The sequence below is a fragment of the Macaca fascicularis genome, chromosome 11, assembly GCF_037993035.2.
Source record: "Macaca fascicularis isolate 582-1 chromosome 11, T2T-MFA8v1.1".
In the NCBI taxonomy this organism is placed as follows: domain Eukaryota; kingdom Metazoa; phylum Chordata; class Mammalia; order Primates; family Cercopithecidae; genus Macaca; species Macaca fascicularis.
Window position 1 is genome coordinate 49,232,542 of NC_088385.1, and position 72,089 is coordinate 49,304,630.

At 41.0% G+C, this 72,089-nt stretch overlaps 1 long non-coding RNA gene across 1 annotated transcript; it reads left to right on the forward strand.

Moving 5' to 3' along the window:
* Nucleotides 1–31,005: 31,005 nt before the first annotated feature.
* LOC123567690 (uncharacterized) lies at nt 31,006–56,296 on the forward strand. Its single transcript, XR_006690798.3, has 4 exons — nt 31,006–31,101; nt 32,704–32,803; nt 46,948–47,153; nt 55,653–56,296. It is a non-coding gene; the product is annotated as an uncharacterized lncRNA (long non-coding RNA).
* The last annotated feature ends 15,793 nt before the right edge of the window (nt 56,297–72,089 follow it).

Here is a 72,089-nt window from a genome sequence, read left to right on the forward strand (position 1 = left end):
CTCAAAACACACTGAGGGTACCAATTTGCTCTTTAGAATTTTTCTGGGATTAGTGTTGCTTTAAAACTATAGAGTGAACCAGGAGCCGTTCTTCTCTGTGACTCATAGTTCCAGATTGACAGCTGTCATTTCTCTTTAGCAGATAAAGAGGCATTTCCTTTTTTTAGTTGTCAGCTGCTAAGGCAGTTTAGTGAGCACTGGAGAACCAGGTCAGGGTGAGCACACAGACTGCTGTAATGGCACAAAATCAAACCCCACTTTTGGACTTGGGTCTAACGGCAAAGGCAAGATTGAACATTGGAGCACTGATTAAAGTCAAACCTCCCAGTTTCAAGAGGTTTATTCATTTTTTAAAAGGCCTATTAGTAACTGAATGAGTTTACAGTTTTGAGTAACTGTATGTATGGTCTATAGTAAACAACCTGAACAGCTGTTCTAAATGAGTTCTTTATATTCAGTCTCTAGAAACTTGTAATTACATTTGAGGCAGGACATGTGATACCAGAAGATATAAAGCTATTTAGCCCCAACTGCCACTTGAATTCAGGGAAGGCAGTTCAGTAAGATCAGCGGAACACACAAGAAAATCACTGCCATTAATCATCTCTTAAAGTAGAACTGAAGAAAGCTTTTCTTTAAAAACAAATAGGTTTACTCTTTTTTCATTAGTCCTGGGCTTTAAAAATAAATAGTGATGAGGTTGCATTTTCAGCAGCAATTGATCTTTTCTGTCTTACATTTTCTATCTTGCTAGGTGATGTTAGGAAATTATAGGCATAAATACTGTTACAGCATTTCTCTTTAAAAAGTGGAGGCTCAAGAAGAAAGTTAAGAAACACTCTGATTTTCAACAACCATGAAATCAAGTGTGGGTCGCTCCAAGAATTTCTCTCCATCTTTAGCTACAAGAGCATGCTCTGGGAGAACACATGTATGCGCAATGAAATGGGTTAGATATTTGAATATGAACAGTCTTTAAATAAACAGGCCATGTTTTAAATGTTACTTATGTTAGCAAAAATTGACAGATTTGAAACTGCTGTTTCCAGGTAGATTGACCAAAATCTAACAGTTACTAGTAGTTTTACCAACCTACAAAATCTTTATCGATTTTTTGACTCTTTCCATCATGAATTCATTCATTTCTGAAAAAAGTTATTTACTGAGCCTCATTTGGTTCTACAACTAATAACAGTGAGCTTTAGGAGTTTGAAGTTTTTTGTTCATTTTTAGCAATATATATTCAATTTATCTTAATATTCTTGGGATCTGTCTTCTGATTCTTTAGATTAGAAATAGTTCCAACCTAATTTCTTTTCCTTTTCTTTTTTTTTTTTTTTGAGACGGAGTTTCACTCTGTGGCCCAGTCTGCAGTGCAGTGGTATACTCGCAGTTCACTGCAACCTCCACCTCCCAGGTTCAAGCAATTCTCCTGCCTTAGCCTCCTGAGTAGCTGGGATTCTAGTTGTGTGCCACCACACCTGGCTAATTTTAGTATTTTTAATAGAGATGGGGTTTCACCATGTCGGCCAGGCTGGTCTCAAACTCCTGACCTCGAGTGATCCACCCGCCTCAGTCTCCCAAAGTGCTGGGATTGCCACCGCACGTGGTAGTTCTAACCTAATTTCTTTCTGACCTTGGCTCTCTTGGGCCATGCCAATTACACGTCAAGTCAACCCTTCCTTTAAAAGCGTGGGACACTGGTTGGCATGAACCAGAGCTGGAGAGCCACATGAAGACAGTGTGTGCTGCCCACATGGTACACGTCCACATGCTGTTCTCCAAGATGCACCTCATTAGCTTGTTTCTGATGTGGTACGTCGTTCTCCTCTATTTTCTCCGATTTCATACTTTTGTACTCTTAATCATTCTTTAAGATCCAGCTCAAATCATTTTTCTTCATTAAAGCTTTATTAATCTACTTTCTTCATTCTCCTATACAATTTCCATTTATTTGTATTTTTCTTTCAGTACATGCCTAGAAGTGGTTACATCTGTGGTAGTCAGATTATGTTCCTCTTGTGTTCCTATAGATCAAAAGTTCTTTGGCAATAACGTTCTTTCTCATTTTCTAGTAGCCCCCACTGTCTTTCATGTCTTTCAAATGGAAGGTGCCTGATAAATATTTGTTGACAAAGTTGGGAGGAATTGGATATAATACTGATGATATATATCTGGCATATGGATTTTATTTTTGCCTTTATTTTTTCATCCATTCCTGAAAGTAGTGAAAAGAAAAAAAAAAAAAAGACAAAAAAGACCATATCAGGACTACATTTACAGTCAAAGAGTCCTTGAATTAGAATGAAACAACTGAGGTGAGAATTTAGCTCTTTATGTTAAATTTGTGGCACTAATTTTCCCAGTGGCAGTTGGGGAAGTCACCAACACAGACATAACGTCACTGCAAACCAGGAGTCCAAGCATAGCTGTGGGAAAGAAAGCCATGTTCAAAAGGAAATATCCAAAATAATAGAATGGAGGGTCTAGAGAATCGCCACTATGAATGATGTTTTTGTGGTCTCATTTTCCCCAAGGTTGCTCTGGTATGAAAGTCCTTCTTTAAGGAGATAACATAAAAAGAAATACGTGATGGCAAAAAAAAAAAAAAAAAAAAATTCACTCTTGTAATGACCTTGTATGTTCTTTGGCTATTTCAATGTAATGTTTATCTAATAAATAGCATTTCAGTGTCAAACAGTAGAGCTGTGTCTCCGCTCCTATGCCAGAGGGCTGAACCTCCTTCAGGTCTTGCCATGCTCTTACCACTGAAAAAAGTTCTGTTTTAATGAAAAGAGATACTATGTGGCCGGAGCCAGTACCAGTGATGCCTGCTTAACATTTTTCTTGCTTCTTGTTAGTACAGAAGTCTTCAGACAGAGTCACAGTTCAGTGTTTGTGTGTGATTACTGCATGTATGGTCTATAGTAAATGCACATGCATACATAAACATGTAATTTCAATAAAAACTGACAGTAAAAAGCACCCAGACAACCAGAAAATACTTTTTGGAGAAAGAATTCTATGTAACTGCTTCCTGTACTAAACAAGTTTATCAGAGAAAGACATTGTTCAAAAGGAAATATCCTTTGTGTATGAAGATAAATGTAATAAGGATTATTGTGTATAATGTCCTTTGGCGATGTGTGTTGGTGCATCTGTATAATAATTGAATAATTGTTTTGATGTCCATGTTAAAAAAAAAAAGGAAGGAAAAAGGAAGACTAAGGTGTGTGGTAGTGAAATTTAAAAGAAAGATGCTAATTCTAGAACAGAGAAAATGAAACCTATGTCCAATTACCTACCTCAACTCTTAGACAGTCAACACATTTTTATTTATTTATTTATTTTTAAAAAATAATAGATAATGAGGTCTCACTATGTTGCCCAGGCTGATCTAGAACTCAAACAATCCTCTTGCCTTGGCCTCCAAAGTGCTGGGATTACAGGCATGAGCCACCGTGCCCAGCCTGGTCAACACATTTAGATGGTATTGGAGTCATTTTTGAGATTGGATTTCAGAAATGTAGTTTGTCTCTAAAGTTTGCTGTTTTCCAGAGGAGGAGAATGTTTCTTGAGAACAGTAAAATGAATTTTTAGCATGGTAGAGTGAGGACATGGCAGGGAGAAGGTAGGGCGAGCAGGACAGGTTAAAGAGGAAGAAAACAGTCCAGGAAAAATTGTCCCAACTACTGAGAAAAATATATGATATTGCCCTGTTCATTTAATCCACTTCTGTAAACTCAGAGGAAGTGTTTATGCAGTTTTAAGGCAGTGCTTCTACTCTGACTAGGTATGAGAATTTGGTTTACGGACCAAAGAGTTTCAGGCTGGAAAATGGGAAAGAGAAACTTGAAAGGGATTTGGTCGAGGTGTTGTCATCATCAGTCTGACCTCCTTAATAAACTTTGCATGTTCATTCATCCATTCCATTCATTTGGAAAACTATTAAGCTCCTTCTGAGAGCACAGGAAGGATCACTACCCTGAGATAGATAGGTCCTGTCCCTGAGGAACTTAAAAGCAGTCAGGTTTAAATTATGAGACCCATTATGCATAGTTCATGTGCTCTGCAGCTTGGGCTGATTTTCATATTGATGGACACAGACATGGTGTTTATGGGCAATGAATTGTGTTGACCTGGCTGCCTTGTCCCCTCTTGGGGAACTGTCCTCACTGGTGGCCTTTGTCGCTTCTGCTGATTTCCTTAGGGCTCCCTTGCTTGGCAACTTCCTTTGTTCCAGCCTTCTCCTGTCTGTCTTTTCAGCAAATACAGCTTCCTTGTGTGCTGTTCTCCCAGAATTCTGAGTCTACTTTATCTGAAAAACTTCGTGGTAAAGTGATAATGGATCCTTTTTCCTAGTTAGCATGTCTATATGGGAATAGCACAATGAAGACACCTGCTTTAAGCCTGGGGAAGGTCTCTAATGTTGACAATTTCAAGTCATGGCAGGCTAAGGGGTGGTGGCGGGGAGTCATTGGAACCCCTCAAATGGTAATCATACTCCATGGCTTCTGTCTGTATTCAGAGGGATGGTGGCGGATGCATCAATCTGGTTCCAAGAGCAACTAGAGAGCTTGTCATCTGTGCTGAGATGCACTCACTTCTGCAGGTTTAGTTCTCTCCCTGGGCGGTCACTCCTCAGAAACGGGGAAAGAACTCTGGACAATTTTCACCTATGGTCTCTTCAAATGTTAGTTTTCTGCTATTCCCACCATTCAGTGTGTGTTTCTTTTGGATTATTTAAATTCACCAACAGTAAAGTTGACATTGACTTTTTATCCTATGAGTGTTTTATTTATTTATTTTTATTTTTTTAAGACAGCGTCTCCCTCTGTCACCCAGGCTGGAGTTCAGTGGCACAATCTCAGCTCACTGCAATCTCTGCTTCCTGGGTTCAAGTGATTCTCCTGCCTCAGCCTCCCGAGTAGCTGGGATTATGGGCATGCACCACCATGCTGGGCTAATTTTTTTTTTTTTGGTAGAGACGGGGTTTTGCCATGTTGGTCAGGCTAGTGTCAAACTCCTGACCTCAGGTGATCCACCCACCTTGGCCTCCCAAAGTGCTGGGATTACAGGCGTAAGCCACCGCACCCCCAGACTATTCTATGAGTTTTGACACTTGCAGAGATTTGTGTAACCACCACTACATTCAGGATACAGAATAATTCCATCACTCAATAGGTCAATCCTCTGCTCTCACAAATAATCTTTGATAAGTACTGATCTGTTCTTTGTTACTATAGTTGTATACATATTTCTGAAAGTGTTGTATTAATGGAATCATAGAGTATGCCACTTTTTGAGACTGGCTTTTTTCGTTCATCCAAGTTGTTGCGTGTATCAGTGGTTTGCTCCTTTTTATTGCTGAGCAGCATTCCATCGAATGGCTATTTATCCATTCACAGATTGAAGAACATTTGAATTGCCTCCCATTTTTGGTGATTATGAATAGAGGTGTACCCATTTTTCTATGAGCACGTTTTCATTTATCTTGGGTAAATACCTAGGAGTAGGATAGCTGGGTCATATAGTAAATATATCATATAATACAAAATAAAAACAATTGGAAGAGACTGCCAAACCATTTTTTGTTGCTCCAGAATAAATGATGCTATAGAAACGAATATTCTAGTGCCTCTGAGCTCACTCATCTAAAAGCAAAGCAAAGAGTACTGGTTCCTCCAAAGAGCAGCCATTGATCATTTGTCTGACTCAATGTTTATTCCTACTCACTGCTGTGAGAAACCACCCTGTGGAAGGCAAGCACTTTGGGTCTTCACATGCAGAAGTGGGCGGGGCTGCTTCATGTTGACTCAAGGGTGTGTGTTACTTAGAGGTAGCTTAGGTTGAGGCACTGTCTGGGTCCACAAAATCAAGCAAAGTTTGGAATGAATTATACAACAGCAGTGGGAGGCTGCTGTGCGTTCTGCCTAAGCTTAAAGAAAGAAGACACACCTGGGGTCCTGCAGCAGAGCACTTGGTTTCATACTTGGGCACGTTAAGGATTCAGCAAGAACAGTGCCTGAATATTGTCTTCTAAACAGTATCATCAAAATGTAAACGGATAGTATGACAACCCTATAGCAATTCTGTTGTTGGTTATCTTTTCTCCTGATGGGTCTCAGTGCCCTGAAACAATTTCTTCAGCCTGAACTGCTGGGAATTCAGATTAGCCAGCATCAAACCAACCCTTTAATGGAATCCGTTGGCAATTGCACACAGCAAGAGGTTAAGCAAATCTTAGGAACAGCTTTTTACTAATCACAGAAAAAGATGCACTTTATTTATATTTTAACACATCCCACTGTGTTAAACCCAATGAAATGAATCAGAGATAAGCTATATAAATTATGTATATGTATGTGTGTGCATATATATATATATATATACACACACACACACGTTTCAGGTAATTTTGGTAGCACTTAAAAAAAGTTTGTCTGATTTAACTTCTATGACACCACAACTTTAAACCACTTCTAGCACAATTATAAAATAGAAAAATTGATATATGTTAAAAAAAGGATCAGGGATCATATCAGACAAACTTATAATTATAAGCAGAATTATGGTAGAAGATAAGTAGCAGTTGGAGAACCTCAAAAGGCTTTTGGGCTTGTTTTGGATGACCACCAGAAAGTTTCATTTCTCAGGCAAACGTTCTGTCTCTGGAGTTGGAAAAACTGGATTTGAACTCTTATGAGAACAGGTAATTCCTCCTGGTTTGTTTTGATGACCAATATGGCCAGAGTAGCTTCTTTCAGGTGTTTAGCACCTCTGCTAGAGCCCCTTGCAGAAATCAGAAATTTAGACAACAATTAAAAGCAAACAAACAATAACATGGCTATGCATATGGTTGTGTGAAATCTTGATGGTCCCCTTTTTCTTCTCCCAAAATGTCTAGATTAACCACAGCAGAATGACTGTTCACAACCTCAGGCTACATTTCCTGAAGTTCCTCCCTACTATCTTACCTTTCACAGAAGGAACCAAGGCTAAGTTCTCAATTGTTTATCTTCTTTCTTTCTTTCTTTTTTTCCTTTCAAATTACCTAGAGTACAAACAGTAGGTTTGTGGTCACCTGGTTTGAAATGCCCTCTATTTTCTCTGAAGGCCAAGTATCCTAGTGTCTTATATTTAGGTATCACACCTGTGATAGTTAACCCTCAAGACTCTCAGGCTGGGCGCGGTGGCTCATGCCTATAATCTCAACACTTTGGGAGGCAGAGACCGGTGGATTGCCTGAGCTCAGGAGTTCAAGACCAGCTTGGGCAACATGGTGAAACCTCGTCTCTACTAAAAATACAAAAATTAGCTGGGCGTGGTGGCTGTGCCTGCAATTCCAGCTACTCAGGAGGTTGAGGTGGGAGGATTACTTAAACCTGGGAGGCAGAGGTTGCAGTGAGCTGAGATTGCACCACTGCACTCTAGTCTGGATGATAGAGTGAGACCCCTGTTTCCACACACACAGAAAAAGACTCTCAGGAAGTATTTGTTCAAAGACTGAATTCACTCATACATTTAACAAATATTTAGTGAGCACCAAAATATATGTCAGATACTATTCTAGGCACAGAGGTGATCAGCACTGGGCATGCAAATAATTCTGCCCTCAAAGAGCTTACATTCTGGTAAAGGAGAGCATCAGAGCTGTCTTGACTGACATACAACATTTCACATTCAAATGATTATTTTGTTCCAGCACAGAACATTCTACCTCAGGTGCTATTTCAGTCATATAGATATAACTGAGGAGTGATAAAGGTATACATTTGTTTTTCTCCTTACGACATAGGTATCATTCTAAATAAAGCAGTCCTAATATTGTAGCATCCTATCTGATAACTACAGTTACCTGCATCTGAATGCTTTTACAAATTTTATCATGTTTTCAGGTCTATGTGACTTTTAAAATATCCAAAATTGGTGTGGATTACTCATCGAAATTTGAAATGGTAATTTTTAGTCACCAAGTAGAAATGAAAAATGAAAATGATTGCTTCAAGATTCTGCAAGATGTTTTGCTGTAATTATATACCAGGCTTAATAATGGTCGAGTCTGACACACACATTCCAACATTCTGTTGGAATTAATTGAGGTGAAATATTTGTGGATCTTTTCTTTCTTTTCTTTTCTCTGTATTTATAATTCAAATGAATGAAAGGAGCCTGATTACTAACTGGAGAGTTCACCAGGTTACTTTTTTCTTTTTTCTGGTTAAAGATGCATAGCCACAATTTATTGTTACTTGTTACCTGTCTCCATCCTCAGCATTATCTGGTGATCAAGTTGCACTAAGAGATGCTATTTTTGTATAATGCCACAGGACATATGCATAGAAGTTTTTTCACATCTTACGTTATGCAACTGAAAAGCATTAGAGCTAGTTCCAAATGAATCTTTTTGTTTAACCAGTTCCTAAAGAACTCATCTTTTATATGTGCCAGCTGTATTGTACAGTTGAACAATTACAATTCTTAGAGGTCACTGTGTGTCTCATTTACCATATAAATAGCAGTGTGATGGTCTGGAACAGTTCGATTTCTTATTTTCCTTATATGCCTTCTTTCTGGTGTAAAAGCATTAAGGAATTTTGACATAATGATAAGCTGCTATTTAAAGTCCTCACTTGTGAAGGTTGGAATGCAATGCATTCAGAAGAAATTTACAAGCAACGCATTCATACAGAGGTTAGAGCCAACAACGCTGAGCATTGTTTGAAGGCAGGAAACAATTTACATTTCAAATTTCTGTTATCTTGATTACTTTGACTATGGAGGTGATTATCAGAAAAATTTAATAAGGTTTTTAAGATTCATATACAGTCTTATAGGAAGCAAAATATCTTCGTGATAACTAAATACTTCGTGATAATTAAATAATTGCTAACCAGATGTTTTGTTTTTGTAATGCCAAACAGCTGGATGTTAAGAAACATTGGATAATTGTGTTTTTGAAGTTTTTTTTTTTTTTTTTAATGTGAATGTATGCTTGCCATAATGTGGTCATAGTTACACAGTCAACATCAGAACATGGCTGTTTTGTAGTTTTATATCATAATACTAATACACAATCTCAAAAGTATATCTGGAAAAGATTTCCTTGCCATGTAGAATTCTCCCTGATTTCTGAAGAAATTACATCCAGTTGTATAGGGATGTTTATAAGAATAATACAAAGACAAGTGATCATTATCCAATTAAACTGGTATTTTGCAGGAGAGGACCTAACAAAGCCAGGGTTATACATCAAGATGGAACTACAGAAAGCTTAATTTCAACTAAAGAAACTGGAGAATCGGCCAGGCACGGTGGCTCGTGCCTGTAATCCCAGCACTTTGGGAGGCCAAGGTGGGTGGATCACCTGAGGTCAGGAGTTCAAGATCAGCCTGGCCAATATGGCAAAACACCGTCTCTACTAAAAATATGAAAATTAGCCGGGTGTGGTGGCAGATGCCTGTAATCCTGCTACTCAGGAAGCTGAGGCCGGAGAATCGCTTGAACCCGGGAGGCAGAGGTTGCAGTGGGCTGAGATGGTGCCAATGCACTCCAGCCTGGGTGACAAAAGTGAGACTCCATCTCAAGAAAAAAAAAAAAAAAAAGAAATATGAAACTGGAGAATGAACTGAAGAATTAACTTATAGGATAACTTCATCACCTAAAGTGAGCAAAACAATCTCTTGTGGCAGTTGGAATACTTGGTAATAATGGGCACATTGGATGAAATTTCCACTAAGTGAAATTGCTGCAACAATTAATATTTTAATAATATAATGATTGGATTTAATATATTTAATAATATAATGATTTAATATAATATTGGTTATATATAGAGATCTATCTACGTATGTATCTATCTATATAAAATGAGACTCTACACACACACACACACACACACACACACATAGTTGGAGACAGGGTCTTGCTCTGTCACCCAGGCTGGAGTACTATGGTGCCATCACAGCTAACAGCAACTTCAGCCTCCCGGACTCAAGTGATCCTCCAGCCCGGCTTGCCCAGCTAATTAAAAACAATTTTGTTTGTTTGTTTGTTTGTTTGTAGAGACAGAGTCTCCTTATGTTGCTCAGGCTAGTCTTGAACTCCAGGGCTCAAGCTGTTACTAGTGGAAGTTATCCGAGTTTCCAGTAGCGAATCCAGTTCTTGCCTCCTCAGAAGAAAGAATTCGACTGAGGGGCATAAAGCAGAAAAACAGATGGAGGCAAGTTTCAGAGCAGGAATGGAAGTTTATTAAAAAGCTTTAGAGCAGGAACGAAAGAAAAGAAAGTACTCTTGGAAGAGACCCAAGCGGGCATCTTGGAGGTCAAGTGCGGCATTTGACCTTTGACTTAGGGTGTTATATGTTGGCATACTTCTGGGGTCCTGCATCCCTTTTTCCTTGATTCTTCCTTTAGGGTGACCTGCCAGCATGTGCAGTGGCCTACTGGCCTACTACTGGGAGGTGAGCATGCGTGGTGTGTTTACTGAAGTCTGGCGCATGCTTGCCTGAGGCTTCCTCCCTTTTCCGGTGGAATGCCTCGGGAAGATCATACTGCCGTTTTGGTTCTTAATGCGCATGCTTGAGCCCACTCGCCCAATTCCTGAGATCTTAATTGAGAAGCTGTCAATCGCCAATTTCAGGTGTTTTCTATCTATAGGGAAACTGCTTTTCCCTGGTGCTGGCTGTGTGACTACTGCCTGACCATCACCTGATGGTTGCCTGACTTTCCTGGTGAGGTGTGGTGGGGAACCCTCTCCTGCCCTGGTTATGCCTGACTAGTTACCGACTGTAACAAAGCAATCCTCCCACTTCCGCCTCCCAAAGTGCTGGGATTATAGGTGTGAGCTGCTGCGCCCCTTGTATGTCGTTATATTTAAACAAAACTCTGTGTTGATGAGAATAGGAGAACCTTTTCCCCATTTATTTTGTATCCTCCTTTAGTTCTCTGAAGAGCTCTGTATACATTCTGGATACTCAGTTAAATGCTTGTTTATTTTAAAAATGTCCCAAAATTCAACAGCCAAGACTTTGGCGTTGTGATTTATGAGTTACCTATAGAGAAAAACAAAACATCTCCTTTCTGTATGCTAAATACCTCCAGGTACTTTTTCCCAGGCATGTTTTATCTGAATGAAAAAGTAACACAAATGAACCAAAGTCTCCAGAAGTTCTTATTTCAGTTACTCATTTATTTAACATACATTTAGTAAACAGATACCGTATGCAAAGCCTGTTGCTATGCACAGAAGGGGTATGAAAGGAAAAAGGGAAGGGGGGAATATTCCTTCTGGAGGAGATACAATGGCTGAAGCGCTGTGCTAAGCATTTGATATCTGTGGGGCTATCTGAAGACATAGCTACTGCCTTCAACTAGTTTGCAGTCTAGCAAGGAGGGTATGGGGGGTACTGTTCCTGTAGCAAGGTAAAATGGGAGCATGTGCCACAAGACAAGTACAAACTGGATTGCACGTGAGAGTGGAGAGGAAGAGACCACTTTCAAATTGGGAGGTCAAGAAATTCCAGCTGAGAATTGGCTAGAATTTCAAGGATTTCAATAGGCGAACGTACTATGTGGCGGCAGAAGTTGGGGAATCTGGAAGTCAGCATAGGTAGATGTGTGATGTAAAGAGTATGGGTAGGAAAGAAGTGGGAACTAGTTGAACAAAAAGAAATGGAGTTTAGACCAGGTGCAGTGGCTCATGCCTGCCATCCCAGCACTTTGGGAGGCCAAGGTGGGCGGATCTCTTAAACCAAGGAGTTTGAGGCTAGCCTGGGCAACATGATGAAACCTTGTCTCTACCACAAATACAAAAATTAGCTGGGCATGGTGGGAGGATCACCTAACTGAGCCCTGGGAAGTCGAGGCTACAGTGAGCTGTAATGGCACCACTGCACTCTAGTCTGGGTGACAGAGCGAGGTCCTGTCTCAAACAAAACCAAACGACAGAAAGAAATGCAGTTTAGGTGGCAAATAGGGCACATTAGAGCCTCCTGAACATGTCAGACCCAAAGAATTACTTCTGTAAGTGTTCGTATCTGTGGGAATTAAACAAACAAACAGAAAAGATGTCTTAGGCTTCGCCTAAATCTATTGATTCAGAATCTCGGGGGTACATTTTTTGGCAAATGCTTTTCTTTTTAAAGCAAATACTCGAAGTGATTGCTAACAGGGAAGTTTGGGAAGCCCTGGAATGTGAGGACTGGAATGATAAAGGGAGGCCCTGCACTTGCATTGTATTCAGAAGGCAATCTGTTACGTGCAAGAATTCACACCTCTCTGGTCAATAAGCAAAATATTCCTAAATTGTCTTTGTCTGTATGCCTTTGACTCTTCAGTCACATTCTTTTAGACATTTGGGAACCCAGGTCGCTCAGGTAAATGTGACACAAGGCCAGCCCTACCCATGTTGAAGAACTGAGGAGCCAGAACGTGGATCCACGCAGCCCAAGTGGAGCAGGCAGCTGCCGCTAAGAGCTTCTCTTTCACTGAATTGGGCTATGTTCTCTGTGGCATGTTTAAATAGCCCTTGAAAGGCAGTAAAAATGGGTTTCTATTGCTCAGTCCTTCCTCTGTGGTTGCCCCACTGACAGGACTGAGACATGTATTGAGTGGATGGGAAATGTCAATCTGGCTTGATCTCTTCCATCTCTATTATTTTAGAAGTGAAAGCTCACAAGCTCTTAGGGAATGGATGAACAAAATGAAAAAGCACCGGTGCTAGATCCAACTCTTTTAATTTTTATTAACAGACACTCTGTTGTCTGGACCATAGGGCATGATGGCCTTTGGAATGCCCAAGGAGAGGACCTTCCCTTTTCATTTTGTCCGCTTCTCTTTATTTGTCCCCTTTCTGTTTTATCTTTCTGAACCCAAGTCTTCGTTTCTAAATGCATCTCTTCTTGGCTCTACCTCCCAGACTGGCTCCTTCATGCCTTCCCCTGGGTCTCTGGTCTCCTTAGCTGTCTGTGCCCCCTCTTGCTGCAGCTTCCCACCGCTTCATCATCTGAACTTGTCCTCAGCCTCTCCAGAGCAACATCATGATCCCTTTACTCTCTCTCAACCTCCTTGCTTTTCACCGTTGCCCATGAACTCCATCAACCCATTTCCAGCTTCCCCTTCCTTGACTTCTTGTCCTTTCCTTTTGGTTCTGCTACTCTATGCCCGGTTGTCCAGCTTCATTCCTCCTGTCTCCATGTTTCCTTCAACATCTCTGCCTCTTCCCATCCTGCTCCTGGCTGCCCTTGATCTGCTTAAAGTTACAGTAATATCGCTGAATTCTGCTTTGAGGTAGACTGGAAGAGTGGTTGGGACCAGAAATTAAGAAGAAAGGTGGTCAAGAGCATTCATTGGTTTTTGGGCGCCACTGCCTGGTTTCAAGGTCAGACTGTGTGGTCTTTGTAAGTGCCTCTCTGTGCTTCATCTTCATCTTTCAAATGGGCCTGCTAGCAGTATGCAAATTGTAAGGCTATAGTGAGCATCGAATAAGCTCATATACATCAAGCACTTAGAACAGCGCCTGGCATGCAAATACCATGAGAGTGTCATTTCTCTATTTATTTGGTCTGTGTCCTGTAACTGCTTCCTTTTTGATTCATACTGAATATGTCTGCACATTTCCCAGGTTATAACATTGGTATAGTATTTGCAAACATTTTTAAAAATATTATTTCTTGGCCGGGCACGGTGGCTCACACCTGTGATTCCAGCACTTTGGGAGGCTGAGTTGGGTGGATCATAAGGTCAGGAGTTCGAGACCAGCCTGACCAACATGGTGAAACCCCGTCTCTACTAAAAATGCAAAAAAATTAGCTGGGCGTGGTGGCATGCACCTGTAATACCAGCTACTCAGGAGGCTGAGGCAGGGGACTTGCTTGAACCAGGGAGGTGGAGGTTGCAGTGAGCTGAGATCATGCCACTGTACTCCAGCCTGGGCAACAGAGTGAGAGTCTGTCTCAAAAAAAAAAAAAAAAAAAAAAAAAAAAAAAAAAAAAAAAGAAAAAGAAGAAGAAAAAAGAAAAAAAGATTATTCCTTAAGATGAAAATCTTTAATGTTTGCTTTCTATGGTGTATGTGTAAGCTGATGTACAAGAGAGATGATGCAAGCTCCTTTTCCACTGCTTGTCTGCTCAAAAAATGACTAGTCTATTTTTGTGAGCAGAAAGTTCAAAGCCAAAGTTTGGTTGATTCAAGTAATTCCTTCTTGCTAATATACACTGAGAAATGGTGAGCTGTTCTTTTAACTTTTCTTTTTTTGTCTCTAGCTATATTCATTGACCTAAGCTTGACAGTTTGTGTTATGCTCATGGACTAGAAATTGAAATTACAGAAAATAAGGGAGAAGGAATTGAAAGAAGAGACTAGAAAGGGGGCTTTTTATAAATTGTGAAAGATGAATATCAGCACCTTGTTTTAAAACAAGAAATGGATCTCCACAGAGGAAGGACGGATCATTCTTTAGAGTAAAAGGTCTATAAACTGTCATGCATCAGATTCACCTGGAGGATTCTAGCCTCAGGCTTCTGACAATTTCAGAGTTGCATTTTAAACACACTCCCAGGTGATGCTGTGATATAGTTTGGCTGTGTCCCCCCCCAAATCTCATCTTGAATGGTAATCCCCATAATCCCCACGTGTCATGAGAGGGACCTGGCGGGAGATAATTGAATCATGGGGGCAGTTTTCCCTCATGCTGTTCTCATGATAGTGAGTGAGTTCTCATGAGATCTGATGGTTTTATAAGCATCTGGCATTTCCCCTACCGGCATTCATTCGCTCTCCTGCTGCCCTGTGAAGAGGTACCTTCCACTATGATTGTGTTTGCTGAGGCCTCCCCAGCCATGCAGGACTGTGAGTCAATTAAACCTTTTTTCTTTATAAATTACTCAGTCTTGGGTATTTCTTCATGGCAGCATGAGAATACATGCTGCTATAGTCCAGGGACCATATTTTGAGAAATACTGCCATAGACTTTTCTTCCTGTCCCTTCATAACACTTTATTCTTTCCTTTTGTTCATTAAAATTAGTAGTATCTCCCTTAGTAATAGGGAGGTATTACTGCTCTAAAGTAATTTCTTTCTTCATTGGAGTTAATGCCATTTATTGTACTTTCTTTCTATTATCTTTATTTGTAAAGTTGTCCTCATTCATATACAATGAATTCTTCTCTTCCTCCTGAGCCTTCATCCCCAGCCCCACCTGTCTCAGTCCCCAGCACACCCGAATCCCTGCTTCTTACTTGCACATCCTGCCCAAATGACCAATACATAACTGGAATAGAGACTTTCTACCAGGTTAGAGTATGGAAAAGAAGAGTCTTGAGGTTGAGTTAAAGCAAGAGAATTACCACCAAGAGTTTTCCAGGAGTGTGCTCAGCCAGGAGGGAGAGGAAAACAAAAGGGTCAGACACTCAAATGCTGGGTGACAGACATGGTGATGTATGGAGCTGAATACTAGCATGAGGACCATAATAGACACCTATTGCTTTTGCCTTCCTATCCCCCGATGTGTCTCTCTCTCTCTCTCTTTTTGTTTTTGTTTTTTGTTTTTGTTTTTTTTTGGTGGAGCGTCTGACTTTACCTTTAAGGAACTGTTTTTCTTTTATATTTTTGTAGGTCTAATAATTTGAGGCCCTACTTTCCCAGCCCCAGGTATGGGCTCTAGGCTTTTCCATGAGAGTAGCTCATGCTCTGGTCGGGGTGACTTGTGGCTGACTGGACATGTGGCCCCGGGGGGCTAATTCTGAGTCCTTCTTTAAAGCCTGAGATGGAGGGAAAAGGCCACTCTCCTTTGGAAAGTTCAGAAGCTAAGATTATGTACATTAGGGCTGCCAGGGACTACATAGTCTTCCATTTGGAGGAAAGCATTCCTGAAGATGAAGTCAAGACTAAAGAAATCAGGACAGGGAGAGAGATGGAGAGGGAGAAGAAGAGGGAATTCAGTTATTTGAATCCCTGAATCTAGCTATGCCAGAAGCCAAAGTACTGTTGGAGTTCTCAGTTATGTGAGCCAATTCAGACTCTTTTTTGCTAAAACCACATAAATTGGGTTTCTGTCATTTGCAATAGAAAAAAAAAGTCCAGAAGGTCATTAAAACTGTTGCTTTGGTCTATGGGATATCCATATCATGTCCCCTTGGTTTTTCCTTTGAAACTTCCCACATCTCCCTGCTCTCAAGCATATGGATAGTGTGCTTGAGACACTATCCAAGACACACTTGGCTTGGCCAATCTGTAACTTCCATCTTCTAGGTTACAGCAATTGGTTCAGGGATAAACACAAGATGTAATCCAGGTCTGGGAGACTCATTTCTGGATTTTTTTTTAAGGAAGTGTTGGAAAGGTAAAGCTAATTTTTTTTCCCCTGAAATTGCAATACTAGAGGACATCAGCCTGGAGCTTTTGGGATGATTATATAGGAAGGGCTTGTGTGAAAGCAAAGCCCACAGAGAATGTTTGGATGTAGGGAGATCAAGGCTGATGACATCAAGATTCAGAACAGCTGAGGTTAAGAGGTTCCAGAAGCTTAAAAAACACATTAAAGAGAATTGTTAATCAGCTGCAGAGTGCGCATGTTTAGAATCTCAAGTAAATCGTGGTCAACTTAAGCAGATTTTCCCAATTGGCTTTGTGTTCCAAAAGATTTTAGTTGTAGTGTTAGCCAAAGTTTTCTGTCTTTTGCTCCATAACATATAAGGATAAAAACCATTCTTATTGAAAATTATGATAGAATCAGAGTTTCAGTACTGAAAGGGACCTTAGAGTTTAGCCTTGCGGTTTCCAAGTTATGGGCCACGACATTTTTACAAGTGGTCCCTAAATTCATATGTGTCACAAACGTCATTCTGCAGATTTAAAAAATGCTTATATCTGGGACACATACGTGGATTATCATTTTTCAAATGAATGCAGGTGCTGCCATGATTACATTAGAATTCATTTAATGTTTGGACAGAAAGCCCAGTAGCCATTTATCAGTAAAGTCATTTTCTCAATCAGTAGAAACGTTTACTACCAACCTTTTAGTAGGGCAAGAGTCTGAAAACTGTTGATGTTAACATATTTCACCTAACTGAAAGGATTTTAAAACATATCCCTGGCCTGAAGTGTTGACTTGTAATAAGTGAAGAAGCTAAGAAGTTACATGAGCTGTCTGAACATTTGTAGTGGTTCTGTGCTACTTTTGTCATGGTGCAAGGCTGTGGAAAGGTGGCTACCTAGGGGGCATGGTACCTACGTGGTACATGGAGAAGAGGTGAGGAGTCTTGTGTCATTGTATCTCTGCCACCTGTAATCCTCACTGCAGTCCCCAGCTCCTGGGTATCTGCCCCTCCATCCTTTTGTGCCCTTTCCCCTGGCTTACTGCACTCTTGTCACGTGACTTCCTTCCAGTGTTTTGGAAAGGCTCTGCTTTTCTCATTCCCTGGATTTGGCACATGTGATTGCCTGTCTAGAATGCTCTCAGCCCCATTCCTTTGATTGAGTTAATGCCTCCTTTGTCCTTACCTCTCAGCTCAAGAGTCACTTCCTCAGAGGAGGGCCACCCTGATTACACTCATCCCAGCCCCTGTCCAAGACAAGTCCTTTGGTTGTGTGTCTTTTGCAGACAGCATTGCTTTCCTTGGGCGCACTTCTCTCGGTGTGGAACTCTGCTTTTGTGCTGGCATTTGACGAGGTCTGATTTCCCCACCTGAGAAAGCTGAGTCCTAAGAGCCGAGACAGTGTTGATTTTTGTAAATAATTGTCTTCCCCGGTGACTGGCATGTAATCAAATGTGTTGCACAGATGAAGCAGAGGCTTCTAAGGTGCCTTCAATTCCTGCTCTCTATGCTCCTCCACCTCTGTTATGCCAGATTTCACATTCTCATGCTTCATTTTTACCTTTTCTGTCCCTGTAACTAGTCTTGGAATTCTTCAAGGGCAGAAACTGTATTGTATTTATCTTTATATCTATGTATCTATTTTTATCTAAAATGTGAGGAGAAGGCCCACCTGCAAGCTTGTGACATAACCAGGAAACTATGTCCTATATACAGCCCTCCTAAAAATAGCCCAGCACGTGCTCTGGTATAATCTGACTCAGATGCTTTATGTAGTAGAATTTCAGGAATATGCCTGTCTTTACACACGCATTAAACTCCCTGAATTTTGTCTTTTAAAAGTGTATTTAAGCAACTGGTATGATAAGATGAATGTATCATCCCGGGTTTAACGAGAAGCAGAGGCTCCATGAGCTGTGAGCATTCTGTTGCTCTACTTAACCTGAAGTAAAAGCTAAAGGGTTGAAGGATGTGTGGGCTGGGAAGACCACCCAAGAATAATGTCGTATTTACTGTAATGTATAAGCACAAACGTTTAGGGTTATACACCATGGGTTTGAACCTTAGCTTTGCTACTAACTACCTGTGTGGCCTTAGCAGGACTGTCTCTCTCTGAGCTTTATTTTCTTTGCAGCTCAGTAGAGAGAATAACAGTACCTGCTTTATAAGGCTGCGGGGAGCATCGTGGAAAGCAAGCATGTGAAGTGCTCTGCACAGGCCAGACTTGAGGGCTCAGGGCCATAACCACTGCTTCCCCTCCCTCCGTGGGAGGCAGGTGGGTGCGTGGAGCAGGAACATCTTGGATGAGACAGTGCTGCCTCTTCTTTCTCTACAGCCAGAGTGGTAAATGAGAAAGGATTAAAAAGGTCCTGGAAAATAGAGAACAAACTTGTCCAAGCCATGATCAACCATTTGTTCTTTGGTGGCAAGGAGCTGGGGGTGGGGGTTGGGATATGAGTGACTTGAAGATAAAGGTGGGACATCTGACTGACATTGGTTATAACGGTAAGTTTGTTTCAGTAAGAATAAAATATCAGGCTGGGCATGGTGGCTATGCCTGTATCTCAGCACTTTGGGAGGCTGAAGTGGGAGGATCGCTTGAGCCCAGGAGTTTGAGATCAACCTGGACAACAGGACGAAAACCTAGCTCTACAAAAAATACAAAAAATTAGCCGACCGTGTTGGTATGTGCCTGTAGTCCCAGCTACCTGGGAGGCTGATGCTGAGGGTGTGAGGATCACCTGAGCCCAGGAAGTCGAGGCTACAGTGAGCTGAGAATGCACCACTGCACTCTAGCCTGGGCGACAGAGGGAAACCCTGCTTTGAAGAAGTAAAAAAGAATAAAATATCAAAAGACCTTGAGGAAGAAAGACAAAACAGATACACTTAAAATACAGCTCAATGGCAGATCCTGGGATAAAACATTGTCTTAGAGCTTCCTGGCAGCTGTGGACTCTGACAGTATTTCCATTGTAGATTTTAAGTGCTTTTTTTTTCTTTGCAAAATGCCTAATTTACATGCTGATTTCTCCTGAAACCTGATGTTGAGTCATTGCTTTTTTTTAAATGGAAAGGATTTAGATTAGATCATGGAGTGAAATAATACTGTAGTTTATAAAGTGCAACACAAATGTAAAGAATACTCGTTAAAACATTCTAACTCCAAAGAACTATCCTCTGCTTAGTTCCTTCTAATCCACTCTCCAGACTTGACCAGAGGGTTATTCCTAAAACATAATCTGGTCACATGTTTCCTTTACTTTTAGTCTCTGTCCTCCATACTTAGAGCAGTAATTGTCATTTTCTTTATATTAAGTTTTTGTTAAATGGTCTAAAATCACACGGTATTAAAAGTAGCAAATCTTTATTCTTTCCTTCCCCAGTTCTGTTCCTCAGAGCAGTTTTTACAACTACCTCACTATTGAAGTGCTCATAACACTCAAGTGCATTGGTAGGGTTTCTAGGACTTAAAAAATTATTTTAAAAATGTAACTGTATCATAACCACTTACAGTAAGTTGGGAAACTACCAAAAAAAAGAAAAAAACTGTGCCTTAGATTATATTGCCCTGATGGTACCATAGTTTAACCATTATCATATTGTTGGCTGGACCCCAAATTATGTTTAATTGCCTTAACTTGGGGCCATTTAAATTATTTCCAGTTCTTATTGCTATAATCTATGGAAAATATCGTTTTCAAAATTATTTTGTTTATATTAAAATATAAACATATATTTCAAAATTGTTTCCTTAATGTTGATAGTCCAAATGGCAAAATCTGGGCCAAATAGTACAAATATTTTTATGGATCATGAAACTCAAACTATTTTCAAAAATGATTTGCCAATATCCGGTGCATCCAGAAATATATTCAAGTACTCTTTTCACCTCACACTCGCTATTCCTTTTTTGATTTTGGCTAATGTCTTATTGTTTTGAAATCTTGGTTGGGAACATTAAGACATAAAATATAAAACTCTACTTGTAAACTTGAATTTCTTTCCTTTTTTGAGACAGGGACTCACACTGTCACCCAGGCTGGAGTGCAGTGGCGCCATCTTGGCTCACTGCAACCTCCACCTCCTAGGCTCAAGCGGTCTTCCTATTTCAGCCTCCCAAATAGCTGGGACCACAAGCATGTACCACCATGTCCAGCTAATTTTTTTTTGTTTTGTGTTTTTAGTAGAGACAGAGTTTCACCATTTTGCCCAGTTTGAAACTTAGATTTCTTTTAAGGTTTAAAATACTGAAACTTTATTGTTTTCAAACTCTTAATTATCAGATTACCAGATATGATGAGTTCTAGCATTATGTTCTCATACATTTATAATTTCTACCTTGTTTTATTCCCTGCAGCTTGTTGCTGTAGGAAAAGGTATGGTGAATCACATGCCATTTTGTGTTGTCCAAGAAAATAACTCCATCTCTGTAGTTGTCTGGCACATCTTGACAAAATAAACGGTGCAGTTTATGTGTTTCAAAGCCTTCTTGCTCCAAAATTTGGGGGGAAAAACTATCCATTGCATGCATATGTAAGCATAAAATGATTCACTTGGTATTAATGCCTTTAGGTTCTTTAATTGACTAGGGTATATGAGAGAACTAAGAGAAAGGAACACTCATTTAAAAGCAAATAAAGACTTGATATTTTTTCTTCTTTATTCACTGGATAAGATTGATAGTATGGTAATCAGAAATTCCAAACTGCCTCTCAGGCATTGTATCTACAGGATGCCAACTTTTGTAAGTGAACTGTAAATTTTGTTCTCAAACCATTGCTTCATGCTATTTTTTACCGGGCAAATAAGCAGATTGATCTCAGGAACCAGAGGTTGCATGGATGGCTGGTCCAATTGATCCACCTGTCCTAATAGATCATTGTGTAACGGGGTGGAAAAACAGGAAACTTGATTTAGGCACCATTTTGATCAGAGACTGAAGTCAAATGATGTGAGTGTTCAGGTCATTATGATTCCTTTAGTTAACTCCATCCTATAGAGTAGGGAGCTCTGCTGATCTCACCTCAGTCATGCTTATGACAAATAGAATTGTTTTTCAGGGGGTCAGTATTTGGTAGTTTTGAGAGATGGTTCAGTTTTACTAGAGGAATGTTATGAATGCATTAGTTTTATACTGATAATTTCCATGTAACTTTTGAAGAGGAAGAACATACATGGTTTTCTCAAGAGTGAAAAACGATTCTCAGCAAACAATTTGTTGTGAAGAAAAATGCCCTTTAATTTTATAGATATTTGTGTCTGTCCAATCCTCGCTGCTTCTCAGTTTCTCAGAACCCTCATCCATCCCACCCACCCCATCCCAGAATTTGTATAACCCCTGGCAAAACACAGAAGTCCTCTCCCCACTAATGAGAGGGTTTTGGGAAACATATTCTCTTGTGTGTTATTCCCCAAATAGTTGTTTCATACCATTCTTCAGAAGCAAATAAATGAGCTGTGCTAAGGAATCAGTTTCATGGGTGTTTAGAAAAAATGAATCCATCTGCCTTAATGGATAATTGTGTAACAGTTAAACAATAACAATAACAAACACAATTAACCCTCAAGCTTTGGGGCTGCAGTGCCTGGAGATCAGCCAGATCTTTCCTGTTCAGTGACAATAAACATGTGGTAGTGTCCTGAACCAAAGCTCATCTTGGGATGAATTCAAGATTGGGGATAGGGTGTGGAGGTACAGAGAGGGAACCTGCTGTTTGGTACCTTTCTGCTAAAATCATAGTCTTAGCCTTTCAGCTGTTTTCTTTCTGAGCCCCTTCTTAACATTCCCTCAAGCCCCCACTCCCTTGCACATGCAGAATGAGTGTGCTTCCTCCAACCACCAATCTCTCTTTCTTCCCTGAATCCCCTATGCAGAGGAAGAGCCCAACCCTGTGCCCTGCCATGTTGCCTTATCCATAATAATCAGGTCTCTTGGAGCTGGGTGTCTTTTCACACCACCTTAGCTTTGTATTCATCTGACTTTTGCACGTAGAGATTTATTATGCCCTAGGACTGTTTCTTCAGCTCAGAAGCCTTGAGGTGGGTGGCAGAGCTTTGCCATTCTTCCTCGTGAGGGCTGCACCTCTGCCATGATATTTCTCTTCTTGCTGCTGCTTTTTCACAAGGTTGTTCTCTTGTCCCTTTCCCCATGCTGGGCACACCGTCCTGAGCTGTGGTTGGGTCAGCCTATTTCTCGGAAGGTATTTTTTACATTTGCTTCAGTTGTTTTGATTCTAAGGCAGGGTATACCCTCTCTGTGGTCTACATGTGAAAATGCACATTTGCAAAACAAAGCCAATATAAATATGGATTATGCTGTTGACTTAATAAGAACAAAATTTTTTAGCAACAGGGAATAGAAATGTAAATTTAGTTTTTGGTGATTCATTACTTAATAGGATATATTCCAATTCAACATTTGTAAATAAAGTAAAAGTGCAATTTACTTATTCATCTGTTTAGTCAGCATATATTATTTGAGCATCTATTATGAGTCAGATTTCACACTAATGAAGACACAAAGAAGAAGGAAACAGTTCCCAACCACATTGGGAAATCTGACAGTCTAAGGGAAGAGACACATACAAAAAGAGGCCATTTGAAAATAATGTGATATTCTAGTAACAGGATTTACACAGAGGATTAAGGGAGTATGAATAAATGAATAATTGAATGAAGTTTTCTATTTCCTTTAATGTAATAGAAAACATGTAGTTCAATGGCTACTTACTGGATGTAGAGGGTTGAAAATAAATCTGTACTTACAAAAAAAAAACAAAGAAAAAGCCAAAAAAAAAACAAAGAAAAAGCCAAAAAAAACCCCCCAAAACTCCTCCTATAAAGGCGTGGGTTTGCTTTCTTTCTCCTGAAGCTGGGCACATGTTTTCACTATTTCCCAACAGTGTGTGATGAAAGTGATGCTGTGTGAATTCCAAAGTGAAGACAAAAGGTGATGCTAATACTGCCTTGCTGGAGCTCCAACCACCATGCTGTGAGGAAGCCCAAGGTAGCCTGTGTAAGGACACTACCTGGATAAGCCCTGAGCATACATGAATAAAATAGAGAGCTGCCTGGCATCCCCCATCTGCTCCAACCCACCTACTGTTCCATCTCCAGCCACTATCTGACAGCAACCACATGAGAGACCCTAAGCCAGAATGACCTGGTAGAGCCTTTTTTTTTTTTTTTTTAAATTTGAGATGGAGTCTCGTTCTATTGCCCAGGTTGGAGTGCAGTGGTGCCATCTCAGCTCAATGCAACCTCCACCTCCTGGGTTCAACTGATTCTTCTGCCTCAGCCTCCTGAGTAGCTGGGACTATAGGCATGCATCACCAGGCCTGGCTAATTTTTTTTTTTTTTTAATTTTTAGTAGACAGGGTTTCACTGTGTTGTTCAGGCTGGTCTTGAACTCCTGACCTTAAGTAATCTGCCTGCCTCTGCCTCCCAAAGTGCTGGGATTAGTGAGTCACTGAACCCTACCCTGGTAGAATCTTTCTCAGACTCCTGACCCACAGAAACAACAAGAGAATAAAATGTTTGTTCTTGCTTCAAGACCTTAAGTTCAGATTGATTTGATACATATCAGAAAAATGGAACAGACTCTGTTACTTTGTAGTTGGTTACTGCTAGAACAAAAGATGAAAACAATTTGGGGTCGGGCATCAGGGAGATGCTGGAAGAGCCTTGAAGATATTGTCAGCAGAAGCCTGTTGGGCCCTGAAGAATCTGTTTTAAAGGTTTCAAGGAATGAGGAAAACTTTATTGAAAACCGGAAGAAAGGAGGCCTTTGGTAGGTCGTGGTAGAAAGTTTAGCCAAATTGTCCCCTCTAGTAGTATGGAAAAGAGAAAATGTACCCAATGAACTGATGGATCTGTCTGAGAAAATTTGTAGGCAGAATGTTGAAAAGGCCAACTGGTTTCTTTTAGACATGCTAAGACACAAGTAGAGAGATAAGCCAAAATGCAACTGTTCAGTTTTTAATAAAAACATAGAGGAAATAGTAAGATGTCAAGACTGTTTTGAAAATAAATGTTTCTTATTTTACCAGAAAACAAAAAATCTCAAATTAAGTACTAGTTTCAGGGCAGAGATCAAATCCAGGGTGGTCTTGAACGATCCTTTGTTAAGATCTCAAAGATGTTAGGTGGGGCCTGACATCTTTTCAAACAGACAAAAATGTTCTAAGAATCTGAAGGGTGTGCATCACAGACCCTTTGTGTTAATAGGATTTTTAAAATGTGTTGTTTTTGTTTTTAAGACTGTTTTGGGTTTTTCTGAGACAGGGTTTTACTCTCTCTCCCAGGCTAGAGTGCAGTGGCTCGCTGTTGGCTCAAGGGATGTAACCTCCACATCCCAGGCTCAAGGGATCCAACCTCCACATCCCAGGCTCAAGGGATCCTCCCACCTCAGCCTGCCAAGTAGCTAGGACCACATGTGTGAGCCTCAAAGCCTAGCTAATTTTTGTATTTTGGTAGAGATAGGGTTTCAACATGTTGCCCAGGTGAGTTTCAAACTTCTGGGCTAAAGCCATCCTCCCACTTTGGCCTCTCTAAGTGCTGGGATTTATAGGCATGAGCCACCGTGCCCAGCCAGGACTTTTAAGACACTTAAGGGAATTTTCCAAAGGCAACCTCACAGGGAGTGAAAACGTACTTTAAAGAGTTTTGTCTAACTTTCATTTAATGGAGTAGATTACAAATTAAGATACAAAAATTTCACAAAAAAATTTTAAAGGAATTGTATCAGCTTGAACTGAAAAGGACAGACAGAGCAAAATAGGCCTTTGTTTTCCAGAACACATGTGGGCAGGAAGGATCCTGAAATATCTACTTAGCTGCATTTCCAATGCTAGGTCATAAATGGCAATACAACTTCTGCCTTGTTTGCCGGAACACTTGCAATGGAGCACTGTTTTGGCAGGTAAGCCATCTGACTGTCCTAGGGGCACCACGCTGTGAAGAAGTCCAGTTGGTCTACCTAGAGAGACCATATAAAGAAGCACTGCAACAGCATGCTGGGTGGGGGTGGGGAGAGAGAGAGAGAAGAGGGAGAAATATATCAGTCCCTGGCTAACCCCTAGCTTCTCCAGACCTCCATTTTTTTTTTTTTTTTTCCCTGCTCTGGCCACCATCTGACTGGGTGAGAAGTCCCAAGCCAGACCTACCCAATGGAGCCCTTCTCAAATTCCTGACTTACAGGAACTGTGAATCATAGTGAAGTAATATTTGTTTTAAGTCATTACATTTTGGGTGATTTGTTATATAGTCCTAGAAAACCAGAACACTGGCCATGTAAATTTGAACAGTATGTAACTTTTTATGCTTCCGAATGGGAAAATAAACATTATTCATTGACTTACTCTTTGATTTATGTCAGATACCTTGCAAGCAACTTATTGAATGAATGAATGGATGAATGAACATCTCCATTTTGAGGTGAGAACATTCAAAGGTGAGCCATACAGGATTTATGTAACTCACCTAAGGATTCAAGGCAAGTAAATGTCACGAGTGGACTTGAATCATCCCAAAGCCATTAAAGTTCCATTCATTCAACACTTATTTTATTGTGTGTTAACTATGTGCCAGGCACGGTGCTAGGCAATGGGGGTATGGTGTTAAACAAGACATTCATTGTTTCTGCCCTAACAGTGCTAATATTCTAGTGGAAACGGACAATAAACAAGAAGTAATTATACATTTTGACCAACATGGAGAAGAAATATAAAAGTGCCATGGTGGATTATAGGAGAGGATGCTCCTCCTTTAAAGAATGTATTTAGGAACATTCTCTCCAAGGAGGAGACATGTGAACTAGAACTTGAAGGTTGAGAAGTAGTCAGCTATGTGAAGACGAGACACAGCTTTTTTTTGGTGAGAGGATTAGATGACGTGTGTGTGTTTTTTGCACAGTAGTAAAGCATGTAACTTCTCTTTACAGAGCCTCAGATGAGTGGGACTGGCAGTGAAAAAGCTTTGGGCACCCTGAGAGTGAGGGCCCTCTTGAATTTTGCAGCTTTAGCCCCTCTCTTGTCTCATCCTAGTCCTGACCCTGAACGTAGACTTACAAATTTTAGATTTGTTGCATTATTGCCTATCACATTTAAGATCCATCTAGTAAAAGAATCACCATAGACACAGGTGTACACACATACATAGGGAAAAAGCCAAGGGATTGATCAAAATTAAGTGTTTAAAAATATTCATGTAACTGATGGGAATTTTATGATAAGTAGCAAGGAAATTGGCTCTTACATTTCAGCACAGGGCTTGCTGAGATACAAGTCTGGGGTTACTCAGTGGGGTAAGCAGGCTCATTGAGCTCATAATGTTTTAGTACCTGTTGGGGGATGAACTAATCAGCTCCAAATGGGCAACAGGCAGTGAAGTGTGTGTGTGTGTGTGTGTGTGTGTGTGTGTGTGTGTGTGAGAGAGAGAGAGAGAGAGAGAGAGAGAGAGAGATGTGGGAGTAGGGGGATGGGGTGTGGGAAGGCAGTATTCAGCCAATGGATGCTGTTCCAGCAGGGTTCATTTGGGAAAGTTTAATATTCATAAAGTCTTTTCTATAACATAAATATTTGTTTTGGTCAAATTCTTAGAAACTCTTTCTGAGATTCAAAGAATATGTACTATTGCACTTGGATTCAGAACTTGGCCAAATTGAACCAAGAATTCCCCTTCATTAGTAAAATCATGTTGCCCTTACAGGTTCTAAATCATTCCTGGGACAATGCAGACATTAGCGGAGGTGAAACTATGTGACTTGCAGACATGCCTGGGGAGATGGGGCTGAGCAGCAGACCTGAAACCAATTCCCGGCTTTGGAAAGAGATACTGTGTCTTCTCACTTCATGTGTTATCTTCCAAGGATTCTTTTGGTATAAGCAGTTTTGCTTATCCTTCCATTGTTCATTTTGCTCTCATTTTCTTTGAGGGATTATTTTTCCAGAGGAAAATGTGGTTTAAGGTCATTTCTAATTCCCTACATTTATTACTGTTGGGTTATTGATGTCTTTCTACTCTGATTATGCATGCCTGTCTTAAAGTTTTCTCTTTAAGAACTTTAACTTTTCTTCTTTTCATACATGTCTTATTACTGGCATCACTGCAGCCTAATTGGGCCCTGGACTCAGGAGAGGAAAAAAGCATGGATTCTACTCATCTGAAAAGTCAGTTTAATGCAAGTTTATTTTCATTTATTCTTTTTGTGTAGAGACAGGATCTTGCCATGTTGCCTGGGCTGGTCTCAAATTCCTGGCCTCAAGCTATCCTCCCTCCTTGGGCCTCCCAAAGTGCTGGGAGCCACCATGCCTGGCTTAACACAAGTTTATTGAGTAGCTGCTTGAGTTGGGCATTGTCTCCTGGGTGCTGGGGATCTAGAGTTTAGTGAGTTCCTGGAAGAACTCACAATCTAGTATAATTACCTATTTGCATAACCATGTGCAGTAAATAGGTAATTACGACACTAGTTTACAAACATCAAAGAAAGCAGACAGTATTTGCTGAAGGTGGGCTGCTCAGAATTGGGATGATATAGAGCATTCTTCTGCAGGACACTTCAGAGTTTTAGTCCAGATAAGATTTATTAGCTCATTAGCTTGTTAGGTTTTTATTCATTCATTCATCAAACATTTATCAAGCACCTATCATGTGTCAGAAATATGCTAGGTGTAGGTAGTGGCAATACAAAATGAAAAAGAAGGATCCCTGCTCTTAGGGAGGTCACGATAGACATGAAAACATATGCCTGCAATGTTTTCAAATGCTGTAATAGAAGTCTGCATGGCATGGTTGGATTACAAAGGGAAAACAAGTTCCTTCCTGGGGAGGCTTCAGGAAAAATGTCAGAAGTAAGGTTAGGACAGAATTCTAAGACAAGTGACTGTTTACTGGGCTTTTATTAAAAAGAATACATGCAAGAAAGAATATTCCAGACTGAGGATGCACAGAGGCCAGGAGGCTTGAAACTACCTAGCACATTTTGGGGAAACTGCAAGACATCCAGCCTGGTTGGCACTTTACATGCTTAGGGCAGGGCCTAGAGGGAGAGAATCCAAAGAGGTGGTAAGCAGGGTGTTCCTGGAGGACCACACGCTGGCAGAAATCTGAGACACAATGCAGGGTATTTAGGGAACCACAGTGATGTGGCCTGTTTGAGGCACAGGAAAGAGAAGGAACTAGAGAGGCAGGGAAAGACCAAAACAGGAAGGGCTTTGAATGGTAGTCTAAAGCAAATTGAGTTTTGTCAGTCACGGGAAGCCACGGAGGGATATTAGACATAATTGTTTTTAATTTTTTATTGCTAAAAAATTAAGACAGTAAAATTTGCTTTCATTGGCGTACAGTTCTACCAGTTTTGACAAGTGCATAAGTCATATTGCAACCCCTTTAGACAAATATAGAGTAGTTCCATCATCCCAAAAGAGTCCCCCAGGCTCTCCCTTTGAAGTCAGCTCTCCTCTGTCCTGGGAAACCAGTGATCTGTTTTCTGTTCCTGTGGCATTGCCTTTTCTAAACTGTCACAGGAACACAATAATATATACAGCTTTTTGATTCTGACTTCTTTCACTTAGCATAATCTATTTAAGATTTAAAGTATGTATACCAGTAGTCTGTTCTGTTGTATTACTGAGTGGTATTCCATGGCATGGATATACCACAGGCTTTTAATCCATTCAACAGAGGACATTTGGTTTACTTTCACTTTTTGGTAATTATGAAGAAAGCCGCTATGAACATTCAGGTACAGGCTTTTTATGAACATAACTTTTTCATTCCCCTTGGGTAAATGTCTAGGAGTAGAATTACTGGGTCACTGGAGAGTATATGTTTAACTTTATAAAAACCTGCTAAACTGCTTTCCAAAGGTACTTGTACCCTTTTCCAATCCTATTAGCAACATGTGAGAGTTCCAGTTACTCTGTATCCTTGTCAGCACTTGATGTTGTCAGTTAAAAAAAAATGGAGCCATTTTCATAGATATGAAATGACATCTCACTGTGGTTTTACTGTGTGTGTGTGTGTGTGTGTGTGTGGTTTTTTTTTTAACCAAATGACTGGTGATGTTGAACATGTTTTGTGTGTGTGTGTGTGTGTGTGTGTTTGCCATCCATATATCTCTTTGTTGAAGTGTGTGTTCAAAATTATTGCTCAATTTTATTTTTCCTTATTGTTGAGTTTTGTGAGTTCTTTATATATTCAGCATACAAGTCCCTTATCTGTGGTTTATCTTTTTTTTTTTTTTTTTTTTTTGAGACAGAGTCTTGATCTGTCGCCCAGGCTGGAGTGCAGTGGTGCAATCTCGGCTCACTGCAAGCTCTGCCTCCCAGATTCATGCCATTCTCCTGCCTCAGCCTCCTGAGTAGCTGGGACTACAGGCATCCGCCACCATGCCTGGCTAATTTATTTGTATTTTTAGTGGAGACAGGGTTTCACCGTGTTAGCCAGGATGGTCTGGATCTCCTGACCTCATGATTCGCCCGCCTCGGCCTCCCAAAGTGCTGGGATTACAGGAGTGAACCACCGCGCCCAGCTGGTTTATCTTTTTACTCTCTCAACAGTGTCTTGTAGAAGCTTTTCATGTTGATGAGTCCAGTTTATAACTTTTTTCTTTTGTGGTCCAGCTTTTGGTATATTTTCTTTTTTGTTTGTTTTTTGAGATGGAGTCTCACTCTGTCGCCCAGGCTCACTACAACCTCTTGGTATATTTTCTAAGAAATCTTCACCTAAGCAAGGCTGTAAATATTTTCTTCTAAATTTTCTTTTAGAAATTTGTGTATAGTTTAGGTTTTGCATTTAGGTCTGTGATCCATTTTGAGTTAATTTTCGGATAAGGTGAAAGGTATGGATCGAAGTTCACTTCTTTTCACTTAAGTGTGTCTTAGAAAGCTAGCAACAATGTTGAGAGGGGATTGGAGAGACAAGAAAGTTGAATGTTTCTAAATTTATCTCTTGTTGTTCTAGAACTTTGCGCATCAGTAGATAAATGGAAAAATCATTCCCAACACAGGGATTGCTGGCATTTATGAATCAATCACATTGATTTGGCCAATATGAATGGTAAAATATTTTAAAAATACATAACAAGTAGCCTGTTGGACGTATGACTTGGTGATTTGGCTGTATAGACATAGCTTGAACCCTTCTTTTGACCCTAAATTTACTCCCTTATTTATGACTTGGGAGTTATAAGGAATTTAAAAGGAAGAATGTTTTATGTTCTATGATTGTACATCTGAGTGAGATAATTAGTATTACGCTTTGCTAATACTCCTGGTGGTGTCATGATATTAAGGGAAGATGAATTTACTTTGACTAATGGGTAAGAAAATAATCTGTTTTAAGAAAATCCAGGTGTTGGCTTATGAAAGATGAAATTCCAGAGATTCCTCATTTATGTTGTAGACAACAAAAATAATACATAAGCAAATGGAATTGAGGCAGGAGAATAGGGTCTGCAGTTGGGGAACCTAAGGCCATTTCACACTGACTTCCTAGGACTAAATTGAATGGAAAACCCTAACTTTGCACATCTAAGTAACAAAAGGACCAGAGGCTACTCCCTTTGCAAACCCCCACTGCATGACAGATGGGAAATTGAAAGTACCTCTGATCCGTTGGTTTTTGCATAGGAGTGCAACTTTGTAACTTCACTTCAGCCTCTGATTTGTTGCAGACAGCAACCAATCAGACTGATTGCCGGCCAAGTCTTCATTTGCATAGACGTTCAACTTTGTAACTTCACCTTAGTCTCTGATTGAGGGCCACCACTTCATTTACATGAGGTGAACACAAAGTGGCCAATGGGAAATCTCTAGGGGGTATTTGGACCTGAGAAGATTCTGTATCCAGGCCCTTGAGCTGCTGCCGCTGCTGGCTCCCACACTGTGGAGTGTACTTTCACTTTTCATAAATCTCTGCTTTTGTTGTGTCATTCTTTCCTTGCTCTGCTGTGTGTTTTGTCCAATTCTTTGTTCAAAACGCCAAAAACCTGGACAACTTGCAGTCAAGACCCTCTACTGGTAACAGAACTACTTCTTCTACCCATTCTACAACTTCATTTTCAATGAATAGTCTATGCTGTTCTTGAATTTCATTTAAATTAATTTAAATTAATTCATTTAAACTATCAAGTGGAAAGTAGAGAATAGCGGTTTAGGCTGCGGAATCCAAATACTCAGGTTCAAATCCCAGTGTCTCTAACTGCATGACGGGAAAGCTCCTTAAATGCGGTGATCTCATTTCCTCCTCTATAAAGTGTGAAAGATGATACTAATATATATGGCTCTTGTGAAAGTTAATTGAAATAATGCTTTAAATGCTTAACTGAGACTGATAAGTAGTATGTGATCAATAAATATCAGCTATTCTAAATATTAATAAAATTGAGAGCTTGCTTTAAGCTATTCTATGCATTGTGAAAGGATATAACCATGGAATAACACAGGGCTTCCTTCCTCAGGGAGTCTGCAATTTGCGACTCATTTAGGGATGCATGTGTAAAGAATGACCACTTAAAATTCAACCAGAGGCTGCTCTGCCTACCGAGTGGCCATTCTTTATTCCTTTACTTTCCTAATAAACCTGATTTCACTTCAAAATAAAAAAAAAATTAAAAAAAAAAAAACTCAACCAGAATGAAACAAGTGTTGTATTATATTTGTTAGATGAGGTGCGGCTAGAGTGATTATCAACCCCTGGGTGGATTAGAGGATGTTTCAGCCAAGGACAGTGTTTAATTTGGACCTTGGAGGAGGAGTAGGGGTCCCATAAATGGAGAAGCAGAAGAGAATGACTCAGACATTGGTCCAGAAAGGGTTTGGAGAAGAATTCTCTTGGGCTGAAGAAGGAAGGATAGGGGGTGGTGGGAAAGAAGTGATAGAAAAAGCAAGCAAAGAACAGATCTTAAAGGAACCAGAATGCCAAGAGGAGAGGTTGGGCTTGGGTTTTTCTTTACCATATTTTATATATTTTTCATATTAGTTCTCGGAAAAAGCCAGCCTGGAAGACTACTCATGAAAGGTTTTATTTCTCTTCCTTTCAAAAAAAAAAATGAAACAAAAAAAAAAACCACCCTTGTAAATCATTAATGGCCCATTTTAAAAAGGAGATTACAGCCTGGGAGTTACTATTTTTCTGTTAGAGAAATAAAAAGGAATATATTGAATTATATGAAATACAAATTGGCCTCTGTGCTCCAGTACCTATCTGGGACAGATTTATAAATACTGAAATGATATAAATGATGGTTATTCAGCCCATTTAACATTAGAGAACTTTTAATGGCAAAGCAAGGACACTGAAAGAAAAAGTTCTAGGGAAAAATAGTTGTAGTCTGGAAATCTAAGTTATTCTTTATTCTTCCATATTGATTTATATCTATTTAGAACTTGAAGACTTTTAGTGTTTTGCCTACTCTGCCAATTCTTGGAACATTTGCGGAACTGAGAATTTCTTCATTTATTACTTCCTAACTACATTTTAAAGGTAATAGTGAAATCTTAAATTGTTCGTTCTCTTTTCATTGTGCAATGTCATTGAGGTAGAACTAATATTCAGAGAATTAATTTCCAAGATTTTTAATTCTGAAAATGATACAGATTATTTTTGTCAAGTTTAATCTGATGTCTCCTAGAATAATACTGGGGAATCGTGCCAGGAACAGAAGATAAAAAATTGTTCATATTCTAGATTCAACAAGCTATACTTTAATTAACAGGCTGCAGTTGAAGAAACGACTCCAAGAATTAAATGTGAAAACCATCTATTAATTCTCTTAGAAGAGTTTATCTATGTCACAAATGGGAGTGATTTAAATTGTCTGTGGCACCTTTACGTTATTATTGAAAATGGAAAAAAAGAAAAATGCCCACCCTCACAGGCTTTTTGAGGCAAAGTTTGGTGGCACCCACAATTTTAACTTCAGCATTGACAGAGTCTCTCCCCATCTTAGTTGGCATTGGCTTTCAGGGTTTCTACCAAGGCATTTCTCTAGGCTTACTCTCTAAAAAGATGTTCTTGTTTCATCAGAGCTAACCTAGTTAGTGTACCATTTCCACAGGACTCTGATAAATGACTAGAATTTCTGATAAAATAATTTCAGGGTCTAGTGTTTATCCATTCGTTAATTCATTTGGTGTTTATTGGTTGTTATTAGATAAACCTATTTTCACTTGAAAGGAAGTGTGAGAATAACATAGGCTTTAGAGTCTGAAGTTCTGAGTTCAAATTGTGAGTCTATCCTTAACCTCCCAAAGGTCTCTGCTGAACTCATATAACTTTTCTGAATTTCAGGCCTTTCATTTATAGAGTAGTGTGAGAATAACAACCACACAGGGTGATTGTGACTACCCTGAAGGGGAATTGCCAGGTGTAAAGTGCTATTTGAAATTTTTTTAAATTAATAAATCCTGTTGAGGGAACACTTTATCATCACAGATTGCTTCTTTTATGGTGTTAGTTTCAGGCATAGGAAGGTGGATATAGAATACTACTTGGGATGTGTGGCAGGTTATATGTTCTGAAGATGACTGTAGTGTTCTCTTGTCCCACACGCTCTTTTTGCAATGTGATCTTGACAGTCCCCACATTGGGAGGTCTGTTTCCTCCCCTTGGACCTAAGTGATGTTTTCTCCTGTCTTTGCTTTCTTGGGACACTCACACTTAAAACCTAGCCTTAATGCTGTGAGGAAGCCCTGTTCCACTTACGTGGAGGAGAGGCCACGTGTAGGTTGGCTGGCGGCCTACCCGAGGTCTTAGCTGACAGCCAGCATCACCCAACACTGGATGGAGATGCTTTCACACTTTGAGTGTCCCCAGCTCAGGCCCCGGATGACATGGAGCAGGGATATGCCATCTATGAAGTATCCCCTTCAAATTCCTAACCTACCAGTGAGGCAGGAGAATAGGGTCTAGATGCAGGAAACTTAAGGCCATTTCACGCTGACTTCCTAGAACTGAATTGAAAGGAAAACCCTAACTTTCCAGGCCTAAGTAACAAAAGGACTGGAGGCTACTCCCCAACCTTTTCTGCTACAGATGGGAAATTGAAAGTACATCTGACTGGTTTGCTTTTTGCAACCAATCAGACATTTGCATAGGAGTGTAACTTTGTAACTTCACTTTAGCCTCTGACTGGTTGCTTCCCACAACCAATCAGACATTTGCATAGGAGTGTGACCTTTGTAACTTCACTTCAGCCCCTGATTGGTTGCTTTCCACAACCAATCAGACTGATTGTGTGCCACCACTTCATTTACTTGAGGTGAACACCTAGTGGTCAATGGGAAACCTCTAGGAGGTATTTGGACCCGAGAAGATTCTGATCAGGGGCCCTTGAGCCCTGCTAGGGGCTGCTCCCACACTTTCACTTTCTGTTTCTTTCACTTTTCTATCTCTGCTTTGGTTGCTTCATTCTTTCCTTGCTTTGCTGTGTGTTCTGTCTAATTCTTTGTTCCAAATGCTAAGAACCTGCACAACTTGCTGTGAAGATCCTCTGCTGATAAAACCAGAATCCACGAGAATAATAAAGTAATTGTTTCATGCCATCAAGTTTGTGAATGGTTTGTTACACAGCAACAGCTAACCAGAACAAGATGGGAGGATTTATCTACACAAAACCTGTTTTTAACATTTTAGTAAGGTTGTAAAGAAAATGTGAATAGTATTTCTGTTGTTTCGATAGCTTTAAATCATGATGGCAAGCTATAGTTATTTGCTTAATGAAACTTCAGAGTAAAATAGATTAAGAATTATTGGAAATTAGGCTGGGCACGGTGGCTCACGCCTGTAATCCCAGCACTCTGGGAGGCTGAGGTGGGCAGATCACGAGGTCAGGAGATCGAGACCATCCTGGCTAACATGGTCAAACCCTGTCTCTACTAAAAATACAAAGAATGAGCTGGGCCTGGTGGCGGGCACCTGTAGTCCCAGCTACTCCAGAGGCTGAGGCAGGAGAATGGCGTGAAACCAGGAGGCGGAGCTTGCAGTGAGCCAAGACTGCACCACTGCACTCCAGCCTGGCCGACAGAGCAAGACTCCATCTCAAAAAAAAAAAAAAAAAAAAAAAAAAAAGTATACTTTTTCGCGTAGGATCAAATATCATGAGGCGAATTGTCATAATTGTCATTTTCATTCCCACATCATCTCCTTAGATTTTGAGTACAGGGGCTAGCTGTATTCCTGTTGGCTTCTACTTCTGCAAGGAATGAGAAGTGAACTTCTCCTTTCTTAATGTCTTCAGAGTGGGATCCCACACATGAACTGTTCTAGCAACTCCTCTCCCTGGCATTCAATCTTTCAGAATCGGCAGGCAGAAAGCAGATGCTCTGTGGATAATCTGGGAAGAGACAGTGGAAGATTTTATCACTTTGCAGCTCTAAAAGATACTTCAGACTATTGGCTTTTTCTGAACCCAGGTGTTTCAGCTCTGTGGTTTATCTCCTTGTCTGTTCAAGAAGATTGTTAAATCTCTCATGAGGTTTCTCTCTTGAAACCTCGGGGCCTTTGCTCGAATGGTTTATTTTACCCAGAATGGCTCCTTTCAATCCCTAGCCTTCTAAGTCCAGTAGAAATTCCATCTCCTTCATGAAAGTTTCGTGAGTTAGCAGCAGCACTTAGGACTTCTTAGCACTTTGTTGGCACTTCTTTTAGAATTCTTAATGCCGCCAATGCCTGTTTCCCTGATGAGATCGCGATGCCATTCTTGGCAGGGTCTCCATCTTGTTCTCCTTCCTGACCCCTACTGTGGTTTCTCAGGAAATGCTTGTTGAATTCCATAAGACGGCCCGGGGGAGTGCCAAAATTGTGCAATCAGAGTCGAGACACTTGGCTCCTAGTTTGAGGTCTGAGCCAGGTCTGTCAAGAGGAGATTCTGAAAATGGTCTTGTGACCCCAGAAGATTCTTCATGCTCTGGGCCTCCTCAGTTTGCTCCTCTGTAAAGGGAGACATTTAGAGCAGGGCAGTGGTTCTTAACTAGGTACACTTTTTCAACACCACGGTGCCCAGAGGGTCTAATACATCCTTGGTTGTGCATCTTTGGCTGGATATAAGATTTATAAGATACCTTCCCGTTCCAGAAATATATGTGGGCTGTTGAATATTACTGTAGCCTGTGGAGGTAGGTGGAAGGAAGTAAGCAGATTGGAATTACAGGTTAGGACTTCAGAGATATAACAAAAAACCCCTCTGAATAATAATAGCTAATATTTATGAAGCGGGGCTTGGAATGCATTATTTCACTTATTAAGGCACAATGCCCTTATGGGGCAGGCACTACTGTTATCCCATTTTATAGATAAACTGGTTTAGTGAAGTCAAATAACAACCCAAGTTGCTGAACTAGGTTGCTGAGCACTGGAACTGAGATCCAACCCAGGCTCTCTGACTTCAGAACCTGTATTCCTAACCACTCCCCGGCTGCCTTTCTCTTAGTTTTTGCTTTTATTATGTGGAACTGATCATATGGTTAAGAAGTATTGACTTTATCAGTCTTTGCAATTCCCCTCTGTGTTCTGTATAATATTTGGTTACTGGTAGTTAGGAAGTGACGTTCACTTATAACAGTCTTTCATAGAGACAGTGCATGGAGGCATGGTTTGGCCATTTAATTTTTGAAAATTGCAGCATACCATACCAGATTCATACAAAGGTGGCATTTTATTCTTTCACACATACAGTCATGAGTAGCTTCATGAAAGGGATACATTCTGAGAAATGCATCACTAGGCAATTTTGTCATTGTGTAAACATCATAGAATGTACTTACACAAACCTAGATGGTATAGCCTATGACACACTTGGACTATATGGTACAGCCTATTGTTCCTTGGCTACAAACCTGTACAGCATGTTACTGAACTGAATACTGTAGGCAGTTGTAACACAATGGTATTTTTGCATGTAAACATACATAAACAGAAAAGGTACAGTAAAAATGTGGTATAATCTTACAAGGAGAACTGTTGTCTGTATGGTTTGTCATTGGTGGAAAGGAATTTGAAAGGAATTTACTTTCTGAAGGAAATACCTAGAGTTAAAAGAACATCTGGTGTTACAAGGTCATCAAAGACCAGGAAATGTATCAAATCTTCTGGAAACTCACCCAGAGTTCTCATTAGTGATGAGGGAATTGCTATTCTGTAATTGCATAGATGGAACAATGATAACTCATTTCCATTGCAAAATGTTTCACCCCACAGAGTGATTAAGCAATTGGTATTTATTGCACCCAAGATATTGTTCACGTTTCTATTTGTGAACAACTCCCATATCTATTCTTTTACTCCCCATTTCCCTATCATTGGATAATTTCCAGCTGCATCTGTAATGCCTCTGCCTGGTTAAGTGGCTCTTGGCTCCTGCTGAGCATGACTGATGGGCTGAGTTTCCCCTCAGGCTCTTCTAGTGCCCAATTTCCTAGTCTCCGTTGGCAGAACTCCTTTGTCCTATACATACTCTGTCTTAAGGTCAGCTCTGCTCTCAGCTGTGCCCTATCTTCCAGTGGTGGTTCAATCTGGTTCCGTTTGCCTCCATGACATTACTAAAATCTCTTTCCATCTCTTGGATTCAACAGCTCGAAATCACGTTTTTTTTTTTTTTTTTTCTATAGAATCATGACTTCCTTTCCCCCACCCCCAGAGTTTACTCTTAGACCTCAACCAATTTTATTTTCAGCTCCAGTCAGTTAAAAAAAAATTCTGCTCTAAAGTGGTCATGTGATGCCTTCCCTTCCAAGGAGAGTGTGGATAGTGTAAATGGGTCTGGTGTGACCAGCATTAGTGCTTAGGGTCACAGGAAGGAAAGGCAATCGGGAAGGATTCCAGTAGAGTAGGTAGAGGAAGGGGCATCAGGCCAGTGGTCAGTGCTTCTGGCCTCCCACAAGTCTGCTGGCAATGCAGAGCACATGGTATAGAGGTCAGAATATTCCAGACCTGGCCGTGAGACAGCTCGAAGACATGGGCAAGTAACTCCCTGCCATCTTAGAGTTCCAGTCTCTATGAGAGTGGCCCCCCTGGTGGCCCATCTCCCTTCCTTATATTATTGGGGGTAACAAAGTGCCTCACTAAAAAGTGTACTTTCCAGTCTTCTGAGAAGTTAGATTTAGCCACATAGGTCTGGCTTAGAAGAACTAAATGAAGTTCTGTGGGGACTTAAGCAGAGGCGGCTACTTAAAAGTAGGAGATAACTGAATGCAGAGCAGTACCCTTTTGGCCTTTTTCCCTTTCTTCCTGCAGCCTGGCATGCAGATGGTGGGATTTCCACAGCCGACTTGCACCATGAGGTGCTTGGTAATAGAAGTACAGTGTATTAGTGCATAGTGCCTAATAGGGTATTTGTGCACAGCGCCTACAGGGCATTAGTGCACAGCACCTATAGTATATTAGTTTTCTGTTGCTACATAAGAAATTACCAGAAATTTAGTGGCTTAAAACAACACATTTATCATCTTACAGTTTCTGTGGATTTGGAGTCTGAGGATGGATTCTCTGCTCAAGGTCTCGCGAGGCTGAAATGGGCTGTGCTCTCATCTGGAGCTTGGGCCCCTTTTCCAAGCTCATTCAGATTTTGGCAGCATTCACTTCCTGGCAGTGGTGGAGCTGAAGTCCTGGTTTCTTCTGGGCTGTTGGATGGGGGTCCACGCAGCTCCCTGGGGCTGCTCTCACATCCTAGCCTCGTGGCCCCTCCCACATGGCTGCTTTCTTCTTAAAGGCCAACTGGAGAATCTCTCTTAGAGAGGCTCGAAAGTCACCTTGTAATTTCTTTAGGATGAGCCCAATGCCTTTTAAGGGCTCACCTGGTTATCAGGCCCACTCAGGATATTCTCCTTTTTAATTAAGTTAAAGTCAACTGATCTGGGTCTTTAATTACATCTGCAACGCCTCTGCAACTTTGTCATGTAATGTAACCTAATCATGGTAGTGAGATCCATCTTATTCACCATTCTGCCTGTGATTGAGGGGAGGGGACTATTCTGAACACCAGGGGCAGGAATCTTGGGACCATCTGAGTTCTGCCTCCTACAAATAAGATGGTGCAGTAGAAATATAGAGCCACGCTCTCAGGAAGTGTGGCACTTCCTCAGCACCTATAAGCTGTTTAACTCTGAATTTTTTTTTGTTTTTTTGATGGAGCGATCTCAGCTCACTGCAAGCTCTGCCTCCTGGGTTCACGCCATTCTCCCGCCTCAGCCTCCCAAGTAGCTAGGACTACAGGTGCCCGCCACCACACCCGGCTAATTTTTTGTATTTTTAGTAGAGACGGGGTTTCACTGTGTTCACCACGATGGTCTCGATCTCCCGACCTCGTGATCCGCCAAATGAGAGACATGTTCTTGGTTTACTGAAGCCATATTCAGGCCTCTTTTACTGGCAGCTGAAAACATACCTAACTGATTCAACACTGAGGTTGGAGAAGCTATTTCTTATTTTATTTTGAGACGGTCTCACTTTGTCGCCCAGGCTGGAGTACGGTGGTGTGACCACAGCCCAATGTAACCTTTAATTCCTGGGTTCAAGGGATTCTCCCACCTCAGCCTCCTGAGTAGCTAGGAAAACAGGCATGTGCCAACATGCCTGGCTAATTTTTAAATTTTTTGTAGGAATGGGGTCTCACTATGTTGCCCTTGCTGGCCTTGAATGCAGAAGCTATTTCTAAGATTTAATCTTTCCCTTTCTTTGGGGGGCATTCTCTTTGCTGTGTGTATACTGGCTGATGCCATGTTTGAAATTCAAAACTCTCTTGCTTGCCAGTCATAGCTCTATGCATCCCAGGTGTACCTCGTAATTCTCCAGTGGCGATTCTGTTTGTTGTAGAGAAGAAGGCGTGGAATTTGAAGTTAGAAGACCTTGCTCCCAGGGTGGGCTTCTTCACTGATCAGCTTTGTAATCTTGAGCAAGTTACTTCATATAGTTAAACCTGAATGCCCTTTAAGAAAAGAAAGATAATAATCTTACCTCTCTTGCCTACTGTATAGGATTGATGTGAGGAACAAATGAGAGAGAAATATGTGAAGGTGTTTTGAGCCCTGTAATGTTTGCTTGAGCAAATATTAATGACATGCCATGACTATCCATGCATTCATCTGTTCATTCTACAAACTTAATCTGAGTGCATTATTTGTTAAGCATTGAACTGGTGCTGAGAATTCTAAGGTTAGTAAGAGAGAGTTCCTGCCCTCACAGGGTCATAGTTTTTTGGGGTGGAGGGAGGGACAGACACATAAACAGAGTATGAGATGTGCTAGGATAGAAGAATATATGGATTAGTCGTAATCTAGACCTAAGGGGTCATCAGAATCTTTCTAGAGGCTTGGGCAAATAAGAGATAGTCTGGTGAATAAGTATTAATAACAATAATTACTATGCATAGAGTATTTGCTATGTATCAGGAACTGTTCTAAGTATGTTTTATGTAGTCCTATGATGTAGGTACTGTTATTCTAGCCTTCATTTTGCCGATAAGGAAACCGAGGCACAGGATAATTAAATAATATGCCCAAAATAACACAGTAAGCTGGTGGAGCCCATCTAGGCTGATCCCATAACTGTTCACTCCAGAGCCTGATTTCAGGCTCACTCCAGAGCCTGATGCTATACCTGTTATGCACTGAACCAGGTGGGGTGGCCTGTGCAGACAGATGTAACAGAAAGCCTGTTCTGTGGAGAAACTGCAAGTAGTTCATCAGGGTCCCAGCAACTTACCAAAAAGTAAGGATGGGAGAAAGAGGGAGTTAAGGGTAAAAGAGCATAGAGAGGTAGGACAGAAGCTGGACAGCTCTGACATTCTACCAGCAAGCTTTCATATTACGCAGAAGGAAGTCAGGTAAGGGTCTTGGCCAGGCTTGTTCTTTGTAAAGATCACTGTGGCACAGATGGATAATGGGTTGGAGGAGTAATATTGGACACAGGGAAAATAGTAAGGAAGTGCTGGCAGCTGGGTTTAGGGGAATAGTGAGTCTGGGAACAAAGTCGTGGATATGCAACACATGAAAAAGTTAGGATGATTTGGGTGGTGCTTGACAGAAAAGGAAGAATCAAGAATGAGTTGCAGTATCTGGTTTTACCTGAGAGAAGGGTCGTTTGCAGAGATGAATGCTGGAGGAACAAAAGGAGGAAAGGTGATGAAATTTGAATATATGGAGTGCGAGGTGCTTTTGATTCGTGTAAATAGGCAGTGAATACAGCTGTGAATCTGAGAGATCTGGAATGTGAAGATAGGCTTGGGAATCGTCAATATGTGGATTATAATAGAGGTCATGGGGATGGATGAAATTGGCAAGGGAGAGTAATGTGGAGAGATAAGGACCAAGGACAGAAGTGCAGGGAGCACCCATCCTTGAAGTGTGAGCTGGGGGAGACGAGGTGTGCAGAGAGACATGAGGAGCTCTAGTGCAGGGAAGTTAAAGATGCAGAAGCACTAAGTGCGTGGTGTTATGCAGAAAGGAGACTCGATGCACATTAAACAAATAGGACAAGTAAGCGAAGGAGTGAAAAATACTCGTTGGACTTGGCCGCAAAAAGATAAGAGCAATTCCAGTGATTGCTCTGCATGGACATCAGGTTGCAGAGGGTTGAAAAATAAATGGAAGCTGCAAAGGTAGAGCTAATAAGTACACAAACAAATGAACACAACCAAAAAATAAGAAACAAGCTTTTTCTAGGACTTTGTGACAGAAGGAGGAAGTCCATCGGATAGGTGAAGAGGGTATGGGATCCAAGGAGAGTTTTTTTTTTCTCTTTTCCTGTAAGATGGGGACATATGAGCAAGTTTTTAGTGTGAAGGAAAAGAACCACTGGAAAGAGCCTACCTGCGTGGGCAACATAGTGAGAGCCCGTCTCTACAAAAAAATTAAAAACATTAGCAGGCTATGGTAGTATGTGTCTGTAGTCCCAGCTACTTGGGAGGCTGAGGTGGGAGGATCGATTGAGTCTGGGGGTGGAGGCTGAAGTGAGCTGTGATTGTGCCATTCCAGCCTGAGTGACAGAGTGAGACTCTGTCTCAAAAAAACACAAAAAACAAAACCAACAAACAAACAAAAATAGAGTGGCTAATATAAAGAAAGAAGGATGATAAAGTGAGGTTTCCTGGGGAGGCTGAGGGAACAAGGTTCAGCAGCTGGGTAAGAGGATTCATCATAGGGAGAACGTTTTCTTCCTTTAGATGGAGAGAGAGGAAAAGCTCTCCCTAGGCTCCCACCCACCACCCACCTGACTCTGCCAGGTCCAGGACACTGACTTGCCACACCAACCTCTGCCTTGTGCTGTTGTCATTCAGACGCGTGCCAGCATGCATCCATTCAGCAAATACTGGTTGAGTACCTACTAGGAGCCAGCCCCTCTTTGAAGTGCTGGAGATACATTAGTGTTCACAGCAGACAAAAATCCCAGCTCTTGAGTTTACCTATTCTGGTGGGAGGGCAGAGGCAATAAAATAACTGAGTAAATTATGCAGCAGATTAGAAGTGATAAGCCCTAGGCAGAAAAACAGAAACAGGAGAAAGAGAGGAATGAAGAAGGGTCTGCCTGAGAAGGTGAGACTTGAGCAAAGACATGAAGGAGGCAAGAGAGGAAGTCCTCCCTATGTTTGGAGGAAGAATATTCCAGGCAGAGGCAACAGCAAATGCCAAGGTCCCAAGGCAGGAGTAGGCCTGTCATCTCTGAGGAGCTGAGTGAGTGAGTGGTGAGGGCTGAGAAGTAATGACTGGTTGGAGTGGCAGGCCACTTAGGACCTCATGGGTCATTTAAAGGATGTTGGCTTTTATTCTGAGATGGGAGACCATTGGAAAGCTGTGAGCAGAAAACTGATGTAGGCTTTCTTATGGTTTAAAGGATCGCTCTGGCTGCTATGTTGAGGATTGACTGTGAGGATTGAGGAGGTTGGGGACAAGTGTGAAAGGTGGGAAGCCAGTGAGGAGGCCATTGCAACAATCCAGGTATTGAATGATGTGGCTTGGGAGAGTTGCTTTAGAGGAAATTATGAGCAGTGGCTAGACTTTGTATATATCTTGAAGGTTGAAACGGAAGGGTTTATTGACAGTTTATGAGGAAGACTCCAGAACTTTTGTCTTGAATAATCAGAAAGCCTCTTATCTGTTCCTTGTGAAAAAGAAGCTGGTTTTAATTTTCTTTGTATGTTTCGTAGTTCCAATTGCAGTTCTGGGTGAATTTCAAGTTTTTGGTAAAAACTATTTAAATTTAATTGAAAGATTTGTAGCCCTCTAAACTCATGCCCTGTGGGATGATTAAAGTAGCTAATTTGTTGTTTTAAATATACCTTTTCCCTACACTCAACACTAAATCTCTCAAAGTAACATCTACTTTCTGGAAGCAAATGGGACTCGTATGGTATGACTCATAGAACAGGTAGGGATTGCTCAGGAATTTTGTGTGGAGGAGAGAAAGAAAAGAGTTGGCCCAAGGGGGCACCACATTGGAAACTGGAGCAGCTGAGAGCTGTCAGCTGACAGGTGACTGGCAAAGTAAGGGTGGGAATCTGAAAAGCAAGGAAGAAAACCCAGATTTTTTCCCTAACACCTTCAGTGTCTGACAATGTACATGCCTCTGTATGGCTTGCAAACAGCAAGGACTTCGTTGCATCTTAAGTTCTTGAATTACAAGCAGAAGGAAGACAACATTTGGAAATGTGTCCTACTTTTGTGTTCTCTTAAAAAAAAAAAAAAGCATCAATTTTTTTCTTTCCCCCCATGATTCTAGAACTAATGTGCCAGTCACCTGTGTGTTTGCCCTCAGATCCATCCCCACTCTTATCTTTGACTGCTCTGAACTGCGGGTGGCTTCCACTGCAGACTTCACTTCCCAGCTCCCTTCCCCACTGGCTCCAGGCTTAGTGGGTGTGAAGCTCTGCAGGGGATTGCAGGGTGTGAAGTGCTGTACTGAAGAACCAGGGTATTTCTTCCCTTCCCTTTTCTTCAAGTGATGTTCCAAAAGTAGCTATATCTTCTCTCCTAAAAGTCACAGATTCCACCGAATGGCTTGGACTACTGGCTCTGTTAATATCACCTCTTCTCTTTCCCACTACTACTTCTTGATTCTGCTAATTGCTGGACTGCCCTACTGCTTCCTGTTACCTCATTGTTTCCTGTTACCTCTCACAAAAGCTTTGTAACTTGGTCTCCATATTAAATTCCTAATATTGAGCTACCTGGTATGTGCTGTTTTCTTAGTTGGAACTTGACGGACACATGTATTTGTTGTTGAAATTTGGCAAAATGAGAGTTTTGTAGAGCATACAAAGAAGAATATAAAATCACCACTAATCCTACCATCCAAAGGTAGCTGTAGTTAGTGTTTTGGTGTGTATCTTTCCAGTTTATTTTCATGTGCATATAAGCATTTTTTTTTTTTTTTGTTCACAACTTTGGAGACATACTGTACTCTTTGCTTTGTAATCTTTTTTCCCATTTGATATATTGAAAAAATTTCTACATCATCTGGTATTCTTGTATAACATGATTTTTAAAAATGGTTACTTCTGTGACTTCAAATGGATATACTATAATTTATTTAACCAGTGGACCACTGCTGGTTATTCAAATCGTTTCCAATATTTTGCTATTATAATACTATATGCAAGTTTGGGGGTATATTTCTGATTGTTTCCTTAGAGTAGATTCAAAAGGTAACTTCTGCAAGAGCAGAGGTGTTATCTGGCCTGCCCACTGATGAATTCTCAGTGCCTAAAGCAGTGTGGGAAGGGATACATACAGTCTAGGGACCTCATACATCTTGACCTGCCTCTCATTTGGGGGCCGGGGCTGATTCATCATACAGAAAGCAGTCGGGTCAGAACTGGCTGGCTGCCTGATGTATTGTACAGGATGGAGCCTCCAGGCTACCACAGCTGCTAGGATTCATTCAGCTGGTGGAATTTGCCTTGTTGTAACTGAGAGCCAGCTGGACTGAGAGTGAAGGCCAGAGCCTTGTGGATTCCTGTGAAGTCCACTCCTGTTCCCCCAGGACATCCATTGGCTGTTCTCCTGAGGCTCTCATAACCATGCCATGCCAAAGCCCAGGCCCTGCCCCAGCTGGACGAAGCCTGCAGGGGTGGGTACTTCTGGTCTCAGATCTTTCTGATGGAATTTTCAGGCCTCTTCGACTCTGAACTCTTAAAAACTGAGATTTTCTTAATTTTAGGCTTTCAACTACACTCTTAAATACACTATTTTGAGGGTTAATTCCAGTCTCAAAGAAAAGCTTGACCACCAAGTAGATAGTAATTCTGTCCTTTTTGGTAAAGGAAGTTTAACTTAACCTTTACCAAGTTAACCAGCTCGCAAGTTTTTTTTTTCTTCTTCAGCAAATGAGTCACCACAGGAAGCTGGAACCGGGTATCAACATTTATCTTTGGTTTGCCTAAGACCAAATAAATGACTTTATGCCTCAGGCTAAATAACAACAACATGCCAACAAAATAAAAACCACAAAGGCAAAGTGGAATGTGGAGGACAAGAAGGTTTCATGCTAGGGATTAAACTAGAACATGAAGATGTATCTGGAGATCTCCAGTTCTGAATACCCTGGTCACTGTTAACAAGTTCCAAATGATTTAAAGTACTAATTGAATTTGATAATTGTTTATTGATCACGTAGTATATACTCCATGTCCGAAGCTGCTCTAAGTAGTTTCACCTTAAGCAGAGGGGATTGAGGTACAAATTCACATCTCGGTAAACACTAAAGGGCTTGGTTAGGAGCCCAGGATTGCGTTGCCTAGGTTCTAATCCTAGCTCCACCATTACTCGCTGTGTGATCTTGGGGAAGTTATCAGCTCTTCCTTGGCTTCAGTTTCCTACTCTATAAAAAGGATGTAATATCCCACAGAGTTATTGGGATAATTAAATGAATGAACATATATAATGTATTTGGAACACTGCCTGGGACATGGCATATCTGCTTTGTTGCTCCACAGCTTCTCTCCAATGCCAAGTTTTCCTCTGGGTTGGGGTGGGGTGTGACTGGGGGAATTTTGCCCAGCCATTTATTTGGTGTGTGTCCCCTGCATCTGCAGGGACTTCCTAGCTTCCACCTCTTTGTGGCTACCTAACCTTGCACTTAAATACATGACCTTTGGTCAACCCCCAGCTTGCCCCTCAGTGAGTGGTTAATGTAACACACTAGGCTAGGGAACATAGAAGATAGGGAATTGTAAGGAGTGGTCTTTCCTTGACGTACTCAGCCTGTGAGGGTCTAACATACCTGGTCCATGAGGAGATACCTTAGAGAAGGATGCTGGCATTGGTATGGGGTTCCTTAAAATCATTGAAAGGAGGCCTAGTCCCTGAGAATGATTCTTAGCAACTGGACAGCCTGCCAATATGAGGACAATGTACTCAAGACAATCTAGCCTTTCACCCAAATTCAGGAATCTTTGGACACTATCCCTTGGGAGAAGATCATTTAATTTCTGCTCTAACATTTTATTCATTTGTTTACTCACTCACTGGGTTAGGCCAGTCATGGGGACTTCACCACGTTGTCCTATCAGAGCATAGTAAATTCTCCCAAATGACTTCCAGCGGGTCGTTCTTATTCTGGTTTTCATACAACAAGTCAAATCTCTATTTTATATATTTAATGGCATACATTATCTTCCTGAATCTTTTCCTCTTCAGACTCGTTTGTTCTAATTCAGGTCATTCAACAAATACGGCATGATTTCCACACGCTCTGACATTCTGATTGCATTCTTGGGAAGATTCTCAGTCTGAGAATCTCCTTAAAATAAAGCACAGATGATGGCTGAATAGGAACAGCTCCGGTCTGCAGCTCCCAGTGAGATCAACGCAGAAGGCGGGTGATTTCTGCATTTCCAACTGAGGTACCCAGCTTTTCTCATTGGATCTGGTTAGATAGTGGGTACAGCCCACAGAGGGTGAGCCGAAGCAGGGTGGGGTGTCACCTCACTCAAGAAGTGCAAGGGGTTGGAGAACTCCCTCCCCTAGCCAAGGGAAGTCATAAGGGATTGTACCGTGAGGAACAGTGCATTCCAGCCCAGATACTACGCTTTTCCCACAGTCTTTGCAACCTGCAGACCAGGAGATTCTCTTGGGTGCCTACACCACTAGGGCCGTGGTTTTCAAGTACAAAACTGGGTGGATGTTTGGGCAGAAACTGAGCTAGCTGCAGAAGTTTTTTTTCATACCGCAGTGGTGCCTGAAATGCCAGCAAGACAGAACCATTCACTCTCCTGGAAAGAGGGCTGAAGCCAGGGAGCCAAGTGGTCTAGCTCAGCAGATCCCACCCCCACAGAGCCCAGCAAGCTAAGATCCATTGGCTTGAAATTCTTGCTGCCAGCATAGCAGTCTGAAGTTGACCTGGGATGCTCGAGTTTGGTGCCGGGGAGGGGCATCCACCATTACTGAGGCTTGAATAGGCAGTTTTCCCCTCACGGTGTAAACAAAGCTGCGTGGAAGTTCCAACTGGGCGGATCCCACCGCAGCTTGGCAAAACCACTGTAGCCAGACTGCCTCTCTAGATTCCTCCTCTATGGGGAGGGCATCTCTGAAAGAAAGGCAGCAGCCTTAGTCAGGAGCTTATAGGTAAAACTTCCATTTCCCTGGGACAGAGCCCCTGGGGGAAGGGGCAGCTGTGGGCATAGCTTCAGCAGACTTAAATATTCATGCCTGCCAGCTCTGAAGACAGCAGTGGCTCTCCCAGCACAGTGTTCAAGCTCTGCTAGGGGACAGACTGCCTCCTCAAGTGGGTCCCTGACCCCAGTGCCTCCTGACTGGGAGACACCTCCCAGCAGGGGTCAGCAGACACCTCATACAGGAGAGCTCCGGCTGGCATCTGGCAGGTGCCCCTCTGGGACAAGGCTTCCAGAGGAAGGAGCAGGCAGCAATCTTTGCTGTTCTGCAGCCTCTGCTGGTGATACCCAGGCAAACAGGGTCTGGAGTGGACCTCCAGCAGACCTGCAACAGAGGGGCCTGACTGTTAGAAGGAAAACTAACAAACAGAAAGGAATAGCATGAATATTAACAAAAAGGATGTCCACACAGAAACCCCACCTCAAGGTCACCAACAAGATAAAAGGTAGATAAATCCACAAAGATGAGGAAAAACCAGTGCCAAAAGGCTGAAAATTAAAAAACCAGAATGCCTCTTCTCCTCTAAAGGATCACAACGTCTCACCAGCAAGGGAACAAAACTGGATGGAGAATGAGTTTGACGAGTTGACAGAAGTAGGATTCAGAAGGTGGGTGATAACAAACTCCTCTGAGCTAAAGGATCATGTTCTAACCCAATGCAAGGAAGCTAAGAACCTTGAATAAAGGTTAGAGGAATTGCTTACTAGAATAATCAGTTTAGAGGAGAACATAAATGACCTGATGGAGCTGAAAAACACAGCACGAGAACTTCATGAAGCACACACAAGTATCAATAGCTGAATTGATCAAGTGGAAGAAAGGGTATCAGATTGAAGATCAACTTAATAAAGCGTGAAGACAAGATTAGAGAAAAAAGAACGAAATGAAACAAAGCCTCCAAGAAATATGGGACTATGTGAAAAGACCTATGTTTGATTGTTATACCGGGAAGTGACGGGGAGAATGGAACCAAGTTGGAAAACACTCTTCAGGATATTATCCAGGAGAACTTCCCCAACCTAGTAAGACAGGCCAACATTCAAATTCAGGAAATACAGAGAACACCACAAAGATACTCCTCGAGAAGAGCAACCCTAAGACACATAATTGTCAGATTCACCAAAGTTGAAATGAAGGAAAAAATGTTAAGGACAGCCAAAGAGAAAGGTCAGGTTACCCACAAAAAGAAGCCCATCAAATTAATAGTGGATCTCTCTGCAGAAACCCTACAAGCCAGAAGAGAGTGGGGGCCAATATTGAACATTGTCAAAGAAAAGAATTTTCAACCCAGAATTTCATATCCAGCCAAACTAAGCTCATAAGTGAAGGAGAAATAACATTATTTTACGGACAAGCAAATGCTGAGAGATTTTGTCACCACCAGGCCTGCTTTATAAGAGCTCCTGAAGGAAGCACTAAACATGGAAAGGAGAAACTGGCACCAGCCACTGCAAAAACATACCAAATTGTAAAGACCATCAACACTATGAAGAAACTGCATCAACTAATGGGCAAAATAACCAGCTAGCGTAATAATGGACATGATCTAATTCACACATAACAATATTAACCTTAAATGTAAATGGGCTAAATGCCCCAATTAAAAGACACAGACTGGCAAATTGGATAAAGAGTCAAGACTCATTGGTGTGCTGTATTAAGGAGACCCATCTCATGTGCAAAGACACACATAGGAAGTTTACCTTAACCTTTACCAAGTTAACCAGCTCACAAGTTGGTTGTGATGGAAGAATATTTACCAAGCCAATGGAAAGCAAAAAACAAGGGTTGCAATCCTAGTCTCTGATAAAACAGACTTTAAACCAACAAAGATCAAAAAAGACATAGAAGGGCATTACCTAATGGTAAAGGGATCAATACAACGAGAAGAGCTAACTATCCTAAATATATATGCAACCCATACAGGAACACCCAGATTTACAAAGCAAATTCTTAGAGACCTACAAAAATACTTAGACTCCCAGACAATAAGAGTGGGAGACTTTAACACCGCACTTAACACCCAGATTTGTAAAGCAAGTTCTTAGAGACCTACAAAAAGATTTAGACTCCCACACAGTAACAGTGGAAGATTTTGACATCCCACTTTCAATATTAGGTAGATCAACAAGTCAGAAAATTAACAAGGATATTCAGGACTTGAACTCAGCTCTGGACCAAGCAGACCTAATAGACATCTACTGAACTCTCTGCCCCAAATCAACAATATACATTCTTCTTAGCACCACATCGCACTTATTCTAAAATTGACCACATAATTGGAAGTAAAACATTCCTCAGCAAATGCAAAAGAACAGAAATCACAACAGACAGTCTCTCAGACCACAGTGCATTCAAATTAGAACTCAGGATAACAAAACTCACTTAGAACTGTACAACTACATGGAAACTGAACAACCTGCTCCTGAATGACTCCTGGGTAAATAACAAAATTAAGGCAGAAATAAATAAGTTCTTCAAAACCAGTGAAAACAAAGACACAATGTACCAGAATCTCTGGGTCAAAGATAAAGCAGTGTTCAAAGGGAAATTTATAGCACTAAATGTCCATAGGAGAAAGCGAGAAAGATCTAAAATTGACACCCTAACATCACAATTAAAAGAAGCAGAGAAGCAAGAGCAAACAAATTCAAAAGCTAGCAGAGGACAAGAAATAACTAAGATCAGAGCAGAACTGAAGGACGTAGAGACACAAAAAACCCTTCAAAAAATCAATGAATCCAGGAGCTGTTTTTTTTTTTTTTTTGAAAAGATTAACAAAAATAGACGACTAGCCAGACTAATGAAGAAAAGAGAGAAGAATCAAATAGATACAACAAAAATGATAAAGGGGATATCACCACTGATCCCACAGAAATAAACTATCATCAGAGAATACTATAAACACCTCTATGCAAATAAACTAGAAAATCTAGAAGAACTGGATAAATTCCTGGATACATAAACCCTCCCAAGACTAAACCAGGAAGAAGTTGAATCCCTGAATAGACCAATAACAAGTTCTGAAATTGAGGTAATGATTAATAGCCTACCAACCAAAAAAAAAAAAAAAAAAAAAAAAAAGGCCTGGGACCAGATGGATTCACAGCCAAATTCTACCAGAGGTACAAAGAGGAGCTGGTACCATTCCTTCTGAAACTATTCCAAACAATAGAAAAAGAGGGACTCTTCCCTAACTCATTTTATGAGGCCAGCATTATCCTGATACCACAACCTGGCAGAGGTACAAAAAAAAATTTCAGGCCAATCTTTCTGATGAACATCAATGTGAAAATCCTCAATAAAATACTGGCAAACAGAATCCAGCAGCACATCAAAAAGCTTATCCACTACAATCAAGTTGGCTTCATCCCTGGGATGCAAGGCTGGTTCAACATACACAAATCAGTAAATGTAATCCATCACATAGACAGAACCAATGTCAAAAACCACATGATTATCTCAATAGATGCAGAAAAAGCCTTCGATAAAATTCAACACCACTCCAAGCTAAAAACTCTCAAACTAGGTATTGATAGAATGTATCTCAAAATAATAGCTATTTATGACAAACCCACAGCCAGTATCATACTGACTGGGCAAAAGCTGGAAGCATTCCCTTTGAAAACTGGCAGAAGACAAGGATATCCTCTCTCACCATTCCTGTTCAACATAGTATTGGAAGTTCTGGCCAGGGCAATCAGGCAAGAGAAAGAAATAAAGGTATTCAAATAGGAAGAGAGGAAGTCAAATTGTCTCTGTTTGCAGATAACATGATTGTATATTTAGAAAACCCCATTGTCTCAGCTCAAAATCTCCTTAAGCTGTAAGTAACTTCAGCAAAGTCTCAGGATACAAAATCAATGTGCAAAAATCACAAGCATTCCTATACACTAATAACAGACAAACAGATAAATTATGAGTGAAATCCCATTCACAATTTCTACAAAGAGAATAAAATAAGTAGGAATACAAGTTACAAGGGATATGAAGGACCTCTTCAAGGAAAACTACAAACCACTGGTCAAGGAAATGAAAGAAGATGCAAACAAATGGAAAAACATTCCATGCTCATGGATATGAAGAAGAATCAATATCATGAAAATGGCCATACTGTCCAAAGTAGATTCAATGCTATCCCCATCAGACTACCACTGACTTTCTTCACAGAATTAGAAAAAAACTACTTTAAATTTCGTGTGGAACCAAAAAAGAGCCTATATAGCCAAGACAATCCTAAGCAAAAAGAAAAAAGCTGGAGGCATCATGCTACCTGACTTCAAACTATACTACAAGGCTACAGTAACCAAAACAGCATGGTACTGGTACCAAAACAGATATATAGACCAATGGAACAGAACAGTGTCCTCAGAAATAACACCACACATTTACAACCATCTGATCTTTGACAAACCCGGCAAAAACAACCATTGGGGAAAGGATTCCCTATTTAATAAATGTTGTTGGGAAAACTGGCTAGCCATATGCAGAAAACTGAAACTGGACCCCTTCCTTACACCTTACACAAAAATTAACTCAAGATGGATTAAAGACTTAAACGTGAGACCTATAACCATAAAAATCCTAGAAGAAAACCTAGGCAATACCATTCAGGATATAGGCATGGTCAAAGACTTCATGACTAAAACACCAAAAGCAATAGCAACAAAAGCCAAAATTGACAAATGGGATCTAATTAAAGAGCTTCTGCACAGCAAAAGAAACTATCATCAGAGTGAACATACAACCTACAGAATGGGGGAAAATTTTTGCAATCTATCCATCTGATGAAAGGCTAATATCCAGAATCTGCAAAGCACTTCAATTTACAAGAAAAGATCCTATCAAAAAGTGGGTGAAGGATATAAACAGACACTTCTCAAAAGAAGACATGTGGCCAACAAATATATGAAAAAAGCTCATCACTGGTCATAAAGAAATGCAAATCGAAACCACAATGAGATACCATCCCACACCAGTTAGAATGGCAATCATTAAAAAGTCAGGAAACAACAGATGCTGGAGAGGATGTGGAGAAATAGGAATGCTTTTACGCTGTTGGTGGGAGTGTAAATTAGTTCACCCATTGTGGAAGACAGTGTGGTGATTCCTCAAGGATTTAGAACCAGAAATAACATTTGACCCAGCAATCCCATTACTGGGTATATACCCAAAGGGTTATAAATCATTCTACTATAAAGACACATGCATATGTATGTTTATTGCAGCACTGTTCACAATAGCAAAGACGTGCAACCTACCCAAATGCCCATCAATGATAGACTGGATAGAGAAAATGTGGCATATATGTACCATGGAATACTATGCAGCCATAAAAAGGATGAGTTCATGTCCTTTGCAGGGACATGGATGAAGCTGGAAACTATCATCCTCAGCAAACTAACACAGGAACAGAAAACCAAACACTGCATGTTCTCACTCATAACTGGGAGTTGAACAATGAGAACACATGGACACAGGGAGGGGAATATCACACACTGGGACCTGTCAATGGGTAGGGGTTTAGGAGACCGATAGCATTAGGAGAAATACCTAATGTAAGTGATGGGTTAATGGGTGCAGTAAACCACCATGGCATGTGTATACCTATGTAACAAATCTGCTTGTTCTGCACATGTGTCCCAAAACTTAAAGTATAATTTAAAAAATGCAGCACAGAGATTTAGTCTCAACACTCCATATGCAGAATAAGAGTCTCCTTGGTGGATCTACTAATAGAGCCTAAGACTGTTTTAGCTTTTAAAGGAAAATTTTAAATGAGTCATTATTTGCCCAATTTTCTTCCACACGATAGCTATGTAATTGACTTTGTAAATCTACATGTAACAGTTTAATTTCACTGCAGCTCACTTATCCTCTGATGTAATTTTGAATTTGCCAGTTAGAGGTATTTCTGGTGCCCATAATTTTGATAAGGATGAGGCTGAATTAGAAAGGCAAGGACGGCATACTCCAGCACCCCAGTACAAATTTTGCTCTGAGATGAATACCCATCTACTAATCAACACTCTTTGACTTTGGATTCAACTAGTTAATTCTTCCCACAAGTCAGTCTATAGTTGCTACTCATGTTTCTGATTCAGTTTGGGTTGCTGTAACAGAATACTATGGACTAGGTGATTTAAACCACAGAAATGTGTTTCTAATAGTTCTGGAGGCTGGGGTAGTCCAAGGTCAAGGCACTGGCAGGTGTCTGGTGACATCCTCTTTCTGGCTGGCAGTTGGCCATTTTCTTTTCTATCCTCACATGGGGATAGAGCAGAAAGAGAGGAAGCTGTCTCATGTCTCTTTGTATGTATATATGGGCACTGATTTCATCGTGATACCTCAACCCTCATGACCTAATTGTTTCCTGAAGGCCTCATCTCCACAGACCCTCACATTAGAGATTTAGGCTTCAAAATGCAAATTTTGGGGAGACGTAAACGTTCAGTTCGAAGCACCAATTTTTAAGTTCTTCGCTTATCAGTAGGGTGACATTGGGAAAGTTATGTATCATAACTTCTTTGAACCTCACTATCATCTGTAAAGTGGAGGTACCTTGAAGTGAGGGCTAAGATAAATTATAGCAAAGGTTTATCACAGTGTCAATCATTTAATAAATGTCAGTTATTTAATATGTTATTTCTCCATCTTGTCCACTAGATACCACAAAATTGATCTGATAATTCACAGTTTCAATATTTTCCTGTCTTTTTTTTTTTTTTTTTTGAGATGGAGTCTTTCTCTGTCTCCCAGCTAGAGTGCAGTGGCACGATCTCAGCTCGCTGCAAACTCTGCCTCCTGAGTTCACACCCTTCTCCTGTCTCGGCCTCCTGAGTAGTTGGGACTACAGGTGCCTGCCACCATGCCCAGCTAATTTTTTATATTTTTAGTAGAGACAGAGTTTCATCGTATTAGCCAGGATGGTCTGGATCTCCTAACCTCATGATCTGCCCACCTCGGCCTCCCAAAGTGCTGGGATTAGAGACATGAGCTACCATGCCTGGCCGAGCTTTTCCTATTTTTAATGACTTTTAAAAGATTAATTGGCAATGATCTTGATATGAGCCTAGAGATTTGTTTAGCAACTAAGAGCAATTATGACTTCCTATAGAGCACTAGATTAGCCTAGTGACTAATACAAATAATATCATTAATTTGGGTGCTGGGGAGAGGAGCTCCACAAGAGCTGAGAATCAAACCTGGAAGTCAGACAGTAGCTTTTTTTTTTTTTTTTTTTTTTTTTAAATGTGGTATGCAGAAATGGAAGACCATGCAGGATAATTTCTATTAGATTTTATTACAGAACATTCAGCAGGAGTGTTACTGCTCAGATTGGCGTGGGGGATTGCTGCATTTACTTGGACATTGTTTATCTGATAGTATCATGATGATTAGGAGGTTCTGGGATCAGACTGCCCTGGCTCCATCATTTGCCAGTTTGTGTAAGGTCACAGCTGGAACCTTGACTGAGTCTCAGTTTGCTCATCACTTAAATGGTATCTAGAATATAAGACGGTTTGAGGATCATGGGGGAATGTGTGTCTGAAGCGCTTATCCTGGTTCCTAGTCCATAGCAATGGACTCAGTAAATGGTAGCCGTGATTTTAACTATGGTAAGAGAAAATTTCACAAAGGAACTGGCCACCGAACACCACTAAAAATTTAATCATTGCCTTTTTTACAGCAGGCAGATTATGTGAATACTTGCTTCCCTTTCTCTCAAGGATGTAACACTGTGACGAAAAGAGAGTGTTTTCTGTCAGTGACTCGCCGACTTCCCTTTCACTAGAATCCAGCTTATTAGCTGCATGGTTAACTCTTGAAGCCAGGAAAATGTCCTGCACATGACACTGCCATCAAGCAGAGGAGACGTGTTTCTCAGCCTCCCCTCTCTGAGACTTAATAGCTTGTGAAGGCTAGCCTTTACTGACTCATGAAGCTGTGTCTGCCTGGGGTCAGTGCTGGAGACACTGTGTTAACCCCAGCAAGCGAGCCATCACCGGAGCTTTGCACAGGGAGACACACCACGTAGCGAGAAAGGCAGGTGAGGCAACACACACACCATCCCCAGACGGCCATGGGTCCCCAGCGACAGGAAAAATACATGTTTTCTTAAAGAATTAGGAAATAAAACCTCTTGCTTTTTTCTGTGTGGCTCATTGGTAGGAGATCTCAAATTCTAACCCTTGTTTTCTCTTTTACCTCTCTGTCTGCTGAAAAGCAGTGCTTAGATCCAGTATCTAGGATGGTGAACCTCCTGGATGCAGTGCTGCAGTGGCTACGCTGGGATAAAAAACAAAACAAAAACCGCTGGGAAAGGAGGAAAATGATGTTTTTCTCTCTTTCAATAAAGCATGTGAAATATTTAGTTCTATTTTCTCCTTTCTCTCTCTGGTGTCCCATGTTTGCATTGGTGAGAAAGGAAGTCCTCCCATCTGGTGTTTGTGACTGAATTATTCCTAATCAATGTTTATGCTGCTCTATCAGTAGTAGTTCCACAGGTGCAGGTCACCTTCCTCTCTCAGGACTCCCTTTGCTCCAGGCTGTTTCTGGGATAGGTGTTCATGGTTGGGGAGAAACTGTACTCTCAACATTATCAGAGAACATTTACTGAGTGATTGTAAATTGGTCCCTAGAGAGGTCCTGGGACATTTTCTTAGTAAGCCAATGCTGACCTCTGGAGAGCATTCCTTAGTAGGTGTCAGGATCAGCTTCATAATCACCTGTTCTATAACTTTGTTAAGCTCAAGCTTTACGATAATTTGTGTCCATTTGTAATTATCACCTCTAATAATCATCTGGAAATGTAGATTTCAATTTGTGTGCAAAGGTGCCCACTGCGTTGGTTTTCTAGTCTGTTTTATGTAGTCTATTCTGTGCTTTATAAGTTGACATACATTTTCTTTGGTAGACAAGGAATGGGTCTCCTGTTAGTAATGAAGAGAATGGTCAAAAAAGGCTGGGGATATGGTAGGGTTAGATTTGTGCCATCCACATATGGTGGGTGGCAACTATATAGGACGGTGTAGATATAGAACATTTCCATGATCACAGAAAGCTCTACTGGGCTTGTCAGATCTGTGTTAGATGACCAAAAGAGTAGGACCACCTCCTGCTGGCCTGGAAGTCTCCATTAGTAGAAGCCAAGAGAGTGCTGTAGAATTCTTCAGACTCCTATAAAGACCACTGTCACTTATGTCTTCTCTACCTCTGCTGCTGGAGACCACAGGGCTACTCTCATCATGTCACTTATCACATGAAGCCCAGGACTGCCTGGCCATTTTCATGCCAAGACTCCTCCATGACTGTACTTCTCGTAAAGGATTTCACTGGCCCTTTGGAATTTTAAGGTCAACTGTCAGCATAATCTCCCAAATCCTCAACTCTTCACTGAATCTTCTCCTCACTTCCTTGCTCTTCCCAAGACACTGCTTCCCTTGCAGCTCTCTTGAAAGATGGACATTTTCTCTCCCATCCTTCTTGTGCTGCTGGACCTGGAGGTGGGTGAATTATTTTGCCATAATTTCTGCCAGCACAGTGGCTCACACCTGTAATCCCAGCACTTTGGGAGGTGAAGGTGGGTGGATCTCTTGAGCCCAGGAGTTGGAGGCCAGCCAGGGCAACATAATGAAACCACTTCTCTACTAAAAATACAAAAATTAGCTGGACGTGGTGGCGCGTGCCTGTAGTCCCAGCTACTTGAGAGTCTGAGGTGGGAGGATCAGTTGAGCTCAGGAGGTGGAGGTTGCAATGAGCTATGATCGTGCCACTATACTCCAGCCTGGGCAACAGAGTGAGACCCCTCAAACCAACAAACACTTCTGCCTCTAGACCTTTATCTCTCTCCTCCTTAAAATCTGTTATAAATCTCATGTTATCAATTTAGATCACCCTATATCCCTGCTCCCTTGCTGTAGTCCGTGAGGATGCCTTGGGTCACTCTGCCTGATTTCTTGACCTTTTAGCTTGTGTCTCACTGCCGTTCCCTCATCATTATTTCTTTCTTAATTGTTCGTAATTTAAATAGATATGTAGAGGATTCTTGACTTTTTCTCCTCTGGTTATCTTGTCCTCTGTCTTACCTTAGTAACTTTCTTTCGTAGTTGTCAGCCTAAATAACAGAGCTCTCTAAGAAATATGTTTGTTTGCAAATAGAGCACTGCCTTGTGAATATGTGTGCCATGATAAACTATGTGCATATCCAGGGAGGTGAAGGAAGACAAAGGTTTATTTTTTATGTTTTAATTTTTTTATTTTTATTTTTAGAGACGGGGTCTCACTATGTTGCCCCGGCTGGCCTCGACTTCCTGGGCTCAAGTGATCCTGTCATGTCAGCCTCCTTAGTAGCTGGAATTACAGACATGTGCCACTGCAGGTAAAGGTTTTTAAAGGAAAAAATGAGGAATACATACTCATTTTGAAATAATTATCCTTGGCTACAAAGATCAATAACAACAGTGACACCAGTTCAAGGTTGGACAAGCAGTTGCTGGGCCAATGTCCTTGCAGAAGTATTTCTTTTTGTGTGAGGTTGCGATGGCCTTTGTGCAAGGTTGTAGTTTTTGCAGTTTTTCATGATAGTTTTTACTGTCAGGCATCCTAGCCAGGAGAACCCTCACTCTTGGCCTTCCCTGGCTCTGTAAGGGTCTTTAAATTTGTTTTCTTACATTGAGCATTTTTTATTAATGTGTGGTTGTTTATAACACAACATGGTAAATAGAGATTTATGTTTTAAATATTTAAACCTACATGCGATCTTTATATGTTTCCATATTCAGCCTTTATATACATTTGGCAAGACTTTGGAAAAGCTGTCATTAGATAAGGATGTTGAGTGCACAGGTTGCTGTTAATTCCAGTGGAAACAAAGCCTCTTAACTCATTTTTTCTACTTTGCTGATTTTCTAAACAATAGCCATCTTTTCAAATTTCAAAATTGTAATTTTGTTGACATTCAGAAATATTGACAATGCATTTAAAGGTATGCACAATGCATAGAATATATTACAGCATGGAATGAAATTGCATATTAGTCTACATTAATCTAATTATGAATTGCATATTTAAAAATATATAAATTGCGTTGAACAATAAAATACATTTTTAATTTTATCTTTTTTATTTTAAATAAGCTCTATTTTTATTTTACATGTGGATTACATTCTGTACCACACCTGGATTCTTCATTAAATTTTCTGTCATATTTAAAGGATCAGTTTGTGCAGCAGAGTAACAGCAGCTGTTTTGCAGATCCACTTAAACCCCTGTCTTCATGCAGTGCATAACTTCACAAAAACATGCGTCCCCGACACAGAGTCCTAGAACATGTTTTGGGAAATTGAAAATAGTTCCTTAAGGCTAAGGTGTTCAGTGAGGAGGAAAGAAGGGCAAGGGATAAAACTTCATAGAAAATATCCACACTTGCTGTCTTTACTTTCTTTGGTTCCGTGCCTTAGTGAGCCAGGCTTTTGGACTCTAAACTTTGAATGGAAAGATCTAAGGCTGGGTATGCTTACGTTTCAGACAAATCATCTGTCTTTGCTCCTTATGGTTCACACTTGGCATCTGTCAGCAGGGCCGCCTCCTTGGGATGCTGACTGGTGGTCACAAAAGAGAAGCCCCGCAGCCTTTCATGAAACAACTGTATATCCCTGCACCACAGATCACAGAGAACCAAAATGTATAGTTTAGGAAATGTCAAGCACGTTCAGGAATCTTAGACTTAATTCATTTGCCATTAGTTGACATTTGATTGGTATTTCTTTGCCCACAATTGGCTCCTTGAAAACTAAATCCCAACTGTTAGAGCAGTGCCTGCACAATCTTTCCATAAGGATGAATTAATATGGGTGATGCAGCCACAAATTAGGCCTCTCAAATTTTTCAGCTGATTTTTCCTCCAGAGGGTGTCTGTAGACTGTACAGAAGGGCATCTGCTCAATTTCTGGCAAGGCCTCAGGGAGCTTACAATCATGGTGGAAGGTGAAGGCAGGAGCCAGGGCATCACATGGTGAGAGAGGCAGCAAAAGAGATTTTTTTCTTTTAAACACTAGTAACTCCATTTTGGTTCTGAAAATTTTCACATGGTCTTACACCAGTAGATCTTGTGCTTACTCTTAACTTGAACCTTGCCAGAAACTTAATTTCAAACATTCAGCTCCTAGATCCTGTTTTTCATCTTAATAGCCCACTTTTTGCAGCAGCCTAGCTCCAACAATCTTTCAACACACCCAGGATGTTCAGTCTAGTGTCTCCACTAGTCAAACAGCAGAGGCAACCCCTCTGGGTGGATGAATTAAGAAAAGGTGTCTTCTCTGAGCATGAGACACAGACTAGATTTTGGCCCTCTTTTACCCCTTTCAGACACAGCTTAAAAAAAAAAAACAACTGTGCTGCCCGTTCACTCTTCGAATTCAGGATCATTAACCTCAAGTGAACCATGATTCCTCCCATCAGTTCGACTGTATTTCCTTTGCATATTATTTTCTGTTTGCCTAGACAATGATTTAATTTCCTCTTTCTTCTCTTCAGACCTTTAGCATCTCCTCCCTCACTGAGTTTCAACTGATGACCTTGCTTCCCAATCCACCAAGGAAATTGGAGCTATGACAAGAAAACCTCCACAAGTTCTTCTCAGCACACCTAATCACCCATGTACATGTCTGTCCACATGCTCTGCCTTCTCTTTGGCTTGTGTTCCTCTACTTGGGCACTGGATCTCGTTGCTTTTGCCTACTCAAGGGTACTGCTGCCAGAATTCTCTCTTCTCCTTTTTATCACCAAATAATGTCTTTACATTGGATCATTCCTACCAGAATCTAGGCATTATTTCCTTCCTCTTCAACATAGGTCTCTTTAGACCTTATTTCCCTCTTCAGTTGCTCTGTTTTTCTATTTTCTTTCATAGAAAAATTTCTCAAATGTATTGTCTGCACTTGAGGGCTCCATGACTGTGGTCAGTCTTTCACCTCTCCACTCTACTGCTCTTGTTAAGGTCACCAGTGACAACCACATTCTCAAATACAGTGATCAAATTATCAATCTTCCTCTCCTTGGCCTATTAGAGGCATTTAACATAGTAGGTTGGTCTCTCTTCCTTGGAATATTTTTCCATTTAGCTTCATGGACACCACAGTCTTCTGGTTTCCATTAACCTTTTTTCAAAGTGATTTCTCTTCTACTGGTTCTTCCTTAACTCTAACCTCTAAATATTGGAACACCCCAGCGTTCGTTCTTAGTCTTCTCTTTCTGTTTCTCCCTAAATGATCTTATCCAGTCTCATGGCTTCAAGTAACATTTTCATGTTGATAATTCCCAAATTTATATCTATCTTCATGCTGGACACTCCATAGAATTTCAGACTTGTACTTCATATCCCCATTGCCTAATCAGAATTTTTACTTGGATATCAAATGGGCATCACAAATTGAACAAGATCAAACTGAACAACTGATATCCATCTCTCCTCTCAAAGAAAGTGCTACTCCCATGGTCTTCTTTATCTCTAAAATGGCAATTCCATTCTTTTAGTTGATTAGCCCCAAATCTTGGAGTTAATTCATCTTTTGTCTCACACTATCAACAAATCCTATTGACTCTAGCTTTAAGATATGTCCCGAATCAAGTCACTCATCTCCTCCATGGCTACCATCTTAGGTGAACCACCATCATCTCTCATTGGATACTTGTAATATCCTCCTAACTGGTCTCCCTGCTTTTACCTTTGCTCTGTTTTCTGTTTTCCACACAGCAGCCAAGGTAATCTTTCCAAAACAGGCCATATCATGTTATTTCTCTACTCATAATACTGCAATGTTTTTCCAGATTGCTCAGATAAAAGCCAATGCCCTATGCATGACCTACAAAGCCTTACATGATCTGGCTCCCTGTTACTTCTATCCAAAGTTACTCTCTGACCTCCTCTTCCATCACGTTTCCTCCCTCTGTTTTAGTCACACTGCTTTCCTGAATTCACCAGATAGGCTTTCGCCTCAGGACATTTACACCTGCCATTCCCATGCTCAAAATGTCCTTTGTCCAGATACCCATGTGGCTCAAGTCCTCACTCCTTTGAGGTGTTTATTCAAAAGCTTTAGTGAGGACTTTTGCAGATAACTTCTCTAAAATTTCATTCTCCTATGCATACTTTGTTTCCTTCTCTGCTTTTTCTCCTTAGCACTACTTATCACTATCTAATGTACTTTATATTTTATACCATCTTGTTTTTCATCTGACTGTCTCACCAGAATTTAAGTTCCATGGCAGCAGGATGTTTCAGTTGTCTGTATTGTTTGTTTTGCTCTCTGTTGTGTCTCCAGTGCTTAAAAACGTGCGGGGCTCCCAGCAGGTGGTTAAGAAATGTTTGTTGAATGACTAATTGAAGTTAAAGAGGTATCAGCCAATACTGCCTCTTTCTGCAAGGCATTATAACCTACTGTTTAAGAACATGGGCTCAAAATCCTGCCTGTGTAACATTAGGTAGGTTATTTAATCTGTCTTCCCCTTTGCAAAATGGGGTATTAAAATTTCCTACTGCAGGCCGGGCGCGGTGGCTCACGCCTGTAATCCCAGCACTTTGGGAGGCCAAGGCGGGCAGATCACGAGGTCAGGAGATCAAGACCATTCTGGCAAACATGGTGAAACCCCGTCTCTACTAAAAATAAAAAAAAAAAAAAAAAAAAAAAAAATTAGCCGGGCATGGTCGCGGGCACCTGTAGTCCCACCTACTCGGGAGGCTGAGGCAGGAGAATGGCATGAACCCAGGGTGAGGAGCTTGCAGTGAGCCAAGATTGCACCACTGTACTCCAACCTGGGTGACAAAGCAAGACTCCGTTTCCAAAAAAAAAAAAATTTCTACTGCATAGGGTTATTGGGAACATAGAGAAAACATACATGGAGAAATAACTGTAGAGATGAACTATTTAGACTAAGTGCACGATAAGTTTTTGTTTGGTTGGTTTTTTTAGAGACAGGGTCTTACTCTATCACCCAGACTGTAGTGCAATGGTGTGATCATGGCTCACTGTGGTCTTAAACTCTAGAGTTCAAGTGATCCTCCCACTTCAGCCTCCTGAACAGTTGGGACTTTAGGCATGGGTCACCACACCTGGCTAATTTTTAAATTTTTAGTAGAGATGGGGTCTTGCTATGTTGCCCAAACTGGTCTCAAACTGGTCCCATGAGTGTTCCTCCTGCTTCAGCCTCCCAAAGTGCTGGGATTAAAGTTGTAAGCCATCGCAGGCAGCCAAGGAGTCTTAATTTTCATTATTATTGTTGTCCTCTCTTAATATTATGTCATCTTCCCGTCTGTTCATTACATCATCCTTACAAGTTGTTTATACACTATAAACCTATTTATAGGAATTTCAGCTCTGCTGCTCATTAGGTGCGTGATTTAAGGCAATGTGCCTAATCTTTCTGAACCTCGGTTGTCTTATCTTTAGATTAGAGATAACAGTACTTACTTTGCAGAGTCATGGTAAGGATTAAAAGATATTTAAAAGCAGTTAACAACTTGCCCTGACTCATAGTAAATGCTCGGTAAGTAAAAGCTCTTAGCTGTGTTGTGAGGGTGCAAGATACGGAGGAGGCATTCTGGCTAGGCAAGCGCGAGCCAGGCTGCCGAGCCAGGCTGTGGAGCTGGTTGGACTGCTTGTGTTCAAGTTCTTCTAAAATTGAAACTCATAAACAAGCAGCCTGTGCAATCACTGTCTTTAATTCAGTTCTTTACCTAAAGATCGCTCAGGAATTTTTTTTAGTAGAGATTGTAATTTTTAGACTTTCTGGAGATGTATTTCTTTTTATAGTTGCATCTTCCATAGGCTCTTGTCTCTGATTTTAAAATATTCTATCTAGAGTCTAAGAGAACACACATGTATCTATTCTCCCTTTCTTTGTTTTTGTTCAACTTGAAGATAACACTATCTCTTCCAAGGTTTTAGTAGCTTCCATATCACCAGTTCTTCCTTGTTGATTGGAATCACACACAGAGTAGCAAATTCACTTGTCTCCCCTCTACCCTTTGAGCATCCAGCAAGGAGATGGACATTATTTTTATGTTACAGAGCAACTACGTGAAGTTGTCTAAACTGACCTGTTTCAACCTAATATTCCCTCAAGCCAGACCTAACCAGCTTTTGTACAAGCCTGAGAATACCTAACAAGCTGATTATTCAATACCACCCACTTCACCCACATACATTCTTAGGTATTGTTGCCCAAACTCATCTTCTGTCCTGATTTCAGAAGGAACTCCATGAATGGAAGAATCCCTGAGGGGACAGAAGTGAAGGTTAAATCCTACACTAAATACATGAGCTCATCTTTTTAGAATCCTGCAGAGCCGAGAGTGGAATTATGCCAACATTTCACATTGACCAGGCAAACTGTCAACATTGTCTATTTCCTTTTTATTTTACACAGCGTAAATATCTTTGAAATAACCTACTAAAAAACTACAGAGTGAGAAAGACCACCCTCATCCTAGTCATGATTCGGATTTTAAGTGGGTGTGCACAATGAAGTAAAATGATTAGACACAGAGAACACATTTTAAATATAATTTTAAAATAATTTTTCCTGTAAGTAAAAGTGTTGAGTTTGGGTGGTAACAGAATTCTTGGAGCTAAGGGACTTTCCAATTGTGGAATATGACATATTTTGTTATGAGCCATAGTATGGTACAGTTTTGGAAGGAAGTGAACATGATTGCTAATTAGCTTGAATTTATTTAATGCATGAAATAAATCCTCTTCAGTATTTTGATTACATATGGCGGTGTACTACCTCCTGCAGAAATGAAATAAATACTAATTGAACTGACAGTTTTTCTTCTAATGAAGTAAGAACTTGTTAACTTCTCCCCCTCAAATCTGTCATCTTCTCTTTATGTAATTCTTAAGTATCCATCTGATTCCGTGTCTCCCACATTCATCCAGCCCTTGAAAGCAAGCTTAAAAAAAAAGAAATGGAATTTTCAAAGTTGTTTTGCATTCTCATTTAGGTTTTTAAAGAATGTCATCAACGAGTTTCTCCGGAAACACCATTAGCTGTGCCTCCGTTGGGTGGGTCATGCCATGGGAAGAGCTCAAACTTCTGAAATCAGGATACATTTTTTTCTTTTCCATTTTTTCCCCTTTTCTTTTTATTGAATGCATTTTTTTTTTTGCATGCAGAAAAGTACTTACCCTAGGTGTCCACTCAATGCATAATCATGAAAATCATATACATTAGGGACTTGCCCAAGGTCACAAAGCTTGTGACAAACAGGGACTACAGCTTCCTTATTCTTCATCCACTACTTTTTTATGCCCCATTCTACTCAAAACCCCTTTAAACTGTGTGTCTCATCCATGAAGTTATTCTTTAGAGCTGACCACAATGGTCTAACAAAAGATCCTGGGTGGAAAGTAAGGCTCACCATGACCTCAGTGGGCTCCTAAAAATGTTTGCCTCTCCTTGAGATTTACAGAATCTTTACCCCTGTGCTGTCTTACAAAATCCATACCAGGATATAATTTTTTCTGAGATGTTGAGAATATCAATAGTACTGGTAGGTAACTCACTGCTCAGTCAAGTGGCGTGATATACAGGGGATGCTTTTTTAGTTCTAGTTTTCTGGTCCAGTAGGGGAATGGCCTTTCTCCTCTTATTTTCAAGCTAAAGAGTGAACTGTAGCCCCAGAACCCATCTAGACTTCTCCTTGTGTGCATTCCCAAAGTACTCTTGCATTCCTATGTCATTTTAACCCTTGAATATGCCTTGCACTGTTTTGTAAGGGTTTACTGTCTTATCTGCCCAACGAGATTGTCTCATCTCACTACGCAAGAAGAGAGTAAGTCTTAAATGCCATCTCAGGAAATGGACACTTCAAAGAGCATTTCTCAATGTGTAGTCCTCAACATCCTAATCAGAAACATCTGGAACAGCGCAACAAAAATGCAGATTCTTAGCCCCTACCCATGTTGCTTATAATCCAGTATTGGCTGTGGTGAGAACCATGAAGAGTTTCACAGTGTCCACAGGTGATTCCTATGCACACTAAACTTTGAGAAACACAGGCTTATATGCATGAGGCAGATACTTGATGATTGGCCTGAACAGCCTCCCACTGTTTCCCCATGAATACCTTCAGCAGAGTATCTCGAAGCTCACACAGGCCAGCATGGCTAGGCCTATGAGTAGAATTCATGCATACATTCACTTAACATACATTAACTATGAGTTTACTCTGCCCAATGTAGGTATATGATGGGCCATATGGTTTGGCAGTGTCCCCACCCAAGTCTCATCTTGAATAGTTCCCATAATTGCCACATGTCATGGGAGGGAACTAGTGGGAGGTAATCTAATCATGGGGGCAGTTACCCTCATGCTGTTCTTGTGACAGTGAGTTCTCACGAGAGCTGAAGGTTTTATAAGGGTCTTTTCTCCCTTTTGCTGGCACTTCCTCTTGCTGCTGCCACTTGATGAAGGACTTGTTTGCTTCCCCTTCTGCCATGATTGTAATTTTCCTGAGGCCTCCTCAGCCACGCTGAACTGTGAGCCAATTAAACCTCTTTCCTTCATAAATTACCCAGTTTTGGGTATATCTTTAGTAGCATGAGAAGGGACTAATACAGTGGGGAACTAGAGAGATAGACACAGTTCCCTTGTGGATCATACAGTCTAATTATATAATGTAAGAGACTGGAAATCGTTCCTTTTTCCATCAGCATCTTCTCTTTGTTTTCCTTTTATATTCCTCAGGTATTTTATGAATACCTTCCATTAGCCAGATTCTTTTCTATGATGAACAAGACAGATAAGGGCCCCTTTCCTCTCATGGGGTTTACCCTTCAGTGAGGAGAAAAAGAAAATAAGTAAACCCAAAGCCCCAAGTTAATTATAGATTGTGACAATTGCACTGAAGTAAATAAACAAAATAATGTGTGGAGAGACTGACTTCAAAGGGTGAAGGTTAGGCAAAGTCACTTATGAGGTGCCATCTGATGAGAAGTGATGGATGGAGGCCTTTGGGTCATGACTAGAACTGGGGCAGACTGTGAGTCATTTGAGGCCCACATGCCTTTGGTGGAATACTACCTCTACTACTAACACCACCAGCTATTATTTATTGAACACTTCCTGTGTACCAGACTGTGTGTTAAACTTTTTGCATACGTTATTCAATCTTTGCAGGAAACCTAGGAAATGGATATTATTACTTCTATTTTCAGATGAGGAAACTGAGGAAGCTCAGAGAGGTCAGGTGATTTGTTCAGGGACACACAATAAGTGGCAGAGTGGGCAATTAAATTTGGCTCTGTGTGGTGGCAAAGCCTGCAGTCTTTGACACCACAAGATTTCCACCTTTGGTGATACAAGGCTGTGCTGCTGACTGCAGAGGAAGTATGACAAAATAGTAAGTACACAGCCTTGCTATGATAAGGATGGTTAATATTAAAAAGAGTAATAGTAATGATTTAACCCTATTGAGCACCTACCCTATTCAAGGTTCATGCAAAGCACCTTAACATTCATTAGTTCATATGATCTTCAAAATAATCCTATGAAATACGGATGGGGAAAGTGGGATTTAAAAAGGTTAAGCAACTGGGCCACGGCCACTAAACTGGTAAGTGTAGGACCAGATTCACACCACGAGGTCTGGTTCTGAATCTTGGACTCCCTGCCCTTCTGCTTCCCTACTAAAAGGAGTTAATGCCTGTGCAATGGTCTTAGACATAGACAGAGTAAAGCTTGAAATAACTCACCTCCCTCATTCCTGCCATAGCTCTTTTTTTTTTTTTTTTTTTCCTGGCCTGGTTCCTGATTTGTGTGACCTTGTCTTCTTGACTTGTGGGACACTTGCTACAGAATTGCTATGCTCTCTTTCCCCATTCTGATTTATGAGGGTTGACAGTTATTGGCAAGTACCTGGTCATGTCACAGGATAATTTGCCACTTTTTTTCTATCTTTAGAATGCTGTCAACCCAGCATTAAATCACCTTCAATCATTAATAAGCTGGTACGTGTTATCTGTCATCATCTTTCCATAGACGGGGGGTTGCAGCAAGCAGGACACAGAGCAGCTAAGCTGGGATGCTAAGGAGGATGCCTGGCCAGGTTCAGAGCCTGTGGCAGGCTCGGGAGCAAAGCCTTAGCAGGGACTCTGAAAAGCCAGGGTGGAAATGAAGATGGAGACTCCCAGGGATTGTGATCCCTCCAGGAAGGAAAGAGGCTCCTTGAAATGCAGGAAGGATAGAGAAACAAAGCAAACTTCAGTTTTGCCCAGTGCAGCCTTTCCATGTTCACATTCATGCTGAGTCCACGCTGGTGCCACAATGGTACCAGTCAATATCATATTGCTCTATCACAGCAATGATGGCATCAGATGGCAGTGAATACTGGGTGAATACCGGCTTCACATCTCCATGTTGCTCTTCAGCTGTGGCTAAAATCGAGCCTTACCCTGTTTTTGGCAAATCTACTTTTGGAATGTTTGACCTGTTCTGCTTGGGCTAGTCCATGGCTTGGATTGGATGACATGTCAGGGGAAGACCTGGCAGCATTCCCTTCACCCTCGGGATTGATTTGTTTTGGGGTTAGTGGGATATGGCCTCATTCTCTGTGATTTGGGGCTGAGCTGCACTGGGTTTGGGAGAAAAACAAAAACGAGGTTCATTCTCTATCCGCCAACCCTAGATTTTCAGGTCTATACCACCATGGTTTCAATACCTGCCATGTGGCTGCACTGTTTGAAATTCCTTTTATTTTTAAAAACTTAAATCTGAAAAAATGGTGAGAAGTTGTATATTCAAAGAGTGGCTTTATGCCTCACCTTCATCTTGGATTTTTGTGTGAAGAAGTATTTTGGCATCAGTGTTCCATGTTCTTTTCAGGCTAGCTGTATATAATAACCAGGTATCCATGCTAGACACATGAAAACTGTTAATTGGTTCACTGTTGAAAAAGGATTAGAACTGGGCCTGTGAAATGTTTTACAGAATAGTTTTACGTGGAAGAAGTTCTCAGTAAAAGCTAGAACAATATCAGCATCATCTCTAATGTTTGAAGGTTGATCAGCACAGTAGGCCGGAAGTCAGTGGATTCTGCTTTTTGCTTTGGCCTTGACTAGCTGTGTGACAGTGCCGAATCTCCTGGCTCTTTAAGTCTTATTTCCTCAAAGTAAGGTTTGGGGGTGGAGGGTGGAGGACAGGAGGCTGCAGTAGCTGAGTCCTATGCACCCTTCTAACCATGATTACTTTTTAATGAAAGTGAATCTAGACTTCTACCAACTGTCTTTTTGAGTCACTGTCAGAGGCAGCAACTTGACTTTGAAAGCTCTTGTGTTTTCACATTCTAACATATAGTTTCTATCTGTATTTTAAAATCATGATGGCAATCTTTGCCATGAATTCGGGGTTCAGCATTCTATTTCAGGCTGTGATAGTTGTGTGATAACGGGGTGAAAAGATTTTCACTGAATCTTTTAAATGGTAGGATATCTTCTCTTTGGGTTTTCAAATTGTAACTTTGAACATAATCTTTTCTCATTAGCAGAGGCTTTGTTGAAGCTTTAGACACAGATATCAAAAATCAGTCAGCTTTATGGACTTAAAAAAAAAAAATTTTTTGGCAAGCTTCAATGTGTTGGAACAACCATGATACATAAAGGGACTACTTTGCCCGTTAATAGAAGTGCTAAAGACCAGGCTAACAGGTTTGCTGCTGTGCTAATACAGAATAATCTCTGATAACTATAATTAACTTGAACGCTCCTGTCATAGGTTGACTCACCAGAACACTCACACCCTTCTGGATTGATATTCATTCCTCTTTCAGATACGAGCAGATGCTTCCAACAACTGTCTACAGCCACGGTGCCTTAGCCTTGGTTTGTATGCATTTATCCCTGGCAGGCACACTATCTATTTTAGGAAGGTATTTTGACACTTTACCTCTTGGCTACAGTGTCTCCAAAAATGCACTCAGTGGACAGAACATTCTCTCTCCTTGCAGGCGTGCAGGCGACAGTCAGCCCCAGCATGTTCTGTGGCAGAGTCAGCTGGCCCAAGACCAAAGCAGCTCCTCAGCATTGGGTCTGTTCTAGGTCTCAAGGAAGATGCCCTGCCATTCACTGACAGCTTTTCCCTGGGCTTTCTCTCCTCGCAGGCATTCTTATTCTGTGAAAGGGCTACACAGCTATGCTTGGGAATTCTAATCAAGGTGTCATTGGATAAGGATGATCGTGTTGTGGGGCTTCAAGTTTGGACTCTTCTGACTACTCTCTAGTTTTTCCTGGCAATCCTGTAAACTGACTGGCTTTTCAGGGAAAGCTGTTCTTTCTCTGCATGAGTTTAGGAGAGAGTTGGGGAGACTACCTGCTGCTTCCTTTTGGGGCAAAGGTAGGAATCATGATGACGAAGCATTTAGCAAATAAGGCAAATAACGAATGCCTCTCTGACATGCAAATAAATGTGCATAGAAATAAAAATCAAGGGATTTATATGAAACATGGTCATAGTTTATTTTCTAGATCTGGGCAAGATAAGTTATATCAAAAAAGACAAATCTAACCCAATGAGAATACATTAGTGAAGTTTCACTAGGAAGTAGTAGTGAGGAGGTACTTCAATGACGCTTCTTAATGGAGTGGGCTTCAGGAATGATGTGATGGTCATATTTTCTGAACAATTTTTGGTTTGCTAGAAATCCGTCTTCTCCATATTCTCAAACCCTAACCTCATAGCACGTAAACCACACTGTCAAGTGAACCTGCTGATTGGTGCTAATGACATTTACCAAAAACACAAAGTGCTTTTAGAGGAAAAAGAAGTCTATTCTTAATGCTGTTTATAGTAAATATTTAAAAAATTACAGAGTAGCAGCTGTCAAGTTTTCTGGCATGAAACATAGTTTTATTTGTTTTCGGACATCTTGGGAAAGTCTTAACTTGTTCTTTATTACATTTTCCTTAATTTTTTTCTTAGGCTTACGCGTCCCCTCTAATGGATTTTTGTAAGTCAGTCATTAGAAGGGGTAAGGATTCATACATTTCTTTTTTTTCTTTTTTTTTTTTTTTTTTTTTTTTTGAGACGAGTCTCGCTCTGTCGCCCAGGCTAGAGTGCAGTGGCCGGATCTCAGCTCACTGCTAGCTCCGCCTCCCGGGTTTACGCCATTCTCCTGCCTCAGCCTCCCGAGTAGCTGGGACTACAGGCGCCCGCCACCTCGCCCGGCTAGTTTTTTGTATTTTTTTTTTTTTAGTAGAGACGGGGTTTCACTGGGTTAGCCAGGATGGTCTCGATCTGCTGACCTTGTGATCCACCCGTCTCGGCCTCCCAAAGTGCTGGGATTACAGGCTTGAGCCACCGCGCCCGGCCCATACATTTCTTTAACATTATCCTGCGAGAAGGAAAATCTCCTTACATTGTGTGTCCTGAATAAGAAAAGCTATACAAATTGTTGAGAATAATATCTATGTGAGCAATCACATTGGCAAAAAACCCAGAAACAACTATTAGACGGGGCATGTATTCTTTTGGAGTTATCAAATGTAACTGATGAGATTTGCTGTGAATCTCCATTGGTGCCAGCAAGACTGGAGGAGAAAACAGAGTTTTCCCAGATCTGGAAAATTTGGGCAATGTCTCCCAAACAACCGCGTAAAGACCTCCATGCATTGACAGCTCCAAGATTCTAAGAGAGATAATCTGTTCCAAGATTTAGAAAACAGTGATTGAGAATCAGGACATTTCCTGAGGATAAATGACCAGTTGGAAGGAATTAATTCACAGCATTAAGTTCAACTAAGTGCCATTAACCCACCTGTTCCTGGTATTGCTCTGGACTGGTCATCATTTCTGCGGGACACATGTGCTGCTTTCCATCCAGGTGAACTGGAGATAGCAGAACAATTGTTCCTGGATAAGATGTCCCATAATACTATTCTTGTGAGTTTGAAAGTTTCCTTAAATGGCAGGGGCCATTAGCAGGGAAGTTTAATGCTGTTATTGGCAACTGAGGCTGGAAAGGTGGATCTAGCAGGCAGCAGGGCGGAGAACTGGCATGGTGCCTCTAGTCTGTTGGTTGTGCCAACAATCTCCAAATTCCACATGCCTAGGGGTGTTCAACAAATCCATAATCTTGTAAATCTGAGCACTGGAACCTATCTCAGGGC